The following is a 60948-nucleotide window of genomic DNA, read 5'->3' as shown; positions in this document are numbered from 1 at the left end:
AGATGGAAGAAACTGGGCTAACCACCGTAGGGGCCCCAGAGGCTGGGAGACTTCCTGGAGGAGGGCCACTTGAGCCTAAGCCTTAAATGAATAAAGACCTACTGTAGAGCACAGGGAACTCTGTTTTGTGGCAGCCCAGAGGGGAGGGGAGTTTGGGGGAGAATGGGTACACATGTATATGAATGGCTGAGTCCCTTTGCTGTCCACATGAATCTATAAGATATTGTTAATGGGCTATGTGCTTAGTTGCTCAGCCGTGCCCGACTCTGTGATCCCATGGACTGAATCCCGCCAGGCTCCTCTGTCCACGGGATTTTCCAGGCAAGAATACTGGAGTGGGTTGTCATTTCCTCCTCCAGGAGATCTTCCTAACCCAGGAATCAAACCTGCATCTCCTGTGTCTCCTGCACTGCAGGCGGATTCTTTACCCACTGAGCCACTGGGGAAGCCCTTAAAAGGCAAATAAAACTCAGCCCGGTAGACGAAACGTGGGTGAGGATGGCCAGGGCTAGCGGAGGGAGGGGTGCACCGGGGAGGAGGAGCTCTGTGGAGCCAAACCTGGGAGGCTGGCCACCGAAGATACTGGGTGTTGAATGAGCTAAGCCCACGGTCTCTGGGGAGTGGGAAGGCTGGAGGGCCCCTCCCTTCCATCTGGCACGGAGGGGTTGTCGTTGCCCCCACCCCCACCGCAGCAGCTGGCAGAGCCAGGCGCTGTGCCTTCTGCGGGTGCCTTTTCCAGCCACCTCTGGGCTCCCCTGGGCCGGCCCCGCCCCTGGGCTGCGCTGGAAGCAGGGGCGGGGCCAGGCGCCCCAGAGCCTCAGGCGGGAGGGCTGGGGAGCAAGCAGGTGGAGGGCTGGCGGCGGCGGGGCTACGGTAGCTCTGCCTGCGGGTCCAGAGCTCCGACTCCCACCTCTCCCCTCCCGGCCCGCCCGCCATGCCTGCCAGCCCTTTGCCTTTGCCGGGGCTCCCTCCTGACCAGCCTCCCCTCCCCGTCTGGTTGGGATTTGGGAGCTGAGCCGTCTGGGTCCCTAGGGCCAATGCAGTGCCGGCTCCTCCGGGGCCTGGCCGGAGTCCTCCTCACCCTTCTGTGCATGGGGCTCCTCTCCCTACGGTACCGCTCAAGCCCGTCCCCGCAGCGTGTGCCCGACACCCCCGAGCTGAGCCCGCCAAGCCCTCGGCCCTCCGAGCTGCAGCTCCACGATGTCTTCATCGCAGTCAAGACGACCCAGGCCTTCCATCACTCCCGCCTGGAGTTGCTGCTCAACACGTGGGTCTCCAGGACCAGGGAACAGGTGACAAGCGGGGGATTGCGGGTCCCAGGAGTGGCCCCTGGTCTGAGTGCTCACAGAGGCCTTTCTACCACTGACCTGGGGGTTCTCTGGCGGCCCCACGGGAGAAGCTGCCCTCCCACCTGCCCTGCCTGGACTGTGTTCCCGCTCCTCCTTCCTCCCAGGATGGGGGTCTCCTGCGGCTGTGAGTCCCTCACTAGCCCAGGAGCCAGGCACTCCTCAGGCCCACTGCTTGGTCTTTTGGGAGCCAGGCTACTCTGGGCTCCTACGTCCCTTCTGGGGGTCCCTTCGTTCCCTGGTTGTTCTGGAGCAGGCTTAGTGCCTGCCCACCCTGGCCTTGGGGGCAATGGTGGGTGTTGGGCAGCTGGACAGAGGCCTCTGCGAGGTCCTGACTTTTGACAAGAGCCCTGGCCAGGCTGCCCCCAGGCCAGGCCCTGGGTGCTGTCCTTTGCCCTGGCTGAGGGTGGAGCACAAGGGCTGAGCCTCTGAGGATGGGATGGTCTGGGTGGAGCCTGTTTGGGGAGAGGGGTGGGGGGCATCCTTTCAGAATTCCTGACAGCCCCTGCCCCCATCCTCTGCTGCCAAGGGTGTGCCCCGGGGCAGTGGCATCTCACCTCCTGTGCTCCATTTCCTGTGGGGCAGTTTCTGAGGGATGGGTGAAGTGGGTGTGTGCTGTGGTGAAAGCAGTGATGAGCGAGAGGCCTGTCTGGCATGTATGGTGGGGATGTGTATGTGTGTTCACATGCGTGTGTGCTCACACACATGGAGCCAGTGTCAGTGTCAGATGTGCCATGACAAGAGGCGAGTGTGTGACGGAGTGTGGCTTTCTGGGGAGGCAGCTCTGAGTCCCCTCTGGCTCTTCCAGCCCCATACCCAGTGCCCTCCTCAGGCAAAGTCAGTGATTTGGGGGTGTTGAGAGTCATCTCTAGTGGGGTAGAGGGGCAGATTCGGGTGCGTGCGCACGTGCGCGCACACACACACACACACACTGTCCCTACTTTGGCGGCTGGCTCAGTGGGAGGAAGTGACGAGCCTTTGGGGGGGCGGTGGTTGGAGGTTCCTGGAGACCAAGGAGCGGGGAGGTGGTGCTGGAAGAGGCCAAGGCCAACTGGGGAGGGGGCACCTTTACCCTGATTTCCTGGTCCTGATATCCCGGCACCCTGGATTAACCTTTTCCTTGCTGGAACCCCCAACACCCCTCAGACTCTTCCCTGGGACGCTGCACAGCTTCTCATCTTAGGGAGATTCTAGTTCCGCTTGCGGAAGCCACCAAACCTGGCCCTCCCTGCAGACCTTCCTGTTTATGGTGCTGTGTCTGTGTGTACCCGGGAGCATGGCCTCACGTGGTCGGAGTCCCTTTCCTGTTTCGTCTTGATCGCTACGATGGTGCCCTTGCTCCGGATGAGGATACTGAGGCCAGAGAGGAGGAAGAGCTTGCCAGCATCACCCCAAAGGCCCAAGAGGGCAGAGCTTAGTGGGCCCACCTCTAGGCTGGGGTCCTTCTTTCTCTGCTGAGACTGGGGACCACAGGGCTGCCTGGTCACTTGGGCTTTTAGCCTGGGTGTTCAGGCCTGGCAGGACTAGGCTGGCAGCAGAGAGGCATGCAGACACCCTCTCTGTGCTCTGAGCTCAATCCCAGATGTTAACCAGGCCGCCAGAGTGAGTACCTGGCAACTGCTCGGCATCTAAGGGACAGCATGTCGGTGCATCACTCTACTGAACCCTCACAATAACCTGAGTGGTAGGTATTGATATTCCTATTTTTCAGAGGGGGAAACTTAAAAATTCCCATTTGTAAGCAGAGGTAGGAGATGTATTCACTCAGCTGGACATTCCCACTTCCTCCTCCCCTGTCCCTAGCAGAAGGGGCAGACTCTAGAAATCTTGTCCTTTAAGGCAGATCTGAAAAAAAAAGGCAAGACACTCAAACTGAGGAAGAAGAGAGGAGACAGGGAAACCCACCCTCATCACTACATCTGGGCCCCCTTCATTTCCACCCTTTGGCTCATCTCTCCCTGTGACCTCGGGCAAGGCCGTCCGTCCCCTTTTCAACCCTCGGTTTCCCCAGCCACACAGGGTAGGAGGGTATTAGAGCCTCTCTCAGCTCTGCCATCAGGAGCAGGCCTGAGCTGGTTAACTCCAGAGCTGGGCACCCGCTCCAGCTGGTTAAGGGCACCCGGGTGGCAGGTGGGCCTTTGTGGCAGCGGGCTCGGGCTCATGTGTGGCCTTTGTCCCAGGCACAGGGGGCGGGCTTGGGGGAAGCATGTTTTGCGATGCAGAGGAGCCTTTCTCTTCCTCACATTCCTCGAGGGCAGGGGTGGGGGTAGCAACGAGAGCCCCACATCTCCCCTCCTCTGCAGCAGATGGCCCCCGGCACCCCCTCCCCTGACCCCAGCAGGCTGTCTGTCCTTTTGTTTTCCTGCAAGGTTTTAACCATTGTCAGGATCCCTCCTAGAAACAATCAAATGCAACCCTCTGCTCAGAGAAAACTCTGCCCACTGCTCTGTGCCAACCTCAGAATTCCCAGGGACTGACACCAGCCTCATGAGCCCTGCTCAGCCCCCAGACCGTGCTGCGGGGACCTCTCCTTCCCCCTCTCCCCACTAACTCACTCCCAGGCCTTCCCTGGCCCATTTGGCCCACACTCCAGACTGGAGAGAGTTCCACTATCTGGTGACTGTTTGGTGGCACAAGTTTGCCGGAGAGCAGGGCAAGAAAAGTCTGACTTACTTTACAGGCTCCCCCGGGGGCTGTGTTGAAAACAGCCTGGAGAGGAGCAGGACGGAGCAGAGAGAACAGGGAAAAGGTGACTGCAGCAAAGCAGGCAGGAGGTGACGAGGAGGGGATGGACCGTGGGCTGACCGTGGAGGCTGTACCCCAGGGAGAGGGTGTACCCCAAGCAGTTTGAAAGTTCAGTCAGTTCAGTTCAGTCACTCAGTTGTGTCCGACTATTTGTGACCCCGTGGACTGCAGCATGCCAGGCTTCCCTGTCCATCACCAACTCCCAGAGTTTACTCAAGCTCATATCCATTGAGTCGGTGATGCCATACAACCATCTCATCTTCTGTCTTCCCCTTCTCTTCCTGCCTTCAATCTTTCCCACCATCAGGGTATTTTCCAATAAGTCAGTTCTTTGCATCAGGTGGCCAAAGTATTGGAGTTTCAGCTTCAGGTTCAGTCTTTCCAATGAATATTCAGGACTGATTTCCTTTAGGATGGACTGGTTGTATCTCCTTGATGTTCAAGGGAATCTCAAGAGTCTTCTCCAACAACATGGTTCAAAAGTATCAATTCTTCGGTATTTGGCTTTCTTTATGCCCCAACTCTCACATCCATACATGACTACTGGAAAAGCCATAGCTTTGACTAGACGGACCTTTGTTGGCAAAGTAATGTCTCTGCTTTTTAATATGCTGTCTAGGTTGGTCATAACTTTTCTTCCAAGGAGCAAACGTCTTTTAATTTCATGGCTACAATCACCATCTGCGGTGATTTTGAAGCCCCCAAAAATAAAGTCTGACACTGTTTCCCCACCTATTTCCCATGAAGTGACGGGACCAGATGCCATGATCTTAGTTTTCTGAATGTTGAGTTTTAAGCCAACTTTTTCACTCACCTCTTTCACTTTCATCAAGAGGCTCTTTAGTTCTTTAGTTGGAAAGTTGGGTGGATAGAATTTGCTGACAGACTGGATGTGGGTGTGAGAGAAAGAGAGGAGGCATGGTGACCCCCAGATGTTGGGTCCCAGTAAGATAGGGTAGAGTGAGAAGAGCTCAGGTCTGGGGGTGCTCAGGTGCTCAGTGTCCTCAGGCTGGGTCTGAGTGCCTGCTGGGTGGGGCTCCTGGGGGGATGTCTGGCTGTGCTGGGAGCAAAGAGTGGGGAGAGGTCCTTACCTCTTGCCAACCACACAGCCTTGTTTCATCACTTAGCCTTCATTTTGCCATCTGCAAATCACAACACCTGTCTGGAGAGTCAGTGAAGTCATGGGGGACCAGACATGTAAAAGCTGTGGGTGGGGCACCTCTTCAGTCTGGGAGGCATGTGAGGGCCCCAACACTTGCACACGGAGGTTGGGTGACTGTGAAAGTTGTGACTGTCTCCCTCAGTGGTTCGGTGTCCCAGAATCTGTCTGCTGACACACACGTGTATACGTGATTGTGGAGTGGCCAAGTGGGACTGCGATGTGTGTGTGGTTGAAGAAGGTGTGATTCTACCAAGGGTGTGCGACTCTGGTCTGGTGGGTGTTGGTCTGTAAGGGGGCTGAATGTGAGACTGATGGGCTGATGTACAACTTGAAGTTGTGTGTCTACAAAAGCTGGGTTATGTGTATTGTATGGGGGAGGGGGTTGGGTAGCTGAGAAAGTCCTCTTGTCCTAAAGGAGTGCGTGACTGTGACAGGAGTGCATTTCCATCACTGAAGGAGGACAGAGGTCTGCTGTGTGTGCATCCACCTGGACTTGGCTGTGGGCTGACCCGGGACTCTCCTTGGCTGACCCCTGCCCTGACTCTTTTCTCATTCTTAGACGTTCATCTTCACTGACAGCCCGGATGAAGTCCTCCAGGAGAGACTGGGTAACACTGGGTGGGATGGGGACCCCTCAGTTGTTGTCAGGGAAAGCTGGGGTGGCTGCCTGGGGGTTCCCAGGAAACATGACTGTCTGCCCTTGGTATACAGGGATTCCCCCTTTGCCCAGGAGGGGAGCAGGAGTCTCCCCTGGAAATGGAAGGCCGTGAACGTCTGGGTCCCAGCTCAGCATGCTGTCCATTAGTTTCAGGATTCTGGGCAAGCCAGCCCTCCCTGTCTTCAGCTTCCCCTGTGTAAAACGGGAGTGGGTGGACTGCTCCAGGCTCTTTGAGGCCCTGCCTTGCTCTGTTTCTCACACTGTGCAGGGCTGTGGGGAGGAGCTGGGCTGACTTGTCCTTACTTCTCTAGGGTCCCACCTTGTGGTCACCAACTGCTCTGCGGAGCACAGCCACCCTGCCCTGTCCTGCAAGATGGCCGCGGAATTTGATGCCTTCTTGGCCAGTGGGCTGAGGTGAGTCTACCTTGGTCTTCACCTTGGTCTTAGGGGGCAGGCGTAACCTTTGCCTCAGGCCACTCAAGACATCCCATATCTAAATGGGATGTCTTGTCAAAAAAGTAAAGTTCTGGATCCTGTGAACTGAATCACATGTAGATAGGGCCTCCTGGGATCTGCCTCTGGTCAGGCCATCTGGGTTCAAATCCTGCCATTCTGGCTGTGTGACCTAGGGCAAGTGTCTTAACCTTCCTGAGTCTTGGTTCCCACCTGAGAAATGGGCACAACTTCCTTATGAGCTTACAGGAGATGCTGCTTGGCACAGGGCTAGGCCTTACGTGTTAAGCCCTCTCCAGCCCATATCTGTTTGTTGACTGACTGTGAGGGTGCAGGGGAAGTCTGGCTGACAGGCAGCTCATGGGAACCCCTTCCAAGTTCAAGGTCTCCCATTCCATCCCCACAGATGGTTCTGCCATGTGGATGACGACAACTATCTGAACCCCAGGGCGCTGCTGAAGTTGCTGAAAACCTTCCCCCAGACCCGCGACGTCTATGTAGGCCGCCCTAGCCTGAATCGGCCAATTCACGCTTCGGAGCCGCAACCTCACAACCGCACAGTGAGTCCCTCGTTGCCTCCTTTGTGAACTGGCCGCTGGGTGGCGGGGCAAGGCCCTTCGCGGGGCGGAGTCAGGGGGCGGGGCCCTGAAGGGGCGGGGTTCTGCAGGGGGCGGGTGGATTTTCTGGGTTTCAGAATTGCCTGCATCACTGTGTATCTGGGCTGGTGGCTTCTCCTCTGAATCCTGTCTCCTCCTTTATGAGACTGAGAGAGGAGAGAGAGGAGATTGACATAATGCAAGGAAAGCAAAGACTGGCACTGAGTAGGGCCTCAATTACTGAGGAGCAGTGGCTTGTCCTGGTCATACAGTGAGCATAGGGGGCTGAGCTGAGGTCTCCAGGCTCCACAATCAGGCTTCTAGCCACCTGGTATCACCATGTAGTTGGACGGATTGTTAAAATGCTGAATCTGTTGGGCCAGGTGGCAAATTGCGGCTGCCGGGAGCCCCTGAACCCTCCCTTCCCCTAGACAGCTTTCCTCTCTTCAGATTTCACTAATCACCCACAGGGGTATTGGCACCTGGCACAAGAGGGTCCCCAGCACCCGCTTCAGCTCCAGACCTGAATGGACAGATTTAGGTTGCCAGATTTAGGAAGCAAATAAAAGCCCGGGATATTCATTAAATTTGACTTTTGGAGAAATAAGAATTTTTTAGTATACGTATATTGCATGTTATTCCCCCGGTCCCCAGAACCCACCTGGATTCTGGCTTTGGGGTGACCCAGGCCCCTAGGGCACCCTTGGCCTCCATGAAAGCCAAGGGTCCCCCTCTCTAGAGGCAATGTCTGGAGCGGGAGCTGGGCCCACTATGGGGCTTTCTCCCTCTCAGGGTCACCATCTGCTTCTCGAGGGAAACCAAGAGCAGGAAACACAAAACCTTAATTATCTGCAGCTCATCAGCCTCTGAGCCCTAATTAAATCCTTCTGGGCCCTGAGGGGTGGTGTGCATGAGCAAGCTGATGCCAGGTGAGCCGAGGGGTCCCCTAGGTTCCCATACCACCTCTTCCTCATCTAAAGATTTGAGAGCTTTGCTCTGAAACCTGACTCACAGAGCTCATTCCCTAGCCCCGCTCCCTCCTGGCTTTGTGACATTGACTGAAGTCACCTCGCCTCTCTGTGCCTCAGTTTCCTCATCTGTAGAATCAGTGAAAACAGTCACTACTTCACAGAGTGGATGTGAGCAAAAGAATTAAATGAGGCCACCTATTCAAGGGCCAGGATCTCCTGGAGAAGGAAATGGCGGCCCACTCCAGTATTCTTGCCTGGAGAGTCCCATGGACAGAGGAGCTTGGTGGGCTACAGTCCATGGGGTTGCAAAGAGTCAGACATGACTGAGCAACTAAGCACACACACAAACATTCAAGGGCTTGGAATGGGATCTGGCACATGGTAGATACTAGTGAGTGTTTTCCGCCAGTACCCAATTCAGCTCCATGGGATTCTGAAGAGTCAGACATGACTTGGCGGCTGAGCACGAGCACCTGACTCAGCCCAGCCTCAGCTCTGAGCAGTGTTTTTCCTGTGCTAGGCACAGGACCCTGCTGGGCACACCCACTCCTCAAGCCCACAATGTGCACCGATGCCCTCCTTGTCAGACACTCCACCAGCAGGATCTCAGGACTGCTCCAGAGTGTCCTGGCCAGTTCAGAATGTGGGTGTCCCCCCAGAGTCGGATGGCAAAGGGGGCAGGAGGTTTGGCTTGGGGTCAGTCCCAGCTCTGGGACCTCGGCAGGTGACCTTAGTTCTGTGTACCTCAGTCACCTGATCTGTAGCACAGGGCTTGACATGGTCAGTGCTTGGGGCGAGGCGCTCGCATGGTTGCTGCTGATGTTACTGTGGTTACTCTGGGAGTGGAAGCCCTGCTCTCATTAATTCATTCAGCAAGCGTTTATTGGGTGCCTCCTGTTAGGTCCCAAAGAACCCATTCATTCTGCCTAGTTGAGGCCTGACTTCTCTCTAAGAGGGCAGAGTTTCCAGAAGTAAGCTCATAGAGATCTCGGAGGAGGAGGACACCTCTGGGCCTGGAGAACCATCGGATTTCAGAACTGGAGCCAACGTTGTGCTCGCAGGTGACGTATCTGAGGTCCAGAGAGGAGCAGGGACTCTTTCAAGGTTACACAGCTGTACAGTGGAGGGGGGAGCCCCATGTCAGACTTTCCCGCTTCCTGTCCAGTGCTCGCCTCACTGCTGAATCATGGGAGATAGCCCAGCCCGAGGCAACATACATCAGTGAAGCAGCAACTGTGGACTTGGGAGAAGGTAACCTTAGGGCACTTTGACTAAGAGATGGTGCAGTTGGAAAGGTACAGTGTTTCTCAAAAGCCTTGAAGAAATTCCTGGGTGAATTCACAGGTCCTCACAGAGGAGGTAGAAGAGATCTTGGGCCATGGTGGTGCTAGGCAAGGGCAGAAAACGGTTTACACCCTAAAAGGGTGGTATTGGTTCAGATGTCAAGGGCTTTACAAGCTGATCGATAAACCCACTAGTGTTTACCACGTGCCGGATCCCATTCCAAGCCCTTGAATGTTTGCCTTCCCTTCTCTTTTTCCTTCGTGGGCATAATTTAAGGTTGTAGCAAGACTCTGCATGCGTACTAAATCACTTCAGTCATGTCCGACTCTTTGTGACCCTATGGACTTTAGCCCGCCAGTCTCCTTGGTTCATGGGATTCTCCAGGCAAGCATACTGGAGTGGTTTGCCGTGTTCTCCTCGGGGATCTTCCCATCCCAGGAATCGAATCTGTGTCTCTTCCATGTCCTGCATTGGCAGGCGGATTCTTTACCACGAGCGCAGTCTGAGAAGCCTCATAGCAAGACTACTAGAGATGTGAAATATAAAGCTTTTGAGCCGTGTTGGTTGTGAGGAAGGGGAGGCCTGGCTGTTGCTCCCACTCCTAGGCTCACCCTACACTTTGGCTTTCCCCATCTTCCCCCACAGAGGCTGGTACAGTTCTGGTTTGCCACCGGGGGTGCTGGCTTCTGCATCAACCGCAAACTGGCTTTGAAGATGGCCCCCTGGGCCAGGTAAGCAGAGACCTACAGGCAGATGGGGGAGGTAGAGGTGTGCAGAGAGGAGGAATCGGCTGGTGTGTGGGTGGGGTGTTTGTAGCAGGATGGGCTTGAGCGTGAGCTCAGGAGACACTACCTCCCATTCCCACTGCATCAGAGTTACACAGCTAGTGGTGAGCAAGTCACCTGTTGCCTTGCCCTTGGGGGTACACTGCCTGGTGCACCCTGCTACACACAGGCAAGCTGTGTAACCTCTAGGAGCCTCAGTGCCCCGTCTGTAAAATGGACCTGATAATACAGTGGCCAGTGGTCACTGTAAGGGTTAAATGAGAAAGTGCCTGGGCTGGCACCTGGTAGGAGCCCGGTCAATATTAGGTTCTGTTTTCAGCCCTCTTCTGACCAATCACTGTCACAAGGGAGGTGAAGGCCAAGTGGAGGAACACTCAGAGGAGGGAGTAGGGCCTTCTACCTGGGAAGAGGAGGGAAGGCTTCCTGGAAGAGGTGGCATTTGAGCTGGAATGGTCCTAGAAGAGTGGTGCCAGACTGAGGGGTATTGTGAGAGTAGTGGAAGCCCTCAGTACTGGGTAGGAGTACTGGTATTCTAGAGAGGGCATGACAAAGGTCTCTTGAGGTCTGCTGGGCAGGTGTTACTGTTAATAACAGCCACATCAGTGTCACCACCTTGAACTGAAGGTTGACTGAGCCAGGCCTGTACTTTGCTAAGATTATCATGCCCCCAGGGAGGAAGGGGCGTTGGCCTTATTTCTACTTGGCTGAGAAAACTAAGTTGCTGAGAGCTTAAGTAAGTGATTGGTTCAAGGTCACCCAGGCCCGAGGTCTCCCAGCTGCTGGGTTGGGCTCTAGGGCCTGCGTGGTTTGCCTCTGCAGTAACCTGCCCTGCCTTGCCCTGGATGGCGGTGCCCTCAGGAGGAGGCAGAAATGCTGTCCTAAGGTCTGTTGATAGAGGTGTATACACATGACCAGGGGTCTCCCTGTGACCCGGATACCCTATCTAGGCTTCTGTCTCCCTCTATGGTGCATTTGTGTGAGTTAGAAAAAAGTACCCCCTCTGGGCAGCGCAGCCCCCAGGCACAGCCTGGGGAAGGTGACAAAGGATGGGATTCTGTACCCGCTGGACCCCTCTCTCAGGCATCTTGTGCAGCGGGGCAAGCTGCCCAGCCTAGTCTCTAGGGCGTTCGTGGGGTGCACAGTCAGGTGATGCCCTTGCCAGGAACACTGCTCCTCCCCCGCTTGGCACCTGGCTGACTGCAGATCATCCTGTAAGGCTCTGTTTAGAATCTGCTACTGCCATGATTAAATAAAGAGCAAAACAAAAGGCTGCCACCTCCTCTGGGAACCTGCTTTGCCCTCCCTGTGTCCCCAGGCCTCGTGCTTTCCTCTGACTTAGCACCAGTCCTCTGAAATGACCTGCTCATCTGTCTGTCTCACTCCAGCATGGAGGCTGCTGTTGAGGGCAGGAAGCATTTCTTTCCCATCTCTGTGTCCTCAGCTTCTGTGTCATCAGTGGCTGGCACCAGGTAGATGCTCAAACTCAAAAATGAATGAATGAGTGGAGGAATGAATGGATAGAAAGAGAGAAAAGGAAAGGATACGTTTATAAAAGGCTTCATTTCACCATTTCGCCACTTAAAATCCTCACAACAGCTCTGGCTATTATCATGCCCATTTTACAGAAGAGAAAACTGAGGCTCTCTGAGGTTTATAACTTGCATGAGGCTACACAGTATGCACGGGACAGATGCTAGAGCTGTACTCTGCTCTCCCAGCTGGCTGTGGTGGAGGGAGGGTCTTCTGGGAGACAGGAAGGGCTCTAGGTATCAAGGGCCTTAGGCCACCAGCTGCAGCATGGCTCTGTTCCTCAGTGGCTCCCACTTCATGGACACATCTGCCCTCATCCGGCTGCCCGATGACTGCACTGTGGGCTACATCGTTGAGTGCAAGCTGGGCGGCCACCTGCAGTCCTGCCCCCTCTTCCACTCCCACCTGGAGACCCTGCAGCTGCTGGAGGCTGCCCAGCTCCCAGAGCAGGTGAGCCAGCTATGGGGCAGGTGGCAACAGGGGAGGTGTGTGTGTGGGGGGCTCTCTCCTTTAATGGGGAAACTGAGTCCCAGCATGGCAAAGGACCCCCTTAAGGGCACACAGTGACTCAGTGCTCTCCACCTCTGACCCTTACGGGTTGGCATTTGTGGTGCTAATGTTCTTTGATCTGGTTCTCAAATGCCAGCTGGAGGGACCTGCACAGACGAGAGGAAGCTCATCTTGAGATTCAGACCACTCAGGTCCCTGAACGCTGCATTCTTCCTTCTCACCTCTCTTCAACCTCCCATCCTTACCACACCCTCTGAAGGGGCTAGTCCTGCACTTTTCAATGGCCTCCTCCTTCATCAGAGCCTACCTGGCCACTGCTTACTGCTTTTCCTTCCCACACAGGTGTTACTGGGAAAGACCAGGTCTTCAGTAGGGATGACCCATGTGTAATGTCAGGCTGGGGGAGGGGTAGGTGCCCCTCCCATCACCTGGCAGGTAGTGACTCTGCTGAGGTCCAGCTGGCTCTGCCTTGCAGATACTGCCCTCCAACTCATGGGTGTCCAGTCCCATAGGGGGTCCTGGCTGGGAAGACCCCCAGGGAGGTTCTGTCTCATGGTATGAGTCAGAGCCCTTCTAGCTGCAAGGGACAGAAAGGCAATGGACTAATTAAACAGAAAAGGACATTTATGGGTCCGTGTACCTGAGAAGGTGCGGGTGTGGATGACTTGCTAGATCTGGTGAGATCTGGGTGCTCAGATCCCGTCCCCTCTCTCGTGTGTCCTCCCCTATGCTGGCCTCTTTCTTAGGCAGGCCCGCTACTTGCGCTGGCAAGATGGCAGCCCCACCCCACCAGTGAGAAGAGAGCTCCTCCTTCTGTCAGACCACACGGCTGGTGCTCACTGGTCACATGGCTCACTTGGGACACATGACCTGTTTCCTACCAGAGCCTAGAGCTAGTGTTGATTGACCAGACCTACAGCTGGGGTGCAGGTTGGTCCCATTAGGGCCACAGCCAGGAAAGAGGGGCAGATTTTGGACTGCCAAAACCAGGGTGTTCCCCAAAGTTTGGGGTTTGAGCCTCTGCTGTGCCAGATACCACGCTGGGGGCCTATCTTTTTTAACTCTCTAGTTCCTCATAACATTCATAGGGGATGATTCTTAACGTTATTCCCATTCTACAGATGGAGAAACTGAGGTCCAGAGAGTGGAACTAACTGTGGCCAGTTCAGGACAGAGAGGGACTTGAACCCTGGTGGGTGGCCCCCAAATCCACAGTCTTTAATCACGGTGCTTGACTGTGTTTTGACTGGAGTCTTTATCCGCAGCCTCATTGCTTGTGGAATGACCTGAGGAATTGCTAAGGCCTTAGAGTAGGTCTCAGGAAACCTCCATCCAGGTGCACAACTTCCTGGAAAGGCACCTTCCCCTCTTGAGCCTCAGTTTCCCAATCTGTAGATGAGGGGATCATTCCAGCTTCTTTAGTAAATGAGACTGTTGGGGGCACCAATGGGATTATGGGAGAATGGGAAGGGATGGACCCCCCAGTGAAACACCGATTACTGATGGTGGAATTTCAGGTGCAGAGACAGGCTTTCTGTGCCACTCAAAATGTCTTAGACACCTTCTCTGTTTCTACTAAAATGCTGCCCCCTTGTGGGGTCCCTGGTGAGACACTCCTCCCTGCTGCCCCGCCCTGCTTCATTGCCTTCTCTGCTTCTCTCTGCGCAGGTCACCCTTAGCTACGGCGTCTTTGAGGGGAAACTCAACGTCATTAAGCTCCATGGCCCCTTCTCGCCTGAGGAGGACCCCTCCAGGTGGGTCTGCGGGCTGATACTGTAGGATGGGAGGACTGGGGCCTGAGGCCAGGGATAGAAAGAAGGGAACCAGGAGTGAGGGAAGTGAGAGAGGCTAGTAGCTGATAGCAGAGCTGGGAGTGGATTCCAGTCCCTGCTCTGCCATTGGCTTACTGTGTGACCTTAGGCAGGTGCCTGCCTTGCCTCTCTGTACCTTAGTTGCCCCATTTGTAGCACAAGGAGGCTGGGCATCAAGGATCTGAAGGGGATCTCCCAGGCCTGATCCTCTGGGATTCTTCAGGAACCTCTAGAAGACTTAACTGTGTTCACTGAGCAAAGGAGATGCTCTCATGGAGAAACTCCAGGCACCCATTGGAGAAACTCCACACCCAAGGAAATTAAAAAAATTTTTTCTTAGACTCTTCATTTCTTGGATGATACTTTTCCATGGACAGAGGGTTGGAATGAGGGCTAAAATGCCACCTAGGCACCTCCAGTTCTCCCCCCAAACACACTCCAGGGAGATTAGGGCTGCTCAGCTCAGCCCCCTCCATCCCACTCCTAGCCCCGATTGCTGTGGAGACGTTTAGAGCCTGGCCTGTGACATATTGTGGCAGGGGAGTAAGACCCACTCAAGGCAGTAGAAGAAGCCAGTGTGACTGGAATATGGGAGAAAAGAGGAAAGTGGCATCAGATTCATTTGGGGAGGTGGCATCCCCCCCATCCCCTGGGACTTCTAGGCTCTGTCCAGACTCTGGACCTGCCTGAAGTGCATAACCCATAAGGGAGCACGCACTCCTGCCCCTGAAATCCTGCAGAGCCATCTGTTTGGAGGCAGAGGTCTCACCACTATCCCAGAGCTGCCAGGCCCAGGACTGTGTTGAACAAGTTGGACGTTACAAGGAGACAGAATCTGGCTCAATACAGGGGTGGGGCGATGGCAGGAATTCAAGTTTCAAAAGGAAAAGAGCTGCTTTCTAATGGAGTGAGCTTTTCATCAGTAGAGGTGTGCAAGCTATGGCTGTATGTCAAGAGATTTAAAATTGGTGTTAAATTCTCTCAAAGCCTAAAGATTCTAGAATCCACAGGTTCCTGCTTGATGGGGATTCAGCTCACTCGGAGGCTATGGCCTCAGCTGTTCATGGTTTCTCTGGCTTTTGAAGTCTTTACCCATCAGTGATTCTCAACCAGGGACCATTTCGCACCCCTGCCAAGGGACACTTAGTAGTGTGTGGGGACATTTTTGATTGTTAAGACTCAGCGGGGACTTCCCTGTGGATCCAGTGGCTAAAACTCTGCGCTCTCAGTGCAAGGGGCCCGGGTTTGATCCCTGGTCAAGGATCTAGATCTCACATGCTGCTACTAAAGATCCTGCATGTTGCAATGAAGATAGAAGGTCCTGAGTGCCACAGCTGAGACCCAGCACAGCCAAATAAATAAATTAGGTTAAAAAAAAAAAAAAAAGCTCAGAGGATGCTGCTGGCATCTGGTGAGCGAAGTACAGGGCTGCTGCTGAGCACCCACAATGCCCAGGACAGTCCCCACAACAGAATTATATCTGGCTCCTAATATTCATCACGTGCCAAGGTGGAAAAACCTTGCTCCAAACCATCTCTGTGACATGCTCCCCGGGAGTCTGTGGGGGTGACTGTCTTGTCCATTTCTGGTCTCTCCACAGGTTTCACTCCCTCCATTGTCTCCTCTACCCGGATACTCCCTGGTGCCCGCAGCTGGTGGCCTGATGAACCCTGAACCTCTGGGCAAAGACTGGGCTGAGGCTCCCTGGTTGTCCTTAGCCTCCCAGGCAGCCTTGAGGGCCCGTGGCAGGTCTTGTGTGTGTGTAAGGGGGCAGTCCCTGGCAGGGCCTCTGAGAGATGAGCAAGACCAGGATTGGATGATGACTGGTGCTAAATGCATCTCAAGCCCCTGGGAGGTGTGTTGCACAGCCCAGGACTGGGGGCACCAAGTAAGGGCCAGAGAGGCCTCAGTGGCTGGGCCTCCATGGGCCCTGGGTGGCTGAACTGAATGAGGATGGAAGGTCCTTAAGCTACTTGGGCTCAGGAATCCTAACCCTCAAGAGAATTACCTGGGCCCCTGGGTGTGCAGAGCCAGCAGCTCTGGTCTCTCAATTCCTCTCCTGGGATCAAATACTGGGCCATTTACTCCTGGCTTCCTTGGCTGGATCCTCAAGCACTGAGGGGACCCAAGTGGAAGAAGGGCAGAATCCACAGAGTCTGTGGCAGATAATGTTGTTGCTGACCAGTCTCCAGCCCCTGCTCCCCACCTGATGTTGTTTGGAGCATCAGCATGTCCAGACCCAGATGATGAATCAGAATGGGTCCCAGCCCGTCATGATATTCCTGTTGCTCACTTTCCCAGCTTCCCTTGCTATTAGGAGCTACTACATGGCCCAGCTATGGCCAGAGCCAGATCTCTGTTAGTGCAACTTAAGCAAAGCCAATAGAGAGGCTTCTGGGGAAAGTTTTGCAGCCCTATACCCCATCTTCCTACTGCAAATGTGGGTGTGATGTCTGGGTCTAGGGCAGCCACCTTGCCGCCATGAAGGGAATGCCAAGACAATCATTTCCACAGCTGCGTCTTCCAACATCTGGTTCTGTAAGAAGATTAAACCTTCATTTGTTTAAGCCTTGCTTGGTTCAGTTTTCTGTTACATGCAGTCAAAGTCATTCCTGAGCAGGATGGGAGGATCTTTCATCTGTCTGTCTCAGTGATGTTGATTTTGGGTCCCCGACCTAGACAGCCCTGCCCTGCTCTTGCTGGCTGTGTGACCTGGGGGAATCTGCTTGGCCTCTCTGGCTTGTTTGCTCATTTTATAGATGAGAACAGCAGTACTTACTTCACGGGTTAAAAGCAGTACTTACTTCATGGGTTGTAGGTGAAATGATGCAGGGTTTGTAAAGGCCATAGCACAGAGTCTGGTATGGAGAAAGGAACGGCCTGTGAACAGTGATGACTAGTAGTGTGTGCTGTGTCATGGTGCGCTAGGATGCGTAAGGGTGTGCCCGTGCACCCTTCTATGCTTGTCTGTGCCTACCGATGTGTGTGGGATGTATAGATGTGTGCGTACCTCTGTCACGCCTCTGTGTGAGTGATATGCATGTGGGTGAATATATGTGTGTCATGAGGTGCTGGTTTACTGAGGACAGTACTTCCTTTTATCTGCCTTCAGGGCCTGGGTTGAGGTGGCTAGAGAATCAGGGAAGGCAGAATGGAGCTGAGGGATTCGGCCTCTGCTATCAGATAAAGGGGCACTTTGACAGCCCAGGTAGGAGCTAGGTAAAGGTAAGTGCCCTTAAAATTTTACGTCCCAAAGAATTTGCATGACTGAATGAAAGTGATCATGGTGAAATTTCAGGCCTGGTCGTGTCTGTGGGGAGGGCTAGGAAGAGGATGTGTCTGCTTGCAGCCCACATCATGCTCAGAGATGTTGGGGGGTTGGGGGTCACAGTGGAGCTCAGGGCAGAAGGGAGGAGGGAGCAGAGGTCCAGAGGGACAGGGGGGCTTTGATCCAGGCAGCCAGGGCTGGGAGCTTCTTTGAAGCATGTCCTCCAGCCCTCGAAGGACCTTGTCCCTGCCGCAACTCTGTCTGGGCAGATGGAACCACTGAACACTGAAGCCTTGACCCCTTCTTTTCCAAGGAGGAGTCTGACCCCAAGAGGAGCCGCCCTGTGCTTGTCAGGTGTGGGGCTTCCTTTCTTTCTGAGTTGACCTAATGCTGGGTGTGTGGGCTGCGAACCGAGTGGGGCGGCCTCTGGGCTCACAGCCTGTTGGGATGGGATGGTGTACTCTACAGCCGCCGTCCTCTCCACCCCATGCATGGAGGGCTGCCGGCTGGCCCGCTTTTAGAAGCAACAGCAGATTTACGGGTTGTTCCCAGATCCTGAGGGTCGGGTGGAGGGAACAGGACTCGGGCCATCTGCTGCCTCCATTGTCTCAGAATAGCTACATAGGGCGGGGAGCAGAGTCAGCAAGGATCAGAACTGGGATGGAGGAAGGAGGGAGCCTGGGATTAACCCTTTGTGAGTCTGTGTGGGGAGGGGGAAGCTGCCTGTAGGCTGTGCTAGGGTGACCTGAGCGGGCCCCACAGGCAGGGGCTGGGAGTATGGTGGGAAGGCAAGGTTGAACCACCTTGTCTTGGCCTTGCTGTACCCCTCAGGCAAGTATTACTCCCATTTTACAGGTTAGGAAACTGAGGCACCGAGAGGGAGAAGGCCCTTGGTCCAGGTCATGGGGCTTTTAGGAGCCAGGGCCAAGGTTTGAGACTCCACAGTGGTCATCAGTGTGGGACAACTGTGGAGGGTGGGAGAGCCTCAGGCTGGGCTTGACCCTCCGTTCTTCTTCTGTCTCTCAGCCCTTGAGCACCTGACTTCGCCATTCACTGGCCTCACCTGTGAAATAGAGTTACTACGTAGCCTGCAGGTGTGGTTTTGAGACGCTGCACAAAAAGCTCCTGGGGCAGGTGGTTCCTCAGTAACCACTGTCTCCCAGTTCTCCTCGAACTCAGTCTTCTCAGCTGTAAAAGGAAGTGAGAAGAGCGTTACCATAGCAGCCTCCTCACTGGCCCCCCCTCAGACCCCCTCCGCCTTGCTCCTCATTACTCCTCATGGGTCTGCAGTTTCTCTGTCTGCCCCAGCTCTCCCTGGAATGGTCCCCCAACTCTGCATGGCTGGATAGCTCTTGCCAAGCCCCAACATCCTCTCCTAGGGAGGCTTTCCTTGATCACCCACCACAAAGTGGCTGCCCGACTGCCATCACTTCGCCCTGGGGTAGCTCCCCAGGTGGCTCTGAACCTTGCAGGCACGTCTCTTGTTGGTCCATCTGCTTGCTCGTATATTTGTTGCTCGCCCCTGTCTGACTGTTATCTCTGTGATCCCAGGGATCGTGTTGGTTTTGCTCACTGCCACTTGCTACCTGGCACATACTCAACGAATATTTGTGGGATGAGTTGAAAAATGGGTGAGTGAGCTTCTCAGAGCTCTTCCAGCTTGTCAGTTTTAAGATTCTATGAAAGGTGCTAAAATCCCTTGGGGACAAGATGATGGGGAAGCTTTATAATGGAAAGATCAAATTGGTAACACTGACCATTTTTTTTAGTATCACGCACAAAGGAAAAAATTTGACCTTAAGCGCTCCTGATATGGTGCACTAGGAAGGACACAGCTTCACCCAGGAAGTGTGCTTGCCAAAGTAATTGACCCCGCATATCAACCTTCTTGATCTAAATATCAGTCTCCAGGAAATGGCGGGAGGGCACAGTAGAACATGTTAAGTGACACTGTGAGGGTTCAACCAAGCAAATCAACAATGGGGACAATTCTACAGACAAAGACCTGGTTTCTTCAACAACTAAAATACCATAAAAAAGGAAGAAGGAAGGAATGTTAGACATTAAAAGAGATTTAGGAGTCATAGCAGCAAAATACAGTGCCTGGATCTTGTTAAGGTCCTGATTCAAATAAATAGATCCTTAAAAGACATTTTTTTGAGAAAAATAAGGAAATTTGAAAATGGACTTCGTATTAGATAGTTTTAAGAAATTGCTAATTTTATTAGCTGTGATAATGAGGTTACTTTTTCAGAAATATTCTAATATGTGAGAGATGTATTCTGAAATATATTTGGGTGAAATGATAAATTGTCCATAATTTTTTTTAAAGAGATGCTTGGGGGCAAGGAATGAAATAAGGATGTTAAAGTGGGGATAGTTGTTGAAGTAGGGTGGTGGGCACACGGGGGTTCACTCTTGCTATTTCCTTTACTTGGGTGTATGTTTGAAATTTTCCATCATAAAAAGTAAAATTAAATAAATAAGAGTGCTATGGATATTCTATTTTGCTGGCTATGGCCCTCCCCATTCCCTTTTTTAACTTTCTCCCTCCCCTCCCCCTTCCTCCATGGCCCACATTCAGGCCCAGAGAACATCTGTTCTCATCAGACACTGCTGTCCTGACTCTACTTCCTGTTCTCCCCAAACACCAGAGAAAGGAGAGGCAGACCTTGACTGGAAGCTGGTCCCTTCCTGATTTGCATTTTGCGTGTTTCCTGGTTTCTCTGAGGCCCATCCTGATTCCTTTTGGTCCTGAGCACTGGTCCCAGCTGCTTCATAACCCAGCAGCACTTTCCTTGGGCAGTCACAGTGACAGTCACAGCCATCGCTTACCACTCCCCCTAGTCATCTATCCAATAAGAGTTTACTGCTCGACTCCTCTGGTGGGGGTGTTTGGGATCCCTGTGTTAGAGATTACACGGGAGAGTCAGGTGTAAGCCCTACTCTCAAAAGGGAGCTCAAATCCCAGCTGGAGCAGTATTAAAAATGTAGCTTATCATGTAATTGATGATGAAATGTGACCATAGGGCAGAAGAAGGAGGACTCAATTCTAGGGGCAGCAGGAATCAGGAAGGTCTCTGTCTGGAGCCAGGAAGACGTCAGACTGAATGAAACGTGTCACATCCTGCCTTGCATTTAAGTCTAGGGAGACCTGAAGGAAAGTGAAAATGTTAGTTGTGGTTGTGAGTACTACTGTCTTCATGTGCCTACTTATCTCGCCTTGCAGGGTAAAGGTGAATGAAATATGTATGTACCGAGCACTGTGTCCACATGAAACACAGGGAGTTCTCACCCTCGTTCCCTTCCTATATCTCCTCCTGAGTGACTGTGTAAATTCTCCCAGGGAAGAGACCCGGCACAATGCATCTCTGTGCCTCATATTATCTGGCACAGTGCTGGGCACATAGCAGGCACTTCACGCAGACCAAAGACTAGTTGAGTGAGTCAACCTCAGGCTAATACCAAACTGGTTGAATTAGAATCACAGGTTCTTGGTAAAAACAGATTCCAAGGCCCCATCTTAGATCCTCGGAACTCACATCTCCAAAGAAGGGGCCAAGGAATCTGTGTTTTTACCTGGTTCCCAAATAGTTCCTGGCTTAGCACACAAGGTGGGAGTTGAGGTGAGTTCAGCACCATGGACAGAACCCCACACAGCTGCCCCATCTCCTCTCTTTCCTGGGACCAGCTGGGGCAAGGACATTCTATGTTATGTGACAGGAGTTAACGGTGTAACCCTGATGGGAGCCATGAGACATCTGCAGCCTTGGCCCTCATGTGACGCGGCCCTCGTCTGTGCTTCAGGAGCGAGTTTTGGGGGGGGGGCACTGGTCCTGCTGTGGGAGACAGCGCTGACTGCACAGGAAGAGGCGGGATAATGAATATCCCCTCTATTTCTTTTCAAGTTATAAGCGACCCTCATACTGTGCAAGCAGCAAAGCATGACGCCTGAGCCAGTGTGAACAAATTAATCCCCCAAAGGTGGTGCAGCACCTACTGTGTTCAAGGGCTGTGCTGGTAGCCAGGGGGCACCTGAGGATGAGCAAGATACAGCTGCCTCCCCAAGGAATCCACAGCTTGTCAAATATGGTTCATTGACTGTTGGAAAGGATAGCAGCCTTGAAGATAACCAGACCCAGAGTCAGCGAGTGTGCTTACTGGAGAGGCAGCCTGGGGAGTGGAGAGAACAGACATGTGGCAGAAAAGGCTTTTGAGATTTGGGACCTTGTTCTAGCACTGACTAGATGTGTGGCCTTGTGCCTGCTGTTTAGCTTTCAGAGCCTTAGTTTCCTAATCTGAGAAGTGGGAGTGATTACATCCTTCCATCAGCCCGGTTCCAGGGGCACAGCCCCAGCACCATTCATTCACTCATAGATTCACATTCATTCATTCACATTACATTTGTGCCAGGTGAGCTGACAGTCACTGTGAAGGCTATTGAGAGTCAAGGTGCTTGAGAGATGGCATGGAAGGGGTGTAAACTGAGGTGGAGGGTAATACTCCTGGCCTCCAGTGAGATGACATTTTCAGCCTCCCTTATAGTGAGAGGCTGGCCATATGACTGAGTTCTGGCTGATGGATGTGTCCCACTTGCAGGCCTGGCCCATAAAATTCTCCCCTACGAGATGATCTCTCTCTGTCCTCATCACTGGCTGGATGGAGAGGACTTTGGGTTATAGGAGCCTGGAGATGGGAGGAGCCCAGGTCCCAGAATCTCTCTGTGGAAGTCTGTCCACCAAACAGCTGCACTGAATTGTTAGAAGAACCAGAAACAAACTGGTGTTGAGTTGGGGTCTTGGGGTGTTTGTCACCACACTGAGCCTGTCTGTGCTCTCTGTCTGTGCTCAGTCATGTCTGACTCTTTGTGGCCTGCCAGGCTCCTTTGTCCATGGGATTTTTTTCAGGCAAGACTACTGGATCCTCCTCCAGAGGGTCTTCCTGACCCAGGGATCGAAACCACGTCTCTCACATCTCCTGCATTACAGGTGAAGCCATCCAGGAAGCCCCAGCCTACCCTAATACTAATACAGGCAGATACAGCAAGCAGGTAAATGAATAAACAGGAGTTCTAGAAACTGATGGAGTGATGAGGGCCACATGCAGGAAGGAGCCAGTGGGGGATCTTTGGAGGACACATTATGGATTTATTTTTAAATTCTTCTAAGCTTAACAAGTAAACTTTTAGCCTCTCAATGGTCCTGCTCTAAAATTCTCTAGCTTTGTCTGGATAACCTCCTTCTCAAGCCTTCTGAAACCCCGTCTTGCGTGATCTATGTCACTCTTAACTCTGCCTTCTGGATTTTATTTCAAGGACCTGCTGTCTGTTTGTCTTTAATTTTTATCTTTAATTTGGCCCTGCTGGGTCAGAAACCTGTCCCTTCATGCTACATAGCTCCAGTGACCTTTCTCTCTCCCACCCATATCCTGGCCTTCTTGGAAAAGTCTCCAGATGGATCTGTGTTCCCCTCTCTCCAGCCCGTTGACCCTCCCCCGCCCCAGCTTTGTTCAGTGTTTGAGTGTGAGCAGATCTGCATTTTTAATGATTTTATAGAAGCAGGGTACAGACCGTGAGACTGAAAACATCCAATTTACCAGTTGGTTTGCAAGAGATATTTATGTAGTTCAAATCTGTTTTATTTATATCTGATTATTTTTAAATTAAATCAAAATAAATTCTAATCCATTAGTATGTTTACTGTGATATTTACCCATTGCTGCATAACAAACTACCCCAAAATGTAGTGGCTTAAAGCAGTGACACCACTTATTTTGCTCATGCATCTGTGATTTGGGTGGGTTTGGTAGGAAAGTTCATCTCTGGTCTGCTTGGTGTTCACTGGGGTGGCTCCAGCTGGGGATGGATCATCTGAAGGCTCTGACATCTGATGCCTGGGTGGGGAAGACTCCAATCGCTATTGTTATTCTCTCTATGAGGTCTCTCTGTGATGATGTTGTAGGGTAGCTGGACTTCTTACATGCTGGCTCAGGGCTTCTAGCCAAGAGAGTAAGCTGGGTTGCCTCTTATGATCTGGCTTAGAAAGTCTAGCAACATCAACCATGGCCAGCTCATATTCAACGAGAGGGCTGACCCCACCCTTGCCTTTAAGAAATTACATTATTAATTTAAAAAAGTGTTAAAATATATAACATGAAATTTCCATTGTAACCATGTAAGTGTACTTTAGTGATATTAATTACAATTACAATGTTGTACAAACATCACCGAAACTTTTTTGTAACGGTCATCCATGTTGTAGCATGTACCAGAACTCCATTCCTTTTCACAGCTGCATACTATTCCATTGCCTATATATGTCACATTTTGTTTATCCCTTCATCCATCCACAGACACTTGGGTTGCTTCCATCTTTTGACTATTGTGAACAATGCTGCTGTGAATGATGGTGTACAAATATCTGTTTGCATGTCTGCTTTGAATTCTTTTGGGACTATACCCAGGAGGGCAATTCCTGAATCATATGGTCATTCTGTGTACCTTTTTTTCTGAAGAACTGACATACTGTTTTCCACGGCAGCTACCCCATTTTACATTCCCACCAGCAAAGTACAGCGTTCAAATTTCTCCATATCCTCACCAGCATGTTTTCTCTCTGTGTGTGTGTGTTTTAAGTAACAGTCACCGTAATGAGTATGAAGTCTTGTCAATGGGTATGAACCATCTCCCTGCGGTTAAGGTCCGTCTAGTCAAGGCTATGATTTTTCCAGTAGTCATGTATGGATGTGAGAGTTGGACTGTGAAGAAGGCTGAGCGCCGAAGAATTGATGCTTTTGAACTGTGGTGTTGGAGAAGACTCTTGAGAGTCCCTTGGACTGCAAGGAGATCCAACCAGTCCATTCTGAAGGAGATCAACCCTGGGATTTCTTTGGAAGGAATGATGCTAAAGCTGAAGCTCCAGTACTTTGGCCACCTCATGCGAAGAGTTGACTCATTGGAAAAGACTCTGATGCTGGGAGGGATTGGGGGCAGGAGGAGAAGGGGACGACCAAGGATGAGATGGCTGGATGGCATCACGGACTCGATGGACGTGAGTCTGAGTGAACTCCGGGAGATGGTGATGGACAGGGAGGCCTGGCGTGCTGCGATTCATGGGGTCGCAAAGAGTCGGACATGACTGAGCGACTGAACTGAACTGAACTGAATGGCTAGTGATTTTAAGCATCTTTTAATATGCCTATTGCCATTTGTATATCTTCTTTGGGGAAATGTCTTTTCAAGTCCTTTGCCCACTTTTTAATTGGGTTGTTTTTTGTTGTTGTTCTTGTTGATGAGATCTCATTCTTTTTTGCAGTCATGTAGTATCTCAAAGAAGAGTTATACAGTTCTTTTACTAACAAGTCCTCTATTGATGGCTATTCAGGTTGTTTCCAATCATATGTTGTTCAAGCAATGCAATAACGAATTTTCTCCTACACATGTTATCATGCTCAGGTGTGAGTATATTGGAAGAGAAATTCTTGCAGTAGGATTTAAGAAAAGTTGCATGTGTCAGTTTGGTGGATGCTGTCTAGTTGCCCTTGAGAGAGTATGCACCAGCTTATGCCCCCTGTAGCCATGTAAGAGGGCAAGGTGCGGCTTTAAAACTAACACTAAGTTTTCAGCATTATGCCAAAGATTTCTTCTTCCTTGGGGATGCTAATCTGACATTTCCTAATACCGATTAAAACGTTGGCCTAACACTGCCCTCTGTTAAGGGATTTGCAACTTAATTGCATTTGTTCATAAAATGGAATTAATATCAAATAACTTGCCATCAACAGTGATTTTTGACCCCGTGCTATGACAGATCTATTCATGTTTTACGTTTAAGGAATCTATTCAAAGTTAAAAAACTGCTTCTTAATACTATTAAAATGATATTTAAAAAATCAGACTCAATCTCAATATGTATGCCAATCTTTCCAAATAGGATACAATTTATTTTTATCCATTTCCCCCCTAGAGGTACAGCCATGAAAATTCATGCCTGGAAACTCTTTTCTGTTATCAGTGGTATCTAACAAGATCATGGAACAACTCGCACATCAAATATTAACTCAACCTGCACTTTTTAGGTGACATGTGGATTTAGAAGCAAACAGCACACTTTCCATAGCCAATGCCAAACCCCTCACTCCTCTGGCTTCTAATTAAGAAAGTAACTGAAAGTTGTTGTGATCAAGCCAGGATCCAATTAAAACAGATAAACAGACTGTGGCCACATTAACATATATTAATAATAATAATAATATACATTATATATTAATAATATATATATTAATATATTGATATTATTCATAATTAAGAAGACACAGTTTTCAAGAAGAAGGGGACTTTTTTCAGAGGTGAAAACACCTGTAAATGAAGAACTAACATGTATTAATAAATCAACTCAGGACACAAATTCTATATGCTCTTCATGGCAACTAATGTAATATTTATATTAACTGATAATATATATGTCAAATAAGACTTGATGTGCGGGGTGAGTAAATGAGAAATAATATGTTAAAACCATAGTAAATACACAGTTCACTTTGTACTGTGTGTTAATGTAGAAACTAGGTTACATAAACAATAACTCACTTCTCTTTCCTTGCATGATGCCTTCAAGTTCATCCAGTCCAACCTCTTACCCAACAAAGGAACCCCGGATCACCCAAGCACTGCTGATTCCTCCAGTGATGACAGTTGCATTATCTCAAATGGCAGCGAAGCCATGATGCACCTTAGAAGTCACCTAAATTAGGTGCTTTGGGGCTTTCCCCTTCTCTGGGAGCTGTCCAGAACACACTGGCTTCTTCCTCAGCCACCTGAGGTTCAGACACATAACTGCCCAGAGATTAAAACAAACAAACAAACAAAAAAAAACCTTCTCAGGAGATTTCAGTTTACAGCAAAGTTTGGGATCATCTGTTTCTACTTTACAAAGACCATCATCACCTGCTGGTCATCTCCTCATTCATTTGTCACATGAATTTTTGTTGACCCTTTTTTGAACTTTTATTGAAACTTCTATGCTAGGTACTGAGGATACCCATATGTTACTTGCCTAATTTTTTTCGCACCTAAAGACATTTTGGGGTGAATTAAAGAAAACTTTTTTACTGTGGACCATTTTAAAAGTCTTTATTGAATTTGTTACAATATTGCTTCTGTTTTATGTTTTGTTTTTTTGGCCACAAGGCATGTGAGATCTCAGCTCGCAGACCAGGGATTGAACCCTCACCCCTGCATTGGAAGGGGAAATCCCAGGCCACTGGACTGCCAGGGAAGTCCTAAGACATTTGTTTTAAACAGAAAGTTTATATAATGGATTTGACCGGCCAGATCTATTAAATCTATCATACTTCAACATAGGCACATAATTCTTAAAATAAATAAGAATTACCTAAAAGGTACACTACTATCTAAGAAGTAAACTACTGACTAAAAGGTCCGTTGTATATTACTTGTGATATTCATACCACCTTTTAGGAAACAATTCACTGCTGTATCTGTTCACTCATTCTTTCATCCATCCATCCCATATTTCCTGAGCTCCTCTGATGGGCCATGCTTGATACTGGGCATCCTCCCCTGCCTTCTTGCTTGGCTATGCCTAGTGTCCATCAGTCACCCAGGAGCCTCCCACACTCCCTGGTGCTGGAACCAGAAAGGAGCCGTCCTCACCCAAAGCAGTCAGGCCCTGACTGCTGACCTGGGGGTGGAGTCCCAGTGGGTAGTGTAGGCTGTCGCCACCAGGGGGCACTCCTGCCTCACTGCTGGCTTCCCACCCAGGCCAGGGCCAGGGCAACGTGGGCCTGGCTGGAAGGGGAGGATGCCTGGCATGCTGCTGAGGGGTACCAGGCTAGGCTTTTGAAGAGCCTCAGGGGGCTGAGCGACTTCACTTTCACCTTTCACTTTCATGCATTGGAGAAGGAAATGGCAACCCACTCCAGTGTTCTTGCCTGGAGAATCCCAGGGACGGGGGAGCCTGGTAGCCTGCTGTCTATGGGGTCGCACAGAGTTGGACACAACTGAAGCGACTCAGCAGCAGCAGCAGCATGGGATAAGGAGGCATGGAAATGGGGCCCCTGCACTCAGATTCTAGGAAACTTTCCCTCTTCCCTGACAGGGGAAAAGAGCACACAGTACATCTATTTACACAGGAGCAGCTGGCGACAGCGGCCCTCGATGAAACCATCCTGCCATTTGGTGAAAGGCAAGGCCACCCCGTGTGCAGATACTGCGCCATCATAAGCACCAGACAGTGTACCTACAGCTGATCCGGAACCTGTCCTCTACCTCAACCCTCTGTGATTCTTTCCAGGGCGAGGAGAGGGCTGATGGGGGCCATGGGGGTCACTCCTGGGGACTGGGGCCACCCTGATCCTCACCTACAGCAGGGAAGACCAGTCCAGGTGGATGGGGCCTTCTACAACTGTTCTTCCCCTGGGCCTCAGTTTTCCCTTCTATAAAATGGAGCTGAAATAATTTCTGCCCTACCTGCCTCTCTTGGGAGCGTGGCTGTGAAAACTGCTCAAACAGCAAATAATAGATTTGAAGAGAAACAGGAAGATCTAAAATGGAACTTGGAGCCCTCCTCTCTGCTCCTTCCTGCTTTGGAATTTACTCCAATTTGTAATGTGTGTGAGTAAGTCAGTGCTTCACCACGCCTTGCTGGAGCTGGCAATCAGGTGCGGTGGTGGCTTCTACCTTGCCCTGCAATGACTTTTCTCTAATTGCTCTAATCTGTGTTTTCACGCACTCGCTGGAAAAAGAAGAGCCGCCAGCTCCACGGAGGAGGGGAGCTGAGGCGTGAACCCCAGGCAAGGGGGAGGGGGAAGCATGAAGCTGAGCACCTCCTGTCTGCAGCCCCTGGCAGCGGAGGTGTGTGCGAGGGTGACAATTCCTGGGGAGCCCGCATACCTGGGAAAGGGGATGGGGGAGGACAGGGAACCCCGATTAAGTCTGTCTTCCAAGGAGAAGAAGACTGAGGGCAGAACGCCAGCTGGGCACAGGGCAGAGAGACCCCAGAGAGCAGTCTGTGGGTGAGTGTTTTCTCCGTGTGTGAGTCCCCCTTGTTTCTGGGAGGGTGCAGCTGTGGCTTTCTATGAGACAGGACGATTCCGTGTGGTCTCACCTGATTTGTCTTGCCTTTGGGAGGACAGCTCAGTATGCGTCTGTGTCTGGTGTTTTGTCTCTGACTGTGTGTCTGCACGTGAGTGTGTGTGACAGAGAGAGCGGGTTGCATGTTACCCCCGCTAGCAGCTGGCTCTGTGGGACTTAGCTTCCAGTTGCAGGGCTTTCTTGCTGAGCCTCTGGGAACCCCACCTTGGGCAGAGGTGCTGGTGCAGCTGGGGGCGGGATGGTGCTAGCCCAGATAGCCGCTTAAGCCCCTCCTGCTGGGGTAAAGCGATTATCTCTGTGTGTGTGTGTGTGTGTGTGTGTGTGTGTGTGTGTGTACTTGTATACGTGGGTGAGACTGAGCTCACAGCCTTTAGGGGTTGCAGAATCCTCAACTACCCCCAAAAAAGGTCCAAAAATTTGCCCATGGTGTTTCCTTCCCTCCCTTCCCTTGCCAGGATTCGCTCCCCCTGACTGACCTGGATATGTACATTTACACAAAGACAAGGTGCTCTGCTCCTAAATTGCTTCTCCTCCTAGGGGTTCTCTGGTGCTAATGGTGGCATTTCAGTCAGTGTCAGAGGGGAGATGGCTTGGGATGTAGGGCGCTTCCTGGTGCTGCCTTGGTGACATGGGACAAATTGAGATTCTTGACCTTGTGTTTGACAAATGAATTGCGTATAATCACCAGTTAGTTTTACCTGTGTAAACCTAAGCAAGAGGAAAAGCTTTGGGTTGCTCCTCCTGGTGCCAGGAGACTCTACACAAGATTAATTATGATCAGAAGCAGCAAGTGTGAAGTCCACGGATGAAATGTTCCAAAACTGGTGAGTAAATTCAGTTTCCTATAACAAACACATGATAAAGAAAGAGAGTTCTCAGCAGAAACATGTCAACAGTGGCTGATACTTAATATCTCCTCCTACATATCAGGCACCAAGCTCTTCCCAGGTCAGCTCTTGAAACCCTCAAAGCCACCGTATGATGCCCATTTTATTTTATTTTTTGGTTGTGCTGCATGGCATGTGGAATCTTAGTTCCCTGACTAGGGATTGAACCCTCACTCCCTGCATTGGAAGCATGGAGTCTTAACCACTTCACTTCCAGGGTGCCCATTTTAGAGATGAAGAAACTAAGGCACAAAGAGGGTAAAGAATTTGCCTTGAGATCACACAATTCATGGAGCGGGAATTTGAACCCAGGCTGGCTGGTACCCTTGCCTACTACCCAGCCACTAGGTCATGAGTTGTAGGACAGCCCTATAGGGTGGGCTCAGTGTGGGTTTAATGCTGTTCCTTCTTGCATGGTGGCTCAGATGGTAAAGAATCCGAACGCAATGCGGGAGACCCGGGTTCGATCCCTGGGTCAGGAAGATCCACTGGAGTAGGAAATGGCAACCCACTCCAATATTCTTGCCTGGAGAATTCTGTGGACAGAAGAGCCCAGTGGGCTACAGTCCATGGGGTCACAAGGAGTCAGACAAGACTGAGCTACTAACTCTTTCCTCTTGCGGGAGACCCACAAACCTGTTTTCACATGGCAAAGACAGGAGAAGACAAGTCTGAAAGAGACTTACCCCATGTGGCTAGTATTCATTTCGTGTGTTTTCTCTTTGTGGTATGTGAATATTCTCCAGCTTGTCCTTTACTTCTGCAGCAGGTATTGTGTTCAGCCCAGCACCTTGCTGTCTCACCTGTGCCTGTGTCAACAGCTCCAGCCGCCGTGACCAGCATGGAGCACCACTGACACTGGTTGGTGAGGCCCCCTCCAGTTCAGGCCAAGGCTGATTCACAGTGTCTGGGAGCTGGGGTTTGAGTGCTGGTGTCTTAGAAAATCTGACAGGAGGCTGGGGATGCACCTGGAAAATGGGGGTGCAAGAGGTGGAGGTTGCACCGTAAAGTCTACCTCATAAGGCTTTTGTGTTTTAGTTAGGGATTGCTTCGTATTGCCAATCACAGAGACTGGAAATGACAGTGGCTTATACCAGATTGAGGCTTATCTCTCTCTTATATAAAGGATATCAGGAGATAGGCATCCAGGATTGTGGGGAGGGAGGCTCAACTGTGTCTTGAAAGCACCAAGTACTAATTTCCTCATTTCTTTTAACTTAAGAGAAAATTGAGGTATGATTTACATACAGGAAAGGAAATTAAATGCATGGATTCTAACTGTATAGTTTGACGGATGTTCATATGTGTATCAAACATGCCCAGCGTCCCAGAAGGCTCCCTCGTGTGTTCTCTCCTAGTCACAAACCCTTTCTCCCCCAAGGCAATCACTACCCTGACTTCTGTTGCTAGAGACTGGTTTTGCCTGTTTTTACCCTTCATTTGAACAGGGTCATAGAGCATGTTTTCTTGCTTTTGGCCTCTTGGACTTAGTGTAATGCCTGTGAGATTCATCCAAGTTGTGGCACATATATCAGCAGCCGATTCTTTCTTATTGCTAAGTAATGTTCTATGGTGGGGAAACACACCACCATTTGTCTATTCTTTCACTTGCTGATGGACATTTGTGCTGTTTTCTGTTCATAGTATAATGAATAAAGCTGCAATGAGAATTTATGTCAAGTCTCTGTGTGGACATGTGCTTTCACTTCTCTTGGGTAAATCCCTTGGAATGGAACGGCAGAATGAGTGTAGCCTTGTGAGAAGTTGCCTAACAGTTTTTCAAACAGGGTGAACCACTGACAGTCCCATTGGCTGTGTGAGAGAGTTGATCCTCATCCCTCTGTGCAATATTTGATACTATCAGTCTTTCACATTTTGGCCATTCCTTTGGGTGTGAGTGGCAGTTTGCTGTGGTTTCCTTTTGCATGTATCTCTGATAGCTGCTAATGTAGAGTATCTTTTTGTGCATATTGGTCATTTTGATGTTCCCTTTTGTGAACTGCCTCTTCATATCTTTGCCTACTAAAAAATTGTGATTTTTTTCTTATTGATTTGTAGAAGTTCTTTATATGTGCAGGATACTAGTCCTTTGTCAGACATAGGTATTGAATTATCTTCTCTGCATCTGTGTATTGGCTTTTCTTTCTCTTAATGGTGTCTTTGGCTGAATGTAAGTTCTTAATTATTACAAAGCCCAATTTACAAGTTTTTCCTTTATGGTTAATGTTTTTGTGTTATGTTTAAAAACACTTTTCCTCCCCAAGGAGTCTTTCTTCTTAATTTATTTTTTAATTGAAGGATACTTGCTTTACAAAATTTTATTGTTTTCTGTCAAACCTCAACATGAATCAGCCATAGATATGCATATATCCCCTCCCTTTGGAACCTCCCTCCCATCTTCCTCCCTATCCCACCCCTCTAGGTTGATACAGAGCCCCTGTTTGAGTTTCCTGAGCCATACAGCAAATTCTCATTGGTTATCTATTTTACATATGGTAATGTAACTTTCCATATTACTTTTTCCATACATCTCACCCTCTCCTCCCCTCTCCCCACGTCCATAAGTCTATTCTCTATGTCTGTTTCTCCATTGGTGCCCTATAAATAAGTTCTTCAGTATCATTCTTCTAGATTCCATATATATGTGTTAGAATACGATATTTCTCTTTCTGACACATTTCACTCTGTGTAATAGGTTCTAGGCTCAACCACCTCATCAGAATGTGTTCTTTTTTATGGTTGAGTAATATTCCGTTGTGTATATGTACCACAACTTCTTTATCCATTCATCTGTTGATGGATATCTAGGTTGCTTCCATGTTCTAGCTATTATAAATAGTGCTGCAATGAACACTGGGATACATGTGTCTTTTTCAACTTTGGTTTCCTCAGGGTATATGCCTAGGAGTGGGATGGCTGGGTCATATGGTGGTTTTATTCCTACTTTTTAAAGGAATCTCCATACTGTCTTCCATAGTGGCTGTATCAATTTACATTCTCACCAACAGTGCAAGAGTGTTCCCTTTTCTCCACACCCTCTCCAGCATTTATTGTTTGTAGACTTTTTGCTGATGGCCATGCTGAACGGTGTGAGGTGATAGCTCATTGTAGTTTTGATTTGCGTTTCTCTAATAATAAGTGATGTTGAGCATTTTTTTCATGTGTTTGTTAGCCATCTGTACGTCTTCTTCGGAGAAATGTCTGTTTAGGTCTTTTCCCCACTTTTTGATTGGGTTGTTTGTTTTCCTGGCATTGAGTTGTATGAGCTGCCTGTATGTTTTGGAAATTAATCCTTTGTCAGTAGTTTTATTTGCTATTATTTTCTCCCATTCTGAGGGTTGTCTTTTTACCTTGCTTATAGTTTCCTTTGCTGCGCAAAAACTTTTAAGTTTAATCAGGTCCCACTTGTGTACTTTTATTTTTATTTCCATTACTCTAGGAGGTGGGTCATGGAGGATCTTGCTTTGATTTATGTCATCGAGTGTTCTGCCTATGTTTACTTCTAAGTTTTATAGTTTCTGGTCTTACATTTAGGTCGTTAATCCATTTTGATTTTATCATTGTGTATGGTGTTAGGAAGTGTTCTAATTTCATTCTTTTACATGTAGCTGTCCACACCATTATGGAAGAAGCATCTTTGCCCCATTGTATATTCTTGCCTCCTATGTCAAAAATAAGGTGCTCATAGGTGCAAGGGTTTATTTCTAGACTTTCTATCTTGTTCCATTGGTCTATATTTCTGTTTTTGTGCCAGAACCATACTGTCTTGATGACTGTAGCTTTGTAGTATAATCTGAAGTCAGGAGGGTTGATTCCTCCAGCTCCATTCTTCTTTCTCAAGAATGCTTTGGCTATTCAGCTTTTCCTCCCCAAGGAATCTTTTAACACATGACTCCATCTGGCCTCACCCCACCTGGCTGCTCTCTCTGCCTCCCCATCCTCTATTAGAAGTGCCTCCCAGGAGCAAGGGGTGAGGAAGGCAGAGATGGGATGGCAGATTTGTGGGAAAGAGCAGGGTTAAAGCCTCCCTAGAATACGAGATCTGTGTCCCCCACCCCCTTCCTTCCCTGTGCGGATTTGGGTTTATGCTGGGCTGCAAGATTAAAGCCAAAGAGATTAAAAGATTACCTCTGACAGGGAAGGCAAATTCTGCCTCTTTGCTCCTAGAGCCATGAGGGGGAGGGGTGAGAGTGTTACTCAGATGCAGGTGGCGGGGTGTACTGATGGAGCCATCTCCACTACCAGGGCCCTCCCCTTCCTGCTGAGAACTCTGCCTCCTGGAAGGCTGAAGCCTGCGCCACTAGCTCATCTCTCTGAACATCTGATCCCAAGTTATAAAGGGCACGGGGGCTGAGCTGGATACTGAGCACCAACATAGGCTTTAGTGGGTCTTCAAAGTATGACCCCCAGACCAGGGGTCCCCGTATCAGAAATACAACCTTCAGGCCCCTTCCCAGACCTATTGAGGCAGAAACTTGGGGGATGGAGTGGGGAGAGCAATCTATGTTTTAAAAGCCTTCCAGGGGATTCTGATGCACATGAATATCTGAGCACCAGTGCCTTTAGTTATGGTAACAATTGCTAATTTTTAAAGCATTTAACTGTGCTCACCAGTGACTCTTCCAAAGAGTATGCGCCCACTCACTTATGGCGCTATTACTCACCTTACTTTGCACATGAGGAACTGAGATGCAGAGAGGTGAAGCGTTTGCTCAGGGTCACACAGCTAGATGACTGAGCCCAGACTTGGACTCCAGGGGGCTGGCTCTAGAGGCTGAGTCACTAACCACTGCTTGAAACCATTTTGAATTCCCAGTGCTGTGCATCCTGGCCTTCTCAGAAGGCCACAGCTTTTGTCAGTGGCTCCAGGGAGTGGTGACTTCAAGAGGCTGACTGCTTCAGGGGCCCCTGGCTTGCAAGGTCCTTTCCCAGCTTCCTCAGGGTTTGCTGACCACACGTCTTCCTGCTTCCTTTCCCTGCCTCCTGGGGCGGATGGGAGCCCCCTTGGCCAAGGCTGAGGGAAGGAGATGCTGAGAGCTGACCTCAGCTGCACAGTAAGCCAGAACCACAGAGAGAGACCCGCCGCTCCACGTCTCAGAAATTCATTTATGTCTCAATTCATTCCCTCATTTCAGTGTTTAGCAATCAGAGCGAGGTAGAGGCCAGCAGAAAGCCAGAGGCAGAGAGAAGGAAGGGGGAAGAGGAAACCTGTCCGTTAATTTTACGATTCTCCCTGTTAGTCCCCTCCTGTCACTAGGGATGCTGAAAAAGCCCAACCCCCGAAGCTGGAAAGTGAGCAAGGAACAGTCAAGGCCGAGATGAGGAGGCTGATTTATGGGGCCAGCGCTGGGGAGCGAGAGTGAGGGCACCAGCTGCGGGAGAGAGCAATTCATCACAGCTCCCGGGGTGAGCGGAGGGCCTTCACAGGTCTAGCCCCCACTGGGCTCCCTGGCTTGCTCTGCTCTCAGGAGGCCAGAACTTATCTTTGGGGCTCCCAGTACCTCTCACTTCTCTCCCCCAGTTCTCCTGGGTCTGTAGCCTCTTTGAACCTTTGAGGTGGGGGTGGGATGGGGAGGAACAAAGAATACAGCCCCAGGCAAGTCCCTTCTCTGAGCTTCAGTTTCCCCATCTGTAAAACTAGAGCCTCGGCCTAGCTGGTCAGCCTCACAGGGAGGTTGTGGAGGAAAAAGGCGATGGCCATGAGTTGCAAAGCCCTGTCCCACCCAAGAGATGACAAGTGTGAGGTGGGAGTGAGGACCTTGCCTCCTACTACTGTGGTCCTGGGTTCTTCATGTGGAGGTGTGTGCCAGGCACACAGGGCTGCTGCAGCTGAGGTTCTGTCTGTGCAGGTGCGTCCACCTGTGCATAAACATAATGTGTCCAAAGCCACAACTGAGTGTATGGAGCATGCGCAAGTATGCATGTGCGTGTGCAGACACGCATGTGTACGTGTGTGCAGCTGCACCGACACCTGTGAACTCCAGCTCTCATATAATCTCTCTACCCCCACCAGCCTGGGAGGACTGCTCTGGAGAGGTGGTGGGGGTGTGGCTGGGTGCTTATTCACGGGCCCCATCCAGCTGGTTATTTATTGATTAATTCTGCTGCCAGCTGATAGATGCCAAGCCTGTGCCAGACGCAGGCCCTGGGCTGATTTACATAATTAAAAACCATCAGTAACAGAGCGGGGCCTCACCCGCCAACTGTTTCCTCTAGCATGACAGGCCGAGCCTCTCTCCTCCCCCCGCCCCTGTCCTCTGCATCCTCCCGGCTCCCTCTCCTTCCAGACCCCCTCACCCTCCTGGCCTGCTCTGTGTCAGTATGCTGGCCTGGGCCCCTCCATGACGTCAGCCACCACTCAGTCAGTGATGGAGAGCCCGTAGCGTTCTGGGATTCTCCAGTCACTGACTCCGAGATGCTATTAGTGGACGGTTCTAAGGTTCTTCGATGGAAAGCCTCAGTTATAAGATTCAGCTCTGATCCTCGGAGTTGTGATTTTTCAAGTCTATTACTCTGTGTGACAATGGGGAGACGATGTTTGCTCTCAGCAGCTCTGCCTGCACTCGGGGAGGTGGGGCTGCTCTCTGGAGTGCCTGGCTTTCTATGGAGGCTGCCATGGTGGATAGGGTGGGTCAGGCCCTGCTTTCCAGGAGGAGAAGAGCATCATGGCAGAGGGCTGGGGTGGGGTGGGGGCTGGGCACCGCAGGAATCTGTCAGAAGGAAGGAGGACCCAGGGATACCCGAGGAGGGCTAGAGGGAGAAATCCTTGCTGATGTCCTAGGCGCCAAGAGGGATTTGGAATATATGGGATCCTGTGGAGTGTGTGACATCGGTCCCTTTGCTGGTGTCACCTTCGGTGTCTTCAGAGAAGACTCTGGCATCAAGAGAGACAGTCTGTGGGGAGGAGTGTGGATTATTCTATTTCCCAGCTGTGTGATCCTGAGGAAGCTACTCAGCCTTTCTGAGCTTCAGCTACCTTCTCACCTGTGACATGGGGTTTGTTGTAAGGATTAAGTATTAACTTCTGGGGACTTACCTAGTGATCCAGTTGCTAAGACTCTGTGGTCTCAGTGCAGGCAGCCCTGGTGCGATTCTTGGTTGGGGAACTAGATCCCACATGCCTTAGCTAAGAGTTCACATGTCGCAACTAAAGATCTTGCATGCCTCAACTAAAAGACCTGGCGCAGCCAAATAGATAAATAAAATAAGTAAAAAATAATTCTCTAAAGTGCGTGGAATGCAATTGGTACCTGCTGAACCCCTAGTAACTGGTGGTTATAATTGTGTGGGTCCTTGGGGGAGATGAGTAGGAGGCTGGTCAGATATGGTGAAAGTCCAGACACACAGAGGGGTTGGGTTTTCCCATTTTTGCAGGCCAGCTCCCAGTGGGGCTGGTGCTTGGAGGATGTTGGTTGAATGAATGAGTGATTCTTCTCTCAGCTCTTCCCAAACGCAATGCCAGCCCCAGCCAGCCCTCAGCCAACTTAGGCAGGGTATCTGGGTTCATGGCTTCTCTCAGGTGGGTCCCCAGGACTTGCCCTCTTCTCCTCCATCTGTCCCATCTCTGCCTCTTCGGCTTCATTCTCACAGCCCAGCTCTGATCCTCAGCAGTAAGGTCTGCCCCTCCCCAAACCACCTCCAAGATTGGTCATAATTTAAAAAATTGAAATAAAGTATGTTTAAAATTAACAATAGAATGTAAGATGGTGCAGCCGCTGTAGAACAGTTTGGCAGGTCTTCAAAAAGTTAAACAGAATTACCATATGATCTAGCAATTCCACTCCTAGGTATACACCCAGAGGAATTTTAAAGTACATCCTCTGAAAAAGCAAAAGCTCAAACAGCTTGTACCCCAGTGTTCATGGTAACATTATTCACAATAGTCAAAAGATAGAAACAACCCAAATGCTTATCTGCAGATGAATGGATAAATAAAGTACAAAAGCTTTGTGGTTAGTTGCTTCAGTCATGTCTAACTCTTTGTAACCCAATGGACTGTAGCCTGCCAGGTTCATCTGTCCATGGGATTTTCCCAGCAAGAATACTGGAGTGGGTTGCCATGCCCTCCTCCAGGGGGTCTTCTGGACCCAAGGATTGAACACTCATCTTCTATGTCTCCTGCACTGCAGGTGAATTCCTTACCACTAGGCCACTGGGGAAGCCCACAAAACATATATAAAGATATGAAAAATACAAGTACATATAATGTACAGTAATATAATGGAATATTAGTTAGCCTTAACAAAAAAATAAAATTCTGATACATGCCACCACATGGATGAACCTTGAAGACATTATGCTAAGTAAAGAAAACCAGGTGCAAAATGACAGATTTGATTTACATTCTTTTTTCAATCAAACTTGCAAATTTGATTCCAGTCAAATTCAGTTTTCCATATTATACACTCATGGAAGTGTATGATTCTACTTATATGAGGTACATAGAATAGTCAAATTTGTAGAGACAGGAGAAGAGGTTGTCAGGGGCTGGCAGAGGGAGAAATGAGAAGTTAGTGTTTAATGGGTATAGAGTTCCAGTTTGGGAAGATAAAAATATTCAGGGAGTGGATAGCGGTGATGAATGTACTTAATATGATCGAGCATACTTTTTTATTTTTATTTTATTTTATTTTTAATTTTTATTTTTACTTTATTTTACTTTACAATACTGTATTGGTTTTGCCATACATTGACATGAATCCACCACGGGTGTACATGCGTTCCCAAACATGAACCCCCCTCCCACCTCCCTCCCCATAACATCTCTCTGGGTCATCACCGTGCACCAGCCCCAAGCAGAGCATACTTTTTTAAATGGTCAACTTTTTATTGTATATTTTAGCACAATAAAAGGTTACTTTGCAACTGAGGGAGATGATTTTGTTTGTAATCCTTCTTTTTTCATTTTTTAATGGCCACCATTGATCCTCCAGGCTCCTCTCCTTGTCCCCAGCACATAACAGGACCCTACTCATCCTTTGCTGAATGGATGAAGCAGGCCTCCCATCTGTCCCCACAAGGAGCCTCCTTGACCCGCTACTTGGCCAGGCAGCTGGTTCTCTTTTCTGTCTTTATTTCACCAAATCTGACAGCACATGAGCCAGCCACAGGTTGTTTGGGCTGCGGACCAGTGCCTGGTAGTGATTAGGTGGTTCTGGGCTTTGAGGATTAGACACGGCCCCGAGGTGACCAAGAAGTGGTTTCTCACAGCGGCCTCTTTTAGCACCCATCAGAAGAGAAGGCACCACCCTCGAGAGCCGGCAACTGTGGGAACAAACAGCCTGGCCTGAGCTTTGGTTGCATTTCACACTGGAGAGGATTCCTTCTTGTTCAGCATGAGCTCCTGGATGTGGCTTTTATTATGTTTGTTGCTGTGTCATCGATTTCTCCCCATGAGCAAGTGGAGAAAATCGTCAAGAGCTGGGGCAGTGTCAGGCTCTTGGGGATCAAGAAATGTGCCCCACATCAGGTCTTACAAAACCCTGGTAGCTTTCATCAAATGTGGACATTATCACATAGCCCCCGGGTGACAGAGTCAGATTATTCAATGCTGACTGTTTAGCCAGGTCATGTTTCTAAAATCAAAGGAGTAGTTTTTATTGGCATCATCATGTTGTAAAGAAAGACGTTCAATCTTGCCTCTCATTTTAAAAAACTTGATGAGCACCTTTATTCAACAGTGAGTGATGCTCAGGTTGCAAAAGCAGAGTTTTGCTCGGCCCATCCCTTCTAACTGCTGCTGAAAAGACATCTGTTCAGTGGACTTGGTTTGATTGTGCTTGCTATTTTCTCCATTTCTCTCAATGCTGAATGAAGATCAGGGGGTACATTGTTGCCTGCCAGCTGCTTGGCGAACAAGTGTAAGGGCTAGCATTCCTGAGCTAGTGCCTCCATCCATGGAGCTGTGCCCTTCCCTGCCACCCATAGGGCAGCTGAATGTCAGTTCTGATCCCTGTGTCCCTTTCCAGTCCACATCGTGACTCACAAAGTTACCATCAACTTAACCCCTGAAGTTCTCTCTTGCAGCATCAATGCTGAGTGATGAACAGGACCCAAATAAACCACAGAGCACATTTCCCTCATATATGTACAATAATCAGGCTTCAGGTGATAGAAGAAAATCCAACTGTAAGTACTTTAATAAATAAGGTGCGTTCCTGGAAATATAGGAAACAACCACAGCTTTTTATTTTATTACCTGCCTTCCTCATCCCACAGGTAGCTTCACTATCTGGTGTAAGATGGCTGCTCCAGCTCCTGCCACTGCATCTGCATTCTAGCCTACGAGAAGTATGGAAAAACAAGAGAGGTATACATCTTTCCTTTCGAGGGCATGAGTGGGAAATTGCACAATTCCTCTCTTTTCTCATTTCATTGGCCAGAATCCAGTCACAGAGCCATTGTCACCCTGCTTATTTAACTTCTATGCAGAGTACATCATGAGAAACGCTGGACTGGATGAAACACAAGCTGGAATCAAGATTGTCAGGAGAAGTATCAATAACCTCAGATATGCAGATGACACCACCCTCATGGCAGAAAGTGAAAAAGAACTAAAGAGCCTCTTGAGAAAGTGAAAGAGGAGAGTGAAAAAGTTGGCTTAAAACTCAACATTCAGAAAACTAAGATCAGGGCATCTGGTCCCAAAACTTCATAGCAAATAGATAGGGAGACAGTGAAAACAATGACAGATTTTATTTTGGGGGGTCTCCAAAATCACTGCAGATGGTGACTGCAGCCATGAAATTAAGACACTTGCTTCATGGAAGAAAAGTTATGACCAACCTAGATGGCATATTAAAAAGCAAAGACATTACTTTGCCAACAAAGGTCCATCTAGTCAAAGCTATGGTTTTTCCAGTGGTCATGTATGGATGTGAGAGTTGGACCATAAAGAAAGCTGAGCGCTGAAGAATTGATGCTTTTGAACTGTGGTGTTGGAGAAGACTCTTGAGAGTCCCTTGGACAGCAAAGAGATCCAACCAGTCCATCCTAAAGGAAATCAGTCCTGAATATTCATCGGAAGGACTGATGCTGAAACTGAAACTGCAATACTTTGGCCACCGATGGGAAGAACTGACTCATTGGAAAAGACCCTGATGCTGGGTAAGATTGAAGGCAGGAGGAGAAGGGGATGGCAGAGGATGAGATGGTTGGATGGCATCCTAACACGATGGACATGAGTTTGAGTAGGCTCCTGGAGTTAGTGATGGACAGGGAAGCCTGGTGTGTTGCAGTCCATGGGGTCTCAAGGAATCAGACATGACTGAGTAACTAAACTGAAGTGGTTTATTTTAAAAATGAAGAGACCACTAGTTGTCCCCCAGTATCCCCTCTCCTCTTCTATAGGACTAGTAGAAGTTTTGCTGAATATGATGTACATAGCTGCACAGATAAAGACTACATTTCCCAGTTTCAGTTAAGTTCAGAGTCTTCTCCAACACCACAGTTCAAAAGCATCGATTCTTTGGCGCTCAGCTTTCTTTATAGTCCAGCTCTCACATCCATACATGATTACTGGAAAAATCATACCTTTGACTAGACAGATCTTTGTTGGTAAAGTAATGTCTTTACTTTTTAATATGCCGTCTGGGTTGGTCATAGCTTTTCTTCCAAGGAGCAAGCGTCTCAGCTCTACACTTTAGTCTACTTGCTTTACTTTTTTGGTTGTACTGCACAGCATACAAGATGTTAGTTCCCCAACCAGGGATCAAACCCACGCCCTCCATAGTGGAAGCATGGAGATTTACAGCTGGACCACCAGGGAAGTCCAGGCAGTCTCTTCATTAATTCAGTGAATAGCATTGACTGCCCACGGGGGTGAAGATGGGACAGGGAACAAAACAGCAAATATTCTATTTCTTCTGGAGCTCACACTAATGTGTGAGAAGAACAACAAGAGAGGGTCTCAAGGAGGGCGTGGTCAACTGTGCCTAAGGTGGCTGATGGGACAAATCAGAGGTGAGGTAAGGGCCTGGTGACCTAGACAAGGAGTGGAGAGGAGGGGCAGAGACTGACTGAAGGGGCCTCCTGGAGAGGAACTGAATTGGGGTGAGTGAAAACAGACAGTTCTTTGGGTATTTTTTCTTTGTGTAAAAAAAAAAAAAAAGAAGTGGGAGTGTGAAGTTAAGACAGGTTTTTTAAAGATGGAGAAATACAGTATGTGTGTAGTAGTGAGAATGATCTCAGGGGAAAATGAAAAATGAAGATGAAAGAGAAAGATGTGGGAAATGCTGCAGGAAGATCCTTGAGGAGATGAGAGGGATTGGGATGAGGGCACATTGGAACTCTGGTCTTAGAAAGAGGGACATGGGTGTTGGTGGCGTCTCTTCTGATTCCTCCTGAACCTCAGTGATAAAAGAAAACAAAGTCAACATGTGACAAGAAACCTCCAGGAGGGACGAGATGGCTGCCACTGTTGTCTCCAGCATCATGCCAGCATTCCAGGTGGGAGGAAAGGGGAAGAAAAGTGAAAGAAGAGAGACATCTTTCCTAGAAACTCACCTGCTGCTTTCTGCTTAGATCTTATTGGTCAGAACTCAATCACATGGCCACTCCCAGCTGCAAGGGAGGCTGGGAAATCAGGACCAGGATTCTCAAGATCAGTTGACAGGAGGGCACACTGCCTCATCAAATGCAGCCAGAGTTTAGCTAAGAGAAGGAAGGGGGCTTGCCTGCCTTGCTGTGCCCTGCCCCCCAGGGGGTTGTGCCTCTCTAAAGAATGCACAGGCAGCCACTGTGCCTGTGTGATCATTACAAGTCTTCTACATCACTGGGCCATTAATTCCATGGACCACGGCTCCCAACTCCAATAGTGTTATTTGACAAAAGATAAAATAATCTTGCCAATAGCTTAACCTGTTTGCTCTGACTTGTCACTCACTGTGTGGCTGCCTTTAGAAGGGTCCTGGTGATAGAGTGGTTTGTACCTAGCTTTTCTATGGGGCCAGCCACTTTGAATAATGCCTCTGTGCTTCTGGTCTCTACTCTGCCATTAGTGATGGGAGCCATCAATTTTGTACTGGAAAGCTTTATTTCGTGCTTGTTCTAGAAACACTCCAGTGGTTTCCCAGAGTGATGCTATGATTGTTTTCTAGGGAAACATGTGAAAACTTCAAAGGCTCCTACCGACCACTAGACAACGTGACAGAAGAGACCCCACACTGGTTGTAGCTATGACACAGATCCACTGGCAGGTACATGGGATTGTACTTTCTATTTTTACTCTTTGTCTTTGCTGGTGCAAAAATCCTACCTCTTCAAACCAGAGCATTCAAATTAAAAATCCTAGTCACTGATTATGGTTATGCCTTATTCTAAATTATAGAATTTAAAAAATATTTTAAAATATTTTCATCCCTAATTTCATGTTTCAACAAACCATTTTCCATGATCAATCCATTTTGTTCTTTGAAGCTGTAATATGACACAAACATGTTTGAGAGCTTATTACATGCCAGCTACTATACTAATTGCTTTATATAGATTGTGGCAGTTTTAATACATGCTTCCTTTTTTTTTTTTTTTTTTTTTTTTGACACTCCTCCTGTGAAGAGCTGGAATTTACACCCCTTTTCTTTTAATCTGAGCTGGACTTACTGATTCGTTTATCACCAGTACTAGGCAGTGAAAGTAACGCTTTCTGATTTCCAAATTCAGGTGCAAAAATGCCATGCTGTTTCAGCCTGGTTCTCCTGGGACACTTGTTCTAGAGGAATCCAGGCACCAATTCCCCTGATTCTGCCATGCTAGATGTGGGCACCAGCTCCAGTAGAGCTGCCAGACTCCAGTGGGCACCAGATGCCAGCCGTGTGAGTGAGCGATCTTGGACGTCCAAGGCAGCCCAGTTGATGCATCAGATGACGGCAGCCGCAGCTAGCATCTGACTGCACCTGCGCGAGAACCCCCAGTGAGAACTGCCCAGCTGAGCCCTTCCAGAATTCCTGACCCACAAAAGTGTGAACAGAATAAAATGGTTGGGTGTGCGTTTGTTTTTTTTTTCACCGCTAGAGATTTTCAGCAGCAATAGTAACCAGAAGACATAGAATTCATTTCATCTTGATTTTTCAGATAAAGCAATTGAGCCCCAGAGAGATTAAGCAACTTGCATCTGTTTTCGTGGCAAAGATAAGAGATGAGTGCAGGCAGCCTGATTCTAACATTCTGCCTCTTGACAATAAGAGAGGAGAGGAAGCAAAATTAACCAATAAGCAGGAATACACAAAACGTTAAAGTGTGCCAGCCAGGCTACAGCACCTGCAAAAAGTCACAATATTCCACTTCAGAATTGCAAAATGGAAGTGAATGACATTCCTCCAACTTTTCCTCTTTCATCCGAAAACTCACAACTGCCCAGAGAGGTCAGGGTTTTTTGAGACCACACAAGGGAGGTCCAGACCCCTTGATTCTTAGTATCAGGCACGGGAGTGCTGGAGCTTCCTGGCAAAAAAATATTAGAGCCATAAAATTAAAGGAAATCAAATTGAACTGTTGGAAGCACCTTGGAGTTCATCTCATTCAATCTTCCACCCAGAGCAAAGCAAGGAAAAACCATGGGAGAGCAAAGCTCAATACAGTGGCCTGAGTAGCATCAATAGCAGACTTATGATTAACGTGCAAGGAACCGTAGAGGAAATATGGCAGGATCAGATCACGGGGTTAGGATGGTCACTGAGGTCTGGGGACTGGGTCAGCTTCATGGGCACGTAACTTGTGCAGTCACCCTGCGCCCCGTGCCGTAAAGGACCTCATATTTCACTGAATGCTCTGCACTGCTCTCTTGAAATTCTTAATACTCTTTGAAAAGGGGGTTCTGCCTTTTCATTTTTTACCAGGTCTCACACATTATAGAGTTTGTCCAGGCTGTGGAGGTCTGAGAGCTGGCTCAGGAATGAGCATTTCAGCAGGGAGAGTGGGACAGGCAAAGCCTGGGGGCTAAAAAGCCCAGAATCAGTTTGGGAAGCAGTCACTTGCCCATGACCATAGTCAGGAAGAGGCAGACAAGGAACTGGACCTGGTCTCGTCAGAGTCCAAGGCTCACGGTCATAAACACTTTGCTCTTCTGCTTCCTTGGGCACCTGAGCTGCCCTCCTGACTGTTCCTACAGTGGTAGTCTTCTCTTCCAGGGAGCCTTCCTGGATTGTCTGGCCCACCATCCTTGCCATTTTTCCTTCATCCTTCTTACTTGGCTGAGTCTGTGCCAATCCCAACAGGGCTTTGTCTTCCAAGAAGCCCTGGGCCCAGTGCTCTTGCTGCAGACTTCATGTAGATTTCATGGTGCAACCTTTCTTACTTTTCCATTCTTAGAGCTGGGCTAAAACTCCAAAGAACTGATAATGCGAGTCAGTCTGGTTCACATTCCTCCCACCACTAACTCTGGCACAAGCAGCTTAGCTTCTCCCAGCCTCAGTTTACCAATTTGTTAAGTGGGTGTAGACCTCACATTAACCACTGGTCATGTACCTCCTCACACACAGCCATGTCAAGAACATCAAACCTCTGTGCTCTTCTTCCCTGCTCATGGCCCAGATCAATCATGAGAAAACTTCAGGCACACCTGAATTGAGGGACATCATCCAAAATACCTGAGTGAAGGTGAAAGTGTCAGTCACTCAGTTGTGTCTGACTGTGACACCAAGGACTGTACCCACCAGGTTCCTCTGTCCATGGGATTCTCCAGGCAAGAATATTGGATTAGTTTCCCATTTCTCTTCTCCAGGGGATTTTCCTGATCCAGGGATTGAACCTGAGTCTCCTGCATTGCATGCAGATTCTTTACCATTTGAATCCCAAATACCTGGGAAATATCCTTTAATTAAAACTGTCAAGGTTTAGAAAAGGAAAGAAAGAATGAGATGCTGTCATAGGCCAGAGGGGACTAAGGAGAAACATGAAAGAATGCAATGTGGGATCCTGGATAGGATCCTGGAACATCAGTGGGAAATGGGGGAAACCGAATCTGGAGTTTAGCACTGGGAAAGATCGAAGGCGGGAGGAGAAGGGGACGACAGAAGACAAGATGGTTGGATGGAATCTCCGACTCAATGGACATGAGTTTGAGCAAGCTCTGGGAGATGGTGAAGCACAGGGAAGGAAGCCTGGTGTGCTGCAGTCCACGGGGTCGCAAAGAGTTGGACACAACTGAGCGACTGAACAACAGCAATATATCTGTGCTAATTTTGACAAACGTATTGTGGTGATGCGAGATGTTACCATCAGGGGAATTTGTGTGAGTGGTATACAGCTATTCTCTGTGCTATATATTTGGAGCTGTTTTTAGAAATCTAAAATTGTTCCAAAATAAGATGTTTACATACATAAGAAGAAACAAACAAACAAACAAACAACCTCAAGGAACCTGTACTGCTGCTGTTTCGGTGTCTGCTCCGAGTCCCTCCCCCTTTCTCCTGCTGACAGGTCCTCCTCTGGCTACAGGGGTGGGGGCACCTGACCCAGCCTGGGCCATTAATCTGCCCTCATCACCCTGGCCACCATGGTTGGTTCAAGGAGTAAACATGTGACCGACAATGGACCAATCAGAGTCCTCCTCTGGAACTGTGCTGCTTGGAATTGAAGGACCTTCCCATTCCTGCCATGAATCTGTCAGGCTGTTAGTCTGGGGTCTCCTGGTTGCACTGAATGGAGACTGTGGCTCAGAAGAATTAGTTGCCAAGAGAGAGAAACAGGCAGAGAATGTAGATGGCATTCAAGATGCCCCCTCCTCCTCACTCTTCCTCAGGGAGGCCTTTTCTGCCCTATCCTCTTATTAGAGCCAGTATATCCTCCTTTGAGTTTGTCAGTTCAAACTGGGCTCGGGTTGGGTTTGTCACTTGCATGCAGAGAGTCCTAATATAACATCCCATCCAGTCATTGTGGAGATTTGATGGGATTTGTATATAATCTGGCTCATGGCAGTCATCCTGTAAATGGCAAGGGATATTTTTTCTTCTCCAGGGAGTCTGGGGCCTGCTGTGAACTTCAGCCTGTTTGGTTACGGCCCTGACACTTGCCTTGCTTCCCTCCCGCCTTGGGCATACTGCTTAATACCAGCCCAGCTAATACCACACGACTTCTCACCTCTGGCCCTGCTCCTGGCCTCCTCCTCTTGGTGCTGTGAGCTGTTTTTTTCTTTTCTTTTTTTTTAATTTTGGTTGTGCTGGGTCTTCACTGCAATGTGTGGGCTCCCTGGTTGTGGCATGCAAGTTCAGTTGCCCCGCTAGTGAGATCTTAGTTCCTGAACCAGGAATTGAACCCACATTCCCTGCATTGGAAGGCAGATTCTCAACCACTGGATCATCAGAGAAGTTCCTGGGAGCTGAGTTTAGGCTCTGCTCTGGGAAGGGTATCAGGGAGAAGGACATGGAACTTAACCTCTGGTAGCAAATTTCCTCCTCAGAATTGGATGGGGGGAAATCCTAACACTGGCCTGGCCAGACTGAGTGAAATCAAGGTGAAGCTGGGTGTTTGAAAGCCACAGTTTGTCTAGTACTTGTTCTGAGAATGAACTGGAGGAACTATGGAAACTGGAGTTCCACGGGCCCCAAGTGAGAGGTGGGCGGGGGAGCAGGAGATGTAAGGGGAGGTTTCAGAGAAACCGCAGGCAGAGCAATCAGAAGGATTTGAGTGAGAAAGGGCAGAAGTCGCTCTTTTATCTCAGGTCTGGGCTGTGGGCCAGGAAGGCAGAGACACCACCAGGGAAATCCAGGGCAGAGTGACTGAGGGCACGCAGCCACCTTGCCCTGGAGCTGGGCTGGGAAGGACCTTGCTCAGCCCGAGGAGGGAGGAGGCAGGTCCTGGCTTCCCTTCCTGAGCCTCAGTTGCCCCTAAGTCCTGTTCTGGCCATTTCATGCCTCTCTGGCTTGTTCCTTCCGGGGGCTCTGCCTGCATGTACCTCCCCACCTGTCGGGCTGACAGAGCATCTCTCTCTCTCTTTTGTTTTGCAGTAATTAAAATTTTTTATGCAGTTTAAAATGGTTACTTTCGATTTACAGTTATTACAAACTATTGGCTTTATTCCCCATGTTGAACAACACATCCTCGAGCCTCTCTTATTCCCAGTAGTGGTACTTCCCACTCTCCCACATTTCTATCGCTCCCCCCACCCCCCACTGGTAACCGCTAGGTTGTTTTCTATACCTGTGAGTCTGCTTCTTTTGTTATAGTCACTAGTTTGTTGTGTTTTTAAGGTCAGAGCATGTTTTCTTTTGTGAAGTTTTCTTTTTGCCCACCTCCTCGCCATCTCCTGCCCTGTGTCCGGGGCAGTACTGACTTCACTTGCCTTTCTGTTCCCATGCATTTTCTTTCCCTGTCTGCTTACTCTTCCTTCCTTCATCTGTTCACTCAGGTGTAAGCTTGATCATTTTATTGAACAAATATTTTTGGAGTGCCGGCTGCATGCCAGATCCTGAGCAAACCGAGGTGAATAGCGAGGACCCTGCCCTTGCGTCTGTGGCAGCGACGGGGAGAGAAGGGGCTGGATTTAGGTATATTTTGGAGGCAGAGCTGATAGGAGTTGTCAATGTATCTCCTATCAGTTCTGCAGGGAGCTCAGAAGGTATCAGGGTGGCATCTGGGTTTGGGGCCTGAGTAACATACATCAGCCATTCTGCACAGAGCTTGGGGAACACACAGTTACCCTAACCCTGACCCACTCTCATACCTGGGTTCTAGACTGATAGAACACTGGGTATAAAGGCAAGGTGCTAGGAAGGATGAGCTACATGGGGGCTAAGAGTGGATCTACTAGCCTAGACTATCCTAAGAAACCCTTAGTCACAGCACTGGTCCATCAGCAGGAAAACCTGGATGAGCTGCAGTGTTGCCTCTTGCTTGCTGTGTGATCCTGGTCAAATCACTCAGCATCTCTGAGCCACATCAGTAAAACAGTAATAACAATATAAATACCTTGTAAGATTGCTGTCATTTTTCACTGAGCCTTTAACTCATGGGGAACACTTGGCATCCGACCTGAAAGAGATAGTAAATGCCTCTGTTTCAAGCTATTCTTATGATTCTAGGTAGAGTGTGGCCAGGTTGCAGAAAACTCCAGATGCCAGTGTAAGGAGCTGGCACTTTACCCCGCCGGAGTCAGAGCCTGGACATTTTTGAGCAGAGGAAGAACACAAGGGAAGCAGCCAGTCAGTGCCTCTCCAGTCCCTGCAGCATCCAAAGCCTTGGAGTCGGCCTCGAGCCAGCGGTGACAGCCCAGCCACAAGGCCAGTGACCTCCAGCTCCCAGAGCCCTCCAGCTGCCCCAGTTCTGGACCCAGGCAGTAGAAGCCAGTTTGACCCCAACCCCCAGCATCCCTCTGGGCAGAGCCAGATAGATGGTTTAATAATGCAGCTGCCTGGCTGACCTCGTGGCCGCTGAGCCAGCTGAGATTCATGCCTGCACCCCCCCTCCCCCCGCCCCATAAGGATGCATGTGTGCTAAGTGTTTCAGTCATGTCTGACTCTTTGTGACCCTGTGGACCGTAGCCTGCCAGGCTCCTCTGTCTTTGGGATTCTCCAGGCAAGAATATTGGAGTGCGCTGCCATGTCCACCTCCAGGGGAATCTTCCTAACACAGGGATCGAACCTGTATCTCCTGTGGTTCCTGCATTGCAGGTGATTCTTTACCACTGAGCCACCCGGGAAGCCCGCACATAAGGATGAGTGAGTGAAGTTGCTCAGTCGTGTCTGACTCTTTGTGACCCCATGGACTGTAGCCCACCAGGTTCCTCCCTCCATGGGATTCTCTAGGCAAGAGTACTGGAGTGGGTTGCCATTTCCTTCTCCAAGGGATCTTCTCGACCCAGGGATCGAACCCAGGTCTCCAGCATTCCAGGCAGACGCTTTAACCTCTGAGCCACCAGGGAAGACCAACATAAGGATGCTTAGCCCCAGATGGCAGACACCCCCATGGTGCAGGGCTCAGAGGCCTTTGGCTGGTGGGCAGCAGACAGCAGAAAGGTATACAGAGCCCCAAGCATTCCCACCACCCTCTCCAGCTCTCCCTGGTAAGTCTCAGAGGAGACCTCTGGCTCAGAAGACTGGAGGAGGTGGTCTGTCACAGGGCTGCTGTGCCTGTGGCCTATGCCTGTGTTGGAGCAGTCTTCTGAGTCTGACCCTTCACCAGTGGATGGGGCCACTTATAAGGACCCTCCCCAGCACATGTTGTATCTTGTGAAGGCCGGGGTACCCAGGGCACAGAACAGGTCAGATATTGCAGGGTCTGAGAGTTGTTCACATTCTGGTGGAAGCATCTGGTGTCTAAACAGGGGTACTCACATTCCTTCCCTGCCCCAGGGTGTGCTCCAGGCCTGCTCTACCAAGACTGGCAGGGAGGCAGGCTGGCCAACCTCACCCCCCAGCTCCAAGCCTTGTATGCTATCAGCAGCCCTAATGAGGTTCCCTGGGGCCCCTCCCATAACTGGATTTCTGGATCAAAAGGTCTCCACCTGGACATTTCAAAATATCCCCCAGGGTCCGGTCTTAGCCTCTGGCCCTCACAGACACCCTCTCATGGGGGCCACACACCAAGCCACCCTTCATTCTTGCCTGGCTTCATCAGGAATTTTATGTACATTCTTCAAGCCCTATTGACCTTGAGTTGCCCTTGATTCTTGGAGGATAATAGACCCAGACCTAATCTTATGAAATTAGATTCTCCAGCTCCTTTATCCACACCCCCAGTTCTGTTTTTACTCTTGCTAGTCTGAATGCAGAACATGGAACCTCCTCAATTTTCCTAAATACAACTGATCTACCTCAAGCCCACTGGCCTGCCAAGATGGCTCCTAAAATTCACACCTGGGTCGTCCCCTCCCACAGTGAACAGGGCAGACCTGTGTACCCAATAGGAAATGGCCTAAATGACAGTGTGTACCTTCTGGGGATAGGTCATGTGAGAATGGCGGCTTCCTCCCTGTTCTCACTCTGCAGGAAGCAGCTGCCATGCTGTGAGGACACTCGAGCGTCCTATTGAGACGGCCATGTGACTAGGAACTGAGGCCTCTGGCCAACAGTTGGCACAAACTTGCCAGCCAAATGAATGAACCATCTGGGAAACAGGCCCTCCAGCGCAGTCTTCGGATGAGCGCAGCCCCGGCCAGGCACCTTGACTGCAATCTCATGAGAGATCTCAGGCCAGAATCATACATGCATGCTAAGTTGCTTCAGTTGTGTCCAACTCTTTGCGACCATATGGACTGTAGACCACCAGGCTCCTCTGTCCATGGGATTCTCTAGGCAAGAATACTGCAGTGGGTTGCCATGCCCTCCCCCAGGGGATCTTCCCAGGCCAGGGATCGAACTCGAGCTTCCTGTGGCTCCTGCATTGCAGGCGGGTTCTTTACCACCGAGCCACCAGGAAGCTGAAGCTGAAATCATTCGCTCCCAAATTCCTGACCAGAGGAATTGTGAAATAATAACTATTCTTTTGCTAGTTGAAGCCACTGAGCTTCGAGGTAATCTGTCCCACAGCAATAGATGACTTAGATGATGGGCATGTAGACGTTCCTGAGGAAGTGGTGGGGAGAGGTGGTGGGGGAGACTGAGGTTGGGGGAGGGGCTTACATTGCTGAAGTTTGTGCGCTCAGTCCCTCAGTCATGGCTGACTCTTTGCAACCCCATGGACTCTAGCCCGCCAGGCTCCTCTGTCATGCATGGGTTTTCCCAGGCAAGAATACTGGAATGGGTTGACTCCTCCAGGGGATCTTCCTGACCCAGGGATTGACCCATGTCTCCTGTATTGGCAGGTGGATTCTTAACCGCTGAACCCCACGGAGAAGTCCTTATATTGCCAACCTTCCCTCAATTCCCAGCTCCAAATCCTCTCATCATTTTTATGCCCAGCAATATTTGCTCCCTAACCTCTACTTTTAACCTGGCACACCCTTACCTGTCACAGTGCCCAGCAAAACAAAATGCCCTCAGCTAAGTGGCCCCACTTTCCCAAGAAGACAGCCCACATCTATCTCTTTATACTCAGTCTGGGACAGTTCCATGGTGGACAAGAGGCGGGGGTTTTAGTAGGGGAATTTTCATTGTTTGTCCTCTGGATTCTGAGTCTCATCCCTGGTTCCTGTTCTGAGTGATCATAGCCCTTGGTTCTAGCATTGGAAGCACAGCAGAAAATCTGATTTTTGTTCTGGATCCAAAATAGGAATATGACACCCCATACATGGTCAGTGTGTGTGTGTTTCTCTAAAACAATCACTTAACCTAATTTTCTTAGCATCAACTCGAAATGCCATGTAGACTGAATGAAAAAGAAAATTCACCTAAGTATAAAGGGTAGATCTTATTATTCACCTTAAACAGCCCATGAAGCTTTTTTAGCAATTGATGGGTTCTTCACACTCTCACTCCTCTTTTCTCTAAGCCTGCAGAAAGTAAGATCTTCCAGAAACAGGTTCTTGTGGTGATATGGCCAGGGCAGTGTGGTCATTGACCACGTCTGGTCAATTTAGGGCTCTTGCAGGTGGGCTGAGAGGGGCAACTCCCAGGCAGTATGGAAGATCCCAGGGTCTGGGGCCAGGCAGCTGGAAATGCCTGCACCTCATCTGGCACTGAGGCTTCTGGGATGGTTCTGCTGTGGCTGCTTTTCCCGTCCATACATCTCTCTAGTCACAACTCAGTTAGCCCAGCCTGGGGCTGGGGGAGGCGCCTTGACCCAGATTCCACCAAGACTGTACATGGCAGTGGGGAGAGAGGAACTTGGGAGTCTCGTGGGAAGGGGGAGAGGTGCTGGGTTCCCAAAACGAAAAATCCCTAATGTTCATTTTATGACTTTTTTTTTTAAACTTTGTGACTTTTTAATGAGAATCATTTATGTTACGGGCCTTGCACAGTGCCTGGCTCTGAGTGAGCCCCATACAAGCTAGCTACTATGAGAGAGGTGTCGATGTGAGAAATAATTTGGGGGAGGATACACGCGAGAATGAATAATAATAGGATGTGATGTGTGCTGTCATTAAGGCCTGTACAGACTGTTCTGGGAGCCAGTGGAGGAAGGAGTACCTTGGTCATCTCAGCTCAGGGGTGGTCAGGGAAGGCTTCACTGAAGAGGCAGACTTTGAGCAGTCCCTGATGACAGACTAGAAGTAGACTGGTGGGGAAGGAATAGGAAAGGGGGAAAATCTTCCAAGTTGAGGGAACAACATGCTCAAAAGCACGAAAGTGTGGAGAGGTGAGAGATTCATGGTATGTTCTGGAAAGGGCAGGCACTGGTATCTGGGATCCAGAGCATGTATAGGATGATACGAGATGACGCTGGAAAGGTAAGTAAGGGCTTGACTGCTGAGGGTCTTATTTGGGCAAGGCAGGAAGTTTGGGTTTTGTTCCTTAGCAGGGAGGGTGTACCATTCATCTCTGTGTCTGCACCCAAGGCAGACATCACCAATCGATCTTGACACTGCAAAGGAAGCACCCAGGTAGCTGCTGTCAATCACTCGGCCTCATCATGAAAAAAGGAACACACTTCATCTCTGCATGGGCTACTGGAGGGTTGAAATAGGTGGGTGATGAGGGAGGTTGTTGCAGGTGTTCAGGTGAGAGATGGTAAGTCCTAACCTAGGACAAGAACCATGGGGATGGATTTGTTGCTGCCTGCGTTTGTTTCAACCTTACCTGTCCAGCTAGAGATTGCAAGCAATGGATGCATCTCTACCCCCAGGCCCAGTCAGGGAGCTCAGGGTCCTGTGTGTGTCTATGTGTGTGTGTGTGTGTGTGTGTGTGTGTGTATGTATTAGCTCTGTCTGGGCTCCATTGTAGGGAGAAAGGTGCTGTACTTCTGGACCTGCGCTAATCTGCAGGGTTGCCACTAGCCACATATGGCCATTTAAATCTAAATTAATAAAATAAAAATTAAAAATGCAGTCCCTGAGTCCCACTAGCCACAATTTCAAGCACTCAGTGGCCACATGTGGTTAGTGGTTACTGTATTGGGTGATGCAGATATATAATCTTTCCACCACCACAGAAAGTTCTGTTGGATGGCGCTCATCTAGAGAAAGCTTAGTTGGGTGTCCAGATCATGTGAACCACCATGACCCTAGTTAGCTGAGGTCAATTCCATCTTCTACCTGGCGGCAGTGACTAAGTTAAGAGTCTGAAAGTCTTGCCAATTTATGTCTGCCTGCTAAGGACAAAGCCTCTGAAGGGAGACTCTTAGAATGGATTCAGAGCTTAAAGTAATCTCAGAGCTAATCCACCAGACTTGGAGGTTCCAAGGGGAAGGGAGTGCCCTCGTGGTGACTCCCAGCACTGTGCTGGAGACAGGGCTGCTTCTGTTATTCTCATATCACAGAGGAGGAAACTGAGGCTCAGAGGGGCTTCCCAGGTGGTGCTAGTGGTGAAGAACCTGCCTGCCATTGCAGGAGACCTAAGAGATGCAGATTCGATCCCTCGGTGGGGAAGATCCTTTGGAGGGAGACAGGGCAACCCGTTTCAGTATTCTTGCCTGGAGAACCCCATGGACAGAGGGGCCTGGTGGGCTACAGCCCATAGGCTCTCACAGTCAGACAACGACCAAAGCCACTTAGCACACATGGGGGCAACGAGGCTGAGAGACAGGTGTGACTTGTTCTTTGGCAGAGGAATAGGAAAGTCACGCAAACTGAACCAGAACAGACTGTTTTGCTGTCTTGTATTCCTTGGAATCATTGCTGAGGTTTTTGGGCCGGAGCAGAATTGGTGGACCTCCTCCAGTGCCCGCCTCTGGCAGGCCTCTGCACCCGCAGAGCCTCAGCCATAAGGGTAGATCGGGGAGCTTTCTGCTGTTGCTCCCTAGATCCACCAGAGGGCGCAGAGGCTGTTGTGCGTCCGCCTGAGGTGGGCGGTGCGGTGCGCGAGTCCTTCCTTCTAGCAAGGACTCTGGGCTGGGACCCTGCTTCTCGCCCGGCCCTGTGCAGGGCCATATGGTCCATATGGTCCCTGACCTCTAGGAGAGCTCAGTTTAGAGGGCAGAGACAACATAATGGCTTGTTTGGGTCTGCAGCAAGGGGCCTTGAAGGGTGGATAGGAGTGTGCCAGCCAGCTTGGAGTGCAGTTGCGGAGGGCAGAAGTGGGACACTCAACAGTTTTGCTCCTACTCAGAGAAACCATGACCTCGGTGGCCTAATTGTCAGAGCTTGTCTGCCCTCCTTGCCTCATCCTGGACCTGCTTTTCGGTTTTCAGTTGACAGAATAGAGGGATTTCTGAACAGATTCTTTATGCTCTAGTAACACCTAAACTCCGAGGAGTTCCTCGCACACACCAGGTGGTCTCATGCCTCTGTGCCCTTGCACATGATGTTCCCGCAGTCTGAGACACCCTCCTCCACCTTCTTCAGTTGACCAGCTCCTACTCATCCGTTGATTTAGCTCAGGCAATGGCTTTTTCCAGAGTCTCTTCCATTCCTGGCCCGGATGAGATGCTTCTTCTGGGAGTTCCTGCAGCCCATTTTGCTGTGCACGACTTGAGGACTGGCACTGGCACAAGCGGCCCCATAAAAGTGATTGAGACGCCTAAGGCCTGTCCCGAGCAGAGCTTCAGCCAATAGGTTTGCCGGCCCAGGGGCCAAGGAGGGGCCTGTTTCTTTCTGTACAGGAGGGACATAAGCCAAGTCTTCTCACTGGGTGCTTGTGTACCAAGTGTGTGTGTGTGTGTGTGTGTGTGTGTGTGTGTGTGTAGGGTGGGGGGTTATAGGGCCCGCATGCCAGAGCTTCTTCTTGCATCTCCTCCCTCTGTGTTTATGTGGGGGACAGTGGCTAGGGAGAGGCTAGGGCTAGAAGGCCTTAGGAAGCATCTCTGGGCTGCAGCAGAGCCCAGTGCGCCCCTGGCCATACTTCACGAGGGCTGGGGAAAGGTAGTGAGCACCGCCCAGAGTCCTGGTCCAAGGACAGAGAGACCTGGAGTCTAGTAGTACTGTCTCTGCTACCAAGCTGGCTTCTGACCTTGGGGGATTCCCTGCGCTCTGCAAGCCTCAGTTGTCTTGCCTGTAAAATGGGAACGCACCAGCCACACTCCTCCAGTTGCCAGGGGTTGAACACAGGACTGGCGATCGGGGAGCGGGCTGCTGGGGATGGGGTGTGGGGAGCGGGGGAGGAGGGTTCCACTGCTGGGGAGGGGGGAGTCCAGGGGCTGCAGGCGTCTTCGGGAGGGCGCTGGGGGGCGCCGCGCACCTAGGGCGGCTCGCCCCTCCGTAACTTTGCCTCCAGCTGTTGAATGCGCCCGGGGCGGCGGTGGGACCGGGTCCCCGCAGGGTCAGCGGGGCCGGGGGCCAGGGCGTGCTCGGGACTTAGTCGTCTGCGGGGCCTCGGCTGGCAGCGGCGGAGCCCGGCGCGGCCCCGGCCCGGCGGGCGTGTGTCTGTGAGCGTGCGTGTGTCCGCGGCGGCATCGAGCCTGGAGAGGGGGCGGGAGGGGTCTCGCTGCGGCGAGGCCTGCGGAGGGCGCGGGCGCGGGCGCGGGCGGCGAGGGCGGCGGACAGCCCGCGGCCGCGGCCCCTGACGCACGCTGCGCTCCAGCCCCCTCCCGGGCGCGGGCCCCAGCGGGGCAGAGGCGCGAGGCGGGCGGCGGGGTCTGCGCGCACCCGGCGGCGGCTCGCAGACACACCGGCCGCGCCACAGACACACGCCACGCACCGAGCCCGCCGGGCGCCGAGCGCATCGCCCCGCGCCCGCACTCGCACTCACACTCACACTCGTGCGCAGGCCCCGCAGCCGCCGCGATCGGAGGCGGTGCTCGGCCTGGAGCCCGGCAGGGGCCGGAGGTGAGTGAATTCCTTCGGATCTGAGAGCCCGCGGCCGGCCCAGACGGTGGGAGTGGGCGCTGGGACCGGAGGACACCCGCTCCGCCATGGGGGTGGGGCTTGGAGGAGAACTCAGCCGGGGGAGGTTGAGACGGGGAAAGCCACCCCCGGCGCCTCCTGGGTCGGGGGATCCCCGTGAGACGCCCCCCCACCCCTCCTCCGGGAGGACCACCCTGTGCAGGGCTGGGGGTGGTGGACGGAGGCGGGGTGGGAGGACAAGGAGGACGGTCGGTGAGGTGAGCAGTTTCGGGGGGTGGTGCAGAGGTTTGATGGTGGACGGTCGTGCCAACCAGTACAACAGCGCGCCTCTCTGCCCCCATCTTTGCGATTCGGGGGCCCTCACACCCCTCTTTCAGGGAGTGGTGCGGGGGTCAAGGAATTCATCTTCTAGCTGGTAAGGGGGAGTTGATTGGTGCGGGATGACAGCTGAGGTGGGGGGGGGGAGCTAGGGTGGGGCTTTACTCCCCTTCCCCGAAGGAGGGCGACGGTTTGGTAAGAGGACCAGAATTGGGGAGTGGGGGCTTCCAGGGGGTGGGGACCTTTGCGAAAGCTTTGCCCCTTCCTCTGATGGCGCTGGTGTGGGGCAAGCAGGGAGGCAGCAGAAATCGGCAGACTGCAGCTCTGGCAGGGCCAGGGCCAATGCTGGTGTGTGTGTGTGTGTGTGTGTGTGTGTCTTCCAACAACTGGCAGAAGAGGGGGGCAAGGGGTGGGTGTGTTGGTTGGTAAGATGATGTGTGCACGTGGGGAAGGATGTGTGTCTGTGTGCGCACACAAGGCTGTGTGCAGGGATGGACTCCGCTCTGTCTGCACACACACACACACACACACACGCGCGCGCGCGCGCACACGCACACACACACACACACACACACTCTCTCTCTCTCTCTTTCTCTCTCTCTCTCTCTCTCTGTCCATGGTCTAGCAGAATATTTGGAGGGGAGAAGGCTGTGTGTTTTTCTATGTGTGCACTGGGGGAGCTTGTGTCCAGGACAGAGGTGGCCAGATTGTGGTGTGTCAGGCGTGCCCAAGAAGGGAGATGACTGGGATGGTGGTGCTGACCCTCGCTGGATTCAGTTCCGGAGGAATGTGGTACGTGGTACTTGAAGGCACTTTCTGCAGCTCTGGGCTCCCTGCTGTGTCCCTTCCACCTGGACCCCTCCCACCCAAGTGCCTGCCTTTGGAGGGCGCTTGGATCCCCTTGCCGAGACACAGGTGTTGGACTGGAGTGTGTGTGTGTGTGTGTGTGTGTGTGTGTGTGTGTGTGTGTCTGGGCTGCGGCTGTTGCTGTCAGCAGGCCAGGCTGTCGGAGGAGAGAAGGGGGGAGGAGGGGGTACTGGCAGCACCTGGAGGGATGTGGTGGAAGCTGCAGGCCCCAGGCTACCAGATTTAGTTACGGAGGAGGGACATTTTCATCTGGGGAGCGGCCTGGCGGGAGAGTATTTGCATGTGCCTATGTGTGTGTGCCTGGCTCACACATCTGTTCTCAGAGCCTGTGGGCACCTGTGGGACGTGTCATGTCTAGGCCATCAGCAGGGCATGTGGGTCCACATATACGTGTAAACATGTGTCCGGGGAGAGTAAACTCTGTGCCTGCACACATGCACACACACAGGTGCTGTCTGTAAATGCCTGTCCTGAGTGAGCTGTGTGCACCAGCGGGAACTCTGGGCCATCAAACCTGGGGCAAGAAAGAAGCAGAGTAACTGAAGGGGGTCTCAGGGAGAAGTGTGTTTGTGTGACGTCAGTGAGGATCTCTGGGTGTGACGTCAGCTCCAGGTTGCCAGTGACGTCACTGGGACAGCGGTGTGAGAGGTCACCCCCAAGGACTGGGATGATATCAATGGGCAGGTGAGGGAGGTGTCACTGTGAGGGTGTGTGGTTCATCGGGGTCACGTCCCTGTGTTTTGAAAGATGAGAAGGGGAGAGGGGTGGAGCTTTGGAGTGAGCAGTCCTTCCCAAGAAGCCCCATTTCCTGAGTGGATGTGGGACCCATTTCCATAAGGCCTGCCCCCACCAGTGGCACATCTCTGCTACCTCCCCCTACCCATGTCCCCTCTCTCCCCTCTGCCTGGGACCCCACCAATCCCTTTTCTCCACTCCATCCTAGTCAGGCTGCACAGACCCTCAGCTGCCAGATGTCCAGCACATGGTAGAAGTGAGCCCTGTCCCTTGGCCTTCTGTCCCCCCCTCCCCCCGCCCCACCTAGAGCAACTGTTCCCCTGTTTTGCTTTAAGTCGAACTTTGTCAAGAGCTTTGTTTTCTCTCCTTGGATCCTACGGCAGTCCTGTGAGGCTGGCAGGCTGGCTATTATGTGGCCATTTGCCAGCTGAGCAAACTGAGGTCCAGAGGGTAGAGTAAGCTATTGTTGTTTCAATCCTTAGTAAGAACTCCCCTGCTGGTGGGTTTGGGGAGACCCTCATTGGATGGGCAGGGCATCTGCATTTAACAGAGGGACAGAGCTCTCTGCAGTGGGGCGAGGAGTGGGAAGTGTCAGGGTGGGGAGCCCAAGGCCGGGAGCTCGGTGGAGGAAGTGAAGGCCTCCTGACTCCAGTCCAGCACCCGCTTGTTCTGGCGCCCCAGGAGATTCCGAGGTGGCCCAACCGATAGGAACGGCTGCATCCAGCGCCAAGCCTCTTGTAGTAGGGTCGGCCTGGGGTGCTCATCGAGGGCTCTGAGTCTGCTCCCCAGGCTGGTTCCCTACCCCCTGAGGTCTGGCAGGGTGCCTGCTGTGGATGCAGTCCTCGTTCCAGTGACACCTCTGCTGTGTCCTGGCTGTGTGTGACGCAGGGATCAGCCTCCCCGTCTGTCTCCGAGGTGGTGCCTGCTTGCCTCCCAGGCTTACTGCTGAGCGGGAGAAAGTGGCACCTCCCCGGGCAGTCGGGATAGTACCCATCATAGCTACTCTCACCACTTCAGCTCCAGTGCCCCCAAGCCGGGTCCTCAATCCTGCCACCCCCCGCCATGTCCCCCGCTCTAAAACTGCTGTGACAGCACGCTGTGCAGACCCAACAGTCAGGAAGCAGATTGCCTTGAACCCCAATTCTCCTTAACAAGTCAGGCCTCTTTGGGGAAAGCTTTAATAGTCCAGGTTAACTCAATCCTCTGCCTCCTGCTGTCTCAGCCCAATCCCCTATTAAATTTGCCTTCTCCTGGCTCAATGAGCACCTGGGGCAGAGGCGCTATCACTAGTACTGGGGATGGTGTCTGGGAGGGATGGAATAATAGAATCTCCGCCTCCCCACCACCCCCAGCTCTGCAGACAGCCCCCAGGGAGGCCCTAGAGAGCCCCTGAGGACTGGGGAGAAACCTGGGAAAGTTTACACCCGGGGTGCCAGGGGAAGGGCGCTGGCTGCACGGTGCTGCTGACAGCAATAATTATAGTGATAAGAATAATGATATTAGCTGATATTCATCGAGCCTGTACTGAGAGCCAGCCCTGGTGGGAAGCTCTTTATAGGCATACTCGTTTAATCCCACTAAGCCTTCTACACTACAATTGTTATTATTCCTCATTTCCCGGGCAAGAAACAGAGAGGTTACTGACCAGCTCTGGGCCACACAGCAGCAGAACCAGGACTGGAAGACCCATGGGTGTACTCTTGGCATTGTTAACCATTAACTGATGAAGCCTTTTGCTGGAGGACCCGGGGCATCTCGGGGTTCCCCTCTCTCTGAGACACCTCTCAGGGCTTCACTTTGCTTGTCTGGAAATAGGGGCAGTGACCCTGCTGTAGGGAAGCAGTGGGTGTGGCTGCAGGGACAGAGTCGCAATAAGGCTCCTAGGTCTCAGCCCCTGCTCCCCCTCCCTCTATACTGACCTGTGACATTCTGGAAGGTAGGTCCTTGCTCCCAGACTCTCCCACAGTGCCGAGCACAGCGCTGGCTGCACAGTGGGCGCTCCTTAGGGGCTCCCCCGGGTGGTGGAGGGGATGCTGCTCTAGGGTTATCATCTGCCGCAGGCCTGAGGCTGTCGGCGCCTCAGCTGGGGCCTCCTGGACCACTCCTCCCCCCTCTCCCTATCTGACTTGTGGAAGAGCAGGAACTCAGGGTCCCCATTCTGCCTCTTTGTCTCCTTGATATGTGTCCCGGGAAAGAGAGTTCACTTCCAGAAGGTTCTGTCTCTCAATGTAAAGTGGGGGTAGTGGTACTGAATTCCTAACTCGGGTTGGTTACATAAGGGAATGACAAGCATGTAGCATTGTGTCTGGCACATAGTAGGTGTCAATTAGATGATTTCCCTCCCCCTTCCCATCTGTCTCCTTTATTCATTCCTGGTTCCCTGGAATGGGGCTTGGGCTATGTGTGTGTGTGTGTGTGTGTGTGTGTGTGTGTGTGTCCATCCTTCTCTCTTTCAGCATGTAGTTTCATTCCCTGAGATGCATAGAAATTGTTTTCTAGAGCCAGGCTGGGGTAGCCCGAGGAAGCATGAGAAGAAACTGGGAGCAGCATACCTCCCAGTGGAGTGTATAGACGGGCTGGGAGGGGAGCAGGGCATGTTTTTGTGGGTGTGTCTGTGTGTGTGTGTGTGTGTGCACCCTGGTCAGCACCTCTCTTGGGCAAGCAGGGAGCCATTCCCAAGGGCCCAGCCTCAAGGCTGACTTAGTTTCCCTCTTTGGCCTGTCTCTATCGCCTCTCTTCCCCTACAGTTCTCCTTGGGTCTGGGGGGAGACACAGGCTGTGGGGTCAGCCTGCCTGCCACCCTCCCTTCCCTGCCCTTGTCATTACCTGGAGCAGGTGCGGGGGGAGGCCTCCTGTTCTCACAATGTGTCAGCTCCAAACAGGCAGAGACTAGCAAGCCCTCAAAAGGTGCTTGTTGAACAACTTTCTTTCATCTACCAACTACTGAGAATGGGCTGATGTATTTTGTATTCAGTTCACACACACACACACATACACACTATTACAAGGATGTCTCACCAGGTATAACTGCTGTGCCTGGGACTCAGACAGGAACTCCCAGAGATGAGTTCCTGTCCTGAGGAGATACGAGACACCCAGTTTGTCTGCCAGGCGCCTGGCATGAGGCCTGCACACAGTAGGGCTTGCTTGACGGGCTGTC

The 60948-nt window shown here is 50.7% G+C and overlaps 1 protein-coding gene across 1 annotated transcript; it reads left to right on the top strand.

Moving 5' to 3' along the window:
• The first annotated feature begins 862 nt into the window (after positions 1 to 862).
• On the top strand, positions 863 to 16417 carry MFNG (MFNG O-fucosylpeptide 3-beta-N-acetylglucosaminyltransferase). The gene is made up of 8 exons (XM_052640110.1): positions 863 to 1292; positions 5813 to 5861; positions 6223 to 6325; positions 6771 to 6924; positions 9861 to 9946; positions 11815 to 11980; positions 13709 to 13794; positions 15452 to 16417. The coding sequence occupies exons 1-8, from the start codon at positions 1038 to 1040 to the stop codon at positions 15513 to 15515; spliced, it is 963 nt and encodes a 320-aa protein (XP_052496070.1). The 5' UTR covers positions 863 to 1037; the 3' UTR covers positions 15516 to 16417.
• The last annotated feature ends 44531 nt before the right edge of the window (positions 16418 to 60948 follow it).

The sequence above is a fragment of the Budorcas taxicolor genome, chromosome 5 (assembly GCF_023091745.1).
Source record: "Budorcas taxicolor isolate Tak-1 chromosome 5, Takin1.1, whole genome shotgun sequence".
NCBI lineage: Eukaryota > Metazoa > Chordata > Mammalia > Artiodactyla > Bovidae > Budorcas > Budorcas taxicolor.
This window is presented reverse-complemented; position numbering and strand designations above follow the sequence as displayed.

What these genes read in the sequence shown, in the direction of transcription:
- MFNG (XM_052640110.1), top strand. Translation starts at nt 1,038, where the DNA reads ATGCAGTGCCGGCTCCTCCGGGGCCTGGCCGGAGTCCTCCTCACCCTT. An exon ending in TCTCCAGGACCAGGGAACAG is followed by an intron (nt 1,293 to 5,812) that starts GTGACAAGCGGG and finishes TCTCATTCTTAG; the next exon opens with ACGTTCATCTTCACTGACAG. An exon ending in CTGCCCAGCTCCCAGAGCAG is followed by an intron (nt 11,981 to 13,708) that starts GTGAGCCAGCTA and finishes CTCTCTGCGCAG; the next exon opens with GTCACCCTTAGCTACGGCGT.